We start from the raw sequence: 72089 nt of genomic DNA on the forward strand, positions 1-72089 counted from the left end.
GTCAGCAGCACACCACCTGGTGTGGCCACAACAATGGCCGCCGCCAATGTCCCAGTCCCTGGAGAGGTCTCACCTCTCACTGAGATGCACTCAGGGCCTATTAGGTGAGTCTCTTTTCACCAAAGCACTGTGCACCTTTGTTTCTGGTGATTTTAGGTTGCCTTCTGAAAGGGGTGAGTTTGTGCGTGGGCCCTTTAAGAGCCAGTTTTAATTTCTTTGTGAACCAGCTTTTCTGGGGGTACTCCCCAATGTTTTAGTAGCAGGCAAAGTCAGATATTATGCCACTTGTCTCAATTGTGCTGGGTCCACAAAATGCCCACAGCGGGGGCGCTCCCTGGCTCGGGGCCCCGCTCCTCCAGGGAGGGCTGCGTACCTGTGGGCTGCTCCTGGGTGGCCATGAGGGGCTGCAGCTTGTGAAGGCGGCATTTTTTTTGTCCAGAAGGGAGTTTCTGCCTCTTCCACCTAAATTAGGATTGTCCGTTGTTGCAGGAGTTCCTCTTATCCAGTTTTCAGTTCTGTCTCAGGGGTAATTTTTCCACGAGTAGTTGTAAATTGGCTGTGTCCGCGGGAGGAGGTGAGTTCAGAGTCTGTTTACACTGCCATCTTGACTTCTCTCCTTCTTTATTCTTAAAAGACCATTTTGCTGGGTAAAGTATTCATGGTTAGGAGTATTTCTCTTTCAGTAGTTTGAATATATCTTTCCACTCTCACAGTATGCAAGGTTTCTGCTGAGAAATCCAAGGATATTCCTATGAGAGATCCCTTATGTGTGACTAATTGCTTTTTTCTTGCTGCTTTCAAAAATTTCTCTTTGTCTTTGATTTTGACAGTTTGATTATAATATGTCTCGTTGAAGTCTTCTCTGGGTTGAAACTGATTGGGGAACTTTGAGCTTCATGTATCTGAATGTCCATATCTCTCCTAATATTTGGGATGTTTTCAGCCATTATTTCTTTAAATAAGCTTTCTGTTCCTTTCTCACTCTCTTCTCCTAGAAGGACTCATAATGCGTATATGGGTTCTCTAGATGGTATCCCATAAGTCCCATAGGCTTTTTCACTCTTTTTTTCTTTTTTTCTCCCTTAACTGGATAATTTCAAAGGATCTGTCTTTGAATTCACTGATTCTTCTGCCTGATCAAGTCTGATTTTAAAACTCTCTATTGAATTTTTCAGTGCAGTGATTGTATTCTCAGCTCCAGGATATATGTTTGCTTCTATTTTATGGTTTCTTTTTATTTATTTATTTATTTTTTTGTGAGGAAGATCAGCCCTGAGCTAACATCTATGCTAATCCTCCTCTTTTTGCTGAGGAAGACTGGCCCTGAGCTAACATCTATTGTCAATCCTCCTCCTTTTTTTTCTTTCCCCAAAGCCCCAGTAGATAGTTGTATGTCATAGTTGCACATTCTTCTAGTTGCTGTATGTGGGATGCGGCCTCAGTGTGGCCGGAGAAGCGGTGCATCGGTGCACGCCCGGGATCCGAACCCGGGCCGCCAGTAGCGGAGCGTGCGCACTTAACTGCTAAGCCACGGGGCCGGCCCTATTTTATGGTTTCTATCTCTTAATTTAACTTCTTATTTTGATCACGTATTGTTTTCCTGATTTTGTTGAGCTGTCTGTCTGCGTTCTTTTTTAGCTTCATTGAGCCTCTTTGAGATGATTATTTTTGAATTCTTTGTGAGTCAGTTAATAGATCTCCATTTCTTTATGGTTGGTTACTGGAAAATTATTGTGTTGCTTTGGTGGTATCCTGTTTCCTTGATTTTTTTTGTGTTCCTTGAAGTCTTGCATTGCTGTCTTCATTTGAAGAAGCAGTAATTTCCTCCTGTCTTTACTGATTTGCTTCAGGAGAGAAATACCTTTGCCATTCAGCCTGGCTAGGAATTCTGGTGGTATCTCAGACATTTTATACGTATGCATCTGCTCCTCTCCTCTTGTTTCCTCTTGGGAGGGAAGTCTTAGCACTGTATGCCTTCTCTCAAACCCACAAAGACAGGCTGAGTGCTGGAAGCCTCTTGTTTGTTTTCACTAGGGCTGTGCCCCAGAGTGTTCAAAATTATGTGCCTACTCAAAATACAGCAGAGTTGAGCCTGCTATCTGAGTGTGCCCCTGCTTGATCTGCAGAGGTTTGCACATGCATTCTGCAGGGGCATGCACAGAATGCCTGCCAGGAAAGGAGGGGCGTGTGGAGTGCTGGGGGTGCATGTGGCCTTGTTGAGAGGGTCTGCAGTTGATGTGCCCTATGATGTTTGTAGGTGGATCTCTTTGTGGAGTCCATGAAGCAGCAATAGATATCACAACTGTTTGTTGAGTTTCGCACCCAGTTGCTGTGAGCCCTTATGCCTTTCCCTGTTCCTAGCTTCCCCCAGAGACTTTGGCCATGCTAATTCTCTCAGTGTTCTGGGTGGAGTGGGAGAGAAGTGGGCCTTTTGATCAGCCTCCCACAGGACCTGGAAAGCCAGGAACTTACTATGCTCTCACTTTCCAGTGTGGGAAAAATTGCAGGTGGAGGTGGTCTCTCTTGACGTAGAGCTGTGCTGCCTTGGGGGAGGGGTGATGCAGGTATAAAGTGAAACTATTCTCTTACCCTCATCAGTGCATCTTTTCTCAGATTCTGTGCTCCAGCCTCTATGCTGCAACCTCTCTGCTAGACTCCCAGGCTCCCACAAAGGTAACTTCATCCATGGGTAGTTGTCAAAATTGGTGCTTTTCTGGGAGAGGAATGCTGGAAACTCCTACCATGTTGCTGACCTCATTCCCTTCTCATAACTTTTTATCCCTTATATCCTCCATCACTGCCTTTGTGTTCAGTTGATTTTTTGTAGTGACACAGGTTGATTTCCTTCTTATTTCCGTTTATGTAGATTCTATACATATTTTCTTTGCGGTTACCATGGGAATTACTTATAGCATCTTAAAGTACTCTCTGTACCATTGTAGGACCTGGGGGATGGTTTGAGTGAGCCCACAAAAGCTATCTCAGTTGCTGCCTCTCTTGACCACATTCTGCACATGGACTTCAATGATGGTGCTAGCTCTCATGGACGTAGCACAGGTGAGTGGAGGGTGCCCCAGATCCCTACCCACTCGGACCCCTACCTTCATTCTCTGGCACCCCAATGTGGGAGATGGTGTTATCTAGGGAGTCTTCACCTTCCCCTCACTGCCGTTGAGTCTGGGGGCCCTAGCTTAGGGTCACTTGGGGCCCATGGTGTGGAGTGCAGGCTGGGGTTTACATGGAGAGGTTCTCATTTCTGACAATTATTGGTTTATTGGTTTGCAGTGTGGAAGGAGGAAATGTAGTTTCTCAGAATCTCTCTGATACATGCAATTTGCATGGCCTATACTGCAGGGTGGAACGTGAGTTGCTGACTGCAGAGTCCTCAGTGTGGAATCTGGCCGTCACCCAACCCAGGGCCGTGACCTTGTATGAGCACCCTCGTTGTCCATGACCTCCATTTCCTCAGGTATAGAATGATAATGTTAACAGTTGTTCTCTCTTGGTTTAGGGAACTGCAGAGGGAACATGTGCTATGTTCTTCTGTTCCCCAGCACTGCCCAGGGAACATGATTCTGCGCTCTGTTGCCAAAGAGGTGCGTTCCTGGGTCCAGGATAATCTTAGGGGCTCACCCCAAGAAGAATCTGGCCCTTGGGCCTTCCTGGGCTCTGACCTCTACACAGCTGATGAGTCGAATGGGAAGGGGATAGCCTGGGGGAAACAGTGAGTGGGAATTACACATTTGGAATTGCTGCTCCTCTGCTGGAGCATGGAAGATTATGGGTCAGGCTGAGAGCCAAGAAGGCCCCTGAATTCATCTGTTGCAGTTGCCATCTAATTCTTGCAGAGACAGGCTCTATTTGTATCTCTGATTTTTAGATGAGGGAGCAGAAGCCTGTGGAAGTTGAATGACTTGCTGAAGGGCACAAAACTAGCCAGGGTGTTGCTGGGATTTGACCTGGGCTGATTTTTCCAAGCTACCATGACATTAACCACAATACTCTGTTGGCTTCTAACGTTTATAATTGACTACAGGTGTACAGATTTATATTAACCATAGACCTTTTTTTATGACACACTCATCATTTGTCAGTGCACTGTTATGTTTAATTTAATTTATTTTAAACTTTTTCCAGTTATTTACTTATTTCCTCTAAAAATATTACAATGAACACCATCAGCCACCAATATCCTATATTAATCTATACACTTCTTGCCTTTCCCATCCTCTCCCTTCCCCACAGAGATAATCACTTTCTTGAACTTTGCTTTTATAATTTTATTACTTTATATGTGGATGTCTTTTGTATTATAAATGGAATTTCTTTTGTAGATATGGTGCATTTCAGATTTTCTGTTTCTTATGTTGGTTTTGTTATCTTGTATCTTTCAAGCAATTTGTCTATTTCATCTAGTTGTCAATTCATTGCTTAGTTTAATTATTGTATCAGATCTATTTGTAAGCATACTTAAACAGTGTATTGTATAGTTTTCTTTAACTTCTAATAAATGGTATCATAGTTGATTGCTATGATTTGAACATGTCCCCCCCAATCATGTTGAAATCCTAACCTCCAAAGATGTTGGTATTAGGAAGTGGAGCCTTTGGGAGATGCTTAAGTCATGAGGGTGGAACCTTCATGAATGGGATCAGTGTCTTATAAAATCGGCTCCAGAGAGATCCCTCACTGCTTCCACCATGTGGGGGCACAGCGAGAAGGCGCTGGCTATGAACCAGGAAGAAGGACCTCACCAGAATGTGACCAGGCTGGCACCTTGATCTTGGACTTCTCAGTCTCCAGAACAGTGAGAAATACATCTCTGCTGTTTATAAGCTCCCCAGCCTGCAGTATGTTGTTATAGCAACCCAAATGGACTAAGACATTAATGTAGTCTTCTGATACATGCTTTTAAAAAATTCAACATTATATTACTAAGTGGGAATGTAAATTGGTGCAGCCAGTATGGAAAACAGTATGCAGATTCCTCAAAAAATTAAAAATAGAACTACCATAGGATCCAGCTATCCTACTTCTGGGTATTTATCCAAAGAACATGAAAACACTAATTCAAAAAGATAAATGAGCCCCTATGTTCATTGCAGCATTATTTACAATAGCCAAGACTTGGAAACAACCTAGGTGCCCATCAACTGATAAATGGATAAAGAAGATGTGGTTAATATATACAATGCAATAATACTCAGCCATAAAAAAAGATGAAACCTTGCCATTTGAGACATGGATGGACCTTGAGAGTATTACATTAAGTGAAATAAGTCAGATGGAGAAAGACAAATACTGTATGATTACACTCATATGTGGAAGACTGAAAAAAAAACACCAACAACAGACAAACACATAGATACAGAGAACAGATTGGTGGTTACCAGAGGGGAAGTGGGGTGAGAAGAGGGTGGAAAGGGGTAAAGGGAGGCATTTGTACAGTGACAGATGGAAACTAGACTTTTGGTGGTGAACACGATGTAGTCTACACAGAAGTAGAAATATAATGATGTACACTTGAAATTTATATAATATTATAAACCAATGTTACCTCAAAAGAAAGGAATCATGGTGTGTGAACCATAATTTATTTTTTTCTTTTCAAAATATTCCATTACATCAATATATTGCAATGTATTTATCCATTTTTGTAGATATTCACCTGTTTCCATAATTATGTCTAAAAAAATCTGAGTACACTACACTATTCAATAAAAGATAGTCACTTGTTTCCACTTCTTGGCTATTTAGAATAGTGTTTCTATGAACATGAGTGTACAAACATCTCTTTGAGACCCTGCTTTCAATTTTTTTGGATATGTACCCTAAAGTGGGATTGCTGGACCATACAGTAATTCAATTTTTAATTGTTTGAGGCATCTCCATACTGTTTTCCACAGCAGTTGCACCATTTTACAATACCACCAACATTGCAGAAGGGTGCCAATTTCTTTACATCCTCATCAAACTTGTTTTGTAAGGAAAAAAAAAAATTTTTTTTTTTTTTGAGAGTAGCCATCCTCTTGGGTGTGAGGTGATATCTCATTCTGGTTTTGATTTGCATTTTTCTAATGATTAGTGATGTTGAACATCTTTTCACATGATTATTGGCCACTTGTATGTCTTCTTTGGGGAAATGTCTATTCAAAGTCCTTTGCCAAATTTTTAATTTGGTTATTTGAATTTTCTTGTTGAGTGGTAGAAGTTCTTCATACATTGTGGATATTAATTCCTAACAGATAAGTGATTTGCAAATATTTTCTCCCATTCCATAGGCTGCCTTTTCACTCCATTGATGTGTTTTTTGGTGCTCAAGTTTTTAAGTTTGATATAGGCCCATTTGTCTATTTTTACTTGTATTGCCTGTGGTTTTAGTGTAATATTCACAAAATCATCACCAAATGCAATGTCATGAAGATATTCCCCTATGTTTTATTCTAGGAGTTTTATCGTTTTGGGTTTTACATTTAGGTCTTTGATCCATTTTGAGTTAGTTTTTATATATGGTGTAAGATAAGGGCCCACCTTCGTTCTTTTGCATGTGGTTATCTGGTTTTCCCAACACCGTTTTTTGAATAGACTGTTCTTTCCCCATTGAGTGGTCTTGTCACTCTAATAGAAGGACACTTGACCATATATGTGAGAGTTTATTTCTGTCCTTTATATTCTATTCCATTGGTTTATGTGTCTGTCTTTATGACAGTACCACACTGTTTTGATTACTGTAGATTTGTAGTAAGTTTAGAAGTTGGGAAGTTTAGACTTCCAACTTTGTTCTTCTTTGTCATGATTGTTTTGGCTATTCAGAGTTATTTGGTATTCCATATTTCTATTTCTGAAAAAAAAAAACCCAAAAAACAAAAAATGCCATTGGGATTTTGATAGAGATTACATCGAATCTATAAATGTGTAATACTGACATCTTAACAATATAAGTCCTCCAATCCATTAGAATGGATGTCTTTCCATTAATTGGTTTCTTCATTAATTTCTTTCAGCAATGTTTTGCAGTTTTCAGTACACAAGTCTTGCACTTCCTTGGTTAAATTTATTCCTACGTATTTTATTCTGTCTGAGGCTACTGTAGATGGAATTTTCTTAATTTAATTTTTGGATTGTTCATTGTTTATGTATAGAAATATAACTGATTTTTGAGTGTTGATTTTGTATTCTGCAATTTTGTGGAATTTGTTTATTAGCTTTAACAGTTATTGTGTGTGTGTGTGTGTGTGTGTGTGTAATTAATTTATAGAGTTTTCTCCATATAAGATCATGGCATCTGTGAACAGAGATAATTTTACTTTCTTTCCAATTTAGATGACTTTTATTTCTTTTTTTTGGCTAATTGCTCTGACTAGGACTTCCAATACTATATTAAATATGAGTGGTGAGAGCACTAGTCCTTGTATCGTTCCTGATTTTTCAGTCTTTCCCCACTGAGTATGATATTAGCTGTGGACTTTTCATATGTAGCCTTTATTATGTTGAAGTAGTTTCCTTCTATTCCTAGTTTGTTAAGTATTTTATCATGAAAGGGTATTACATATTTTTGTTTGTTTGTTTTTTCAGGGTGAACACGGTCTTCAAATTTATTTTGCTGGATTTTGGTTTCCTGCAATTTTTTGATGCTCTCATACCACCTGATTTCCTTATGACTAAAAAAACAAAAACAAAACAAAACAAGGTATCCCAGCATAGACACAAAAGCTAAACAGTTTTTCCACTGAATAACAAAACAAAACAAAACACCAGCATTTTTGGCAAGTGATATTCTTATAAATTGTTATTTTCCTAATGCAATGTAACCTATTATTGCCTTGTGTCAGCATCTACTAACAAGGAGAGACAAACAGGCAGGATTTATGCTCAATTACACTGTGGAAAATTCTTATACCCTAAGAGTAACAGTGTATCAAACATTAATAAAGGAAGATATAGGAGGTATTTTTTCATGATTTACAGGACAGGAAATCACATTATGCTTTTCTGTTACATGACTAAATATCACAGGAAACATACATTCAGGTTTATAGTTCTAATGGACAAGTATACATGGGGCATAAGCAGTCCTGTGATCCCTCACTGTTTCAATCATCCCAATCTGAAATGGAGCGAAACATGTCAAATATAAGAAGGGGCATTGGCCTAAGGGGCCGAAGATCAGGGTTGTGGCTTCAGCTCATATATTTTTTGGTAAATCACTTCCTTTCTCTAAGCTTTCATTTTCTCATCTGTAAAATGAAACAAGTGAACTGAATTAAGATTGTTGGATCTGTAGAATCAAGCTCTATTCTTCAAGGTCTGGTGGAGAAGGAGGCAATTTTTAAAGCAGCTTTATTGAGGTAAAATTGACATAAAAACTGCACATTTTTAATGTGTACAATTTGATGAATTTGGAAACGTGCAAACACCCATGAAACCATTGCCACAATCAAGGTAATAGACATTTCCAACAACTCCCAGAGTTTCCCTTCCCTAAGTCTCTTTAAGAAATTTTTTTGTGGTAAGAACACTGAACATGAGATTGACTCTCTTAAAAATTTTAAAGTACACATTACCGTACTGTTAATTGTAGGCACTACGATGTGTAGCAGATCTCTAGAACTTTTTCATCTAGCATAACTGAAACTTTATACCCATTGAACAACTCCGTACTTCTCCTACACCCAGCCCTGGCAACCACTATTGTATTCTCTGCTTCTATGAGTTTGACTATTTTAGATATCTCATATTAGTGGAATCATACAGTATTTGTCCTTCTGTGACTGGCTTATTTCATTTAGCATAATGTCTTCCAGGTTCATCTATGTTGTTGCAAATGGCAGGGTTTCCTTCTTTTTTGAGGTTGAATAATATTCTATTGTATGTATATATCACATTTTCTTTATCCATTCACCTGTCAATGGACACGTGTTGTTTCTTTATCTTGACTATTGTTAATAATACTTCAATGAACAGATATGTACTTGAGATCTTGATTTCAATTCATTTGGATATATACCCAAAAGTAGGATTGCTGGAACATATGTTAGTTCTATTCTTAATTTTTTTAGTAACCTCCACACTGTTTTCCATAGCTGTTGTACCACTTTACATTCCTCTCTACAGTGTATAAGTGTTCCCTTTTCTCCACATCCTCACCTACACTTCTTATCTTTTGACTTTTTGATAATAACCATTTTAACAGGTGTAAGGTGATATCTCATTATGGTTTTGATTTGTATTTCCCTGATTATCAGTGACGTTGAGCATCTTTTCGTATACCTGTTGGCCATTTGTATGTCTTCTTTGGAAAAAAGCCTATTCAGATCCTTTGCCATTTTTTTTTTTTTGTGAGGCGATCAGCCCTGTGCTAACATCTGCCAATCCTCTTTTTTTTTTTTTTTGCTGAGGAAGACTTGCCCTGGTCTAACATCCATGCCCATCTTCCTCCACTTTATATGGGACACCGCCACAGCATGGCTTGCCAAGTGGTGCGTAGGTGCGCACCTGGGATCCGAGCCAGCGAACCCCGGGCCGCCGCAGCAGTGGAGCGTGTGCACTTAACCGCTTGCGCCACCGGGCCGGCCCCATCCTTTGCCATTTTTAAATCAGTTTTTTTTTGTTGTTGTTGTTGCCATTGAGTTTTATGACTTCTTTATATATTTTGGAAATTAACCCTTTAGCAGGCATATGGTTTTCAAATGTTTTCTCCCATTTCATAAGTTATCTTTTCATTCTATTGATTGTTTCCTTTGTTGTGCAGGAACCTTTTAGTTTGATGTAGTCTCACTCATCTATTTTTCCTTTTATTTCCTGTACTTTTGGTGTCACATCCAAGGAACCATTGCAAAGACTAATGTTAGGAAGGTTTTCCCATTTCTTCTAGGAACTTACAGTTTCAGGTCTTATGTTCAAGTCTTTAATCTATTTCAAGTTGATTTTTTTGTGTATGGTATAAGGCAGGGGTCCAATTTCATTTTTCTTGCAGGTAGATACTCAGTTTTCCCAGCACCACTTGTTGAAGAGGGTATCCTTTCCCTATTGTGTATTCTTGGCACTCTTATTGAAGATCAATTTATATATTTTTTTTTGAAGAAGAAGATTGGCCCTGCGCTGACATCTGTTGCCAATCTTCCTCTTTTTTCTTTTTTCTCCCCAAAGCCCCAGTACATAGTTGTATACTATGGTTGTCGAGTTGCAGCTCTTCTGTGTGGGGCGCCACCTCAGCATGGCTTGATGAGCAGTGAGTCGGTCTGTGCCCAGGATCTGAACCGGCAAATCCTGGGCTGCCAAAGCTGAACGTGTAAACTTAACTGGTATACCACTGGGCCGGCCTCTTGTTTTATATTTTTGATATCACAATTTACATCTTTTTATATTGTGTATCCTTTAACAAAAGCTAGTTATTTTTAATACTTTTGTCTTTTGTTTTTTTTTAAAATTTTTTTAAAGATTTTATTTATTTATTTTTCCCCCAAAGCCCCAGTAGATAGTTGTATGTCGTAGTTGCACATCCATTCTAGTTGCTGTATGTGGGACGCGGCCTCAGCATGGCCGGAGAAGCGGTGCGTCGGTGCTCGCCCGGGATCCGAACCCGGGCCGCCAGCAGCGGAGCGCGAGCACTTAACCGCCAAGCCACGGGGCCGCCCCACTTTTGTCTTTTGATTTTTTACTAGAGTAAAAAGTAATATTTTACACCTTTACAATACTAGAGTATTCTGAATTTGACTATACATTCACCTTTACCAATCAGTTTTATACTTTCATAGTTTTCCATGTTACTAATTAGTGTCCTTTTTTTCAGCTTGAAGAACTCCTTTTATAATTTCTCTTCTGGCAGGTCTAGTGTTGAACTTCTTCATCTTTTATTTATCTGGGAATGGCTTTGTCTCTCCTTCAATTCTGAAGGACAACTTTGCTGGGTAAAGTATACTTTGTTGACAGTTTTTTTTTTTTCCATCACTTTGAATATATCTACCCACTCTCTTCTGGCCTTCAAAGTTTTTGCCGAGAAATCTGCTGATAGCTTTGTGGGGGTTCCCTTGTATGTATGTGATAAGCCTCTTTCCTCTTGCTGTTTTCAAAATTCTCTCTTTATCTTGGAGTTTTGGGAGTTTGATTATAATGTGTTTCAGTGATGTCTTACTTGAGTTGAACCTGATTGGAACCTTTGAGCTTCATGGACCTGGATAGCCTATATCTCTCCCAGATTTGGAAAGTGTTTGCTGATTCTTTCTTCTGCTTAATGAAGTCTGCTGTTGAAGCTCTCTATTGCATGTTTTACTTCGTTGTATTCTTCAGCTCCAAAATATCTATTTGGTTCTTTTTAATGTTTTCTATCTGTTTGTTGAACTTCTTATTTTGTTCTCATATTGTTTTCCTGATTTCATTAAATTGTTTATTTGTGTTCTCTTGTAGCTCTCTGAGCATCTTTAGAACAATTATTTTGAATTCTCTGTCAGGCAATTCATGAATCTCCATTTCTTTGGGATTGGTTACTGGAAGTTTATTGTGTTCTTTTGGTGGTGTCATGTTTCCCTGATATTTTGTGATCCTTGTAGCCTTACATAGGTGTCTGTGCATTTGAAGAAACATTCACTTCTTCTAGACTTCATGGACTGGCTTCAGCATGGAAAGACCTTTACCCGTGGGTTGGGGGGCATGCTGGAGAACACTGTGGTCCCAGGGGTGGTGGCACAGGGTACCAAGTGTGGGGGTGTGTGGTAGCTTCACATCTAGGGTGGCGTGGTGTCTTGTGGGTTCAGCCAGCTGTGGTCTGCAACATCTGCAACTGTTTGGCCTTTGGCAGTGAGAGCTGCCAGGGGTCCACAGAGCCTGCAAGGGCTGTTGGGGTCCTCATCAGTGACTTCAGGTCCAGTGGTGAAGGACCAGGGCAGGGGGCACTGGTGGCCAGGGCCTGAGAAGGGTACATGCTCAGCTGTGGGGGCTGGCTGCAGGTGCATGTGTGATGGCAGGGTTCAGCTTCAGACACACACATGATGATTGGAGGTGCATTTGTAGCTGGTGGGCTGGAACTGTGGCATACATGCCACAGGGCCCAGCTGCAGGCATACCCTGCAGTGCAGGCCAGTGACAGGGGTTGGGGCTGGCTCCAGATGTATATGCAACTGGAGGGGTCACAGCAGGCAGTGTGCACGTGTGCTGCTGTAGGGGTCAGCCACAGGCATGCATACATGCCAGTGAGAGCCAGAAACAGGAGTCAAGGCCAGCTGCATGCATATGTGTATCTATGGTGGCTGGGGGGAAGCACGAATGCGCACAGCTGAAGGAACTAGCTATGGGCGCTTACGCAGTGTGGGGGCCAGTCATGTGCATGTGCTCTGGTGGGGGTGGGCAGCTCTGGATGCTGGGGTGGACAGTGTGCACTCATGCAGCTGCATGGGCCCGGGTCTGCTGCAGGTGCATGCCTGCATGGTGACTGCCCTAGGTCCTGGGAATAGGGTGCTCACAGAGATGCTGACTGAGGTAGCTTCAGTGGGGTGAAGAGGGAATCAGGCAGCTGGAGTATGCAAAGGTGAAAGCCTGTGGGTTCCTCAGTGGCAAAAGCTGGAAGGGTGTCCATGATGGCTATGCTGGATGTTGGTTTCCTCAGCACTGAAAGCTGCTGGGATGTGCTGCAGATCAAGTTGCTAGGGTCCATGATAGGAAACACTGGGGGTCATCAGTGGTGAAGGCTGAAAGGGCTCCATGGTGTCTGCAGGGGCTGCTGAGGCCCTCAGTGGTAAAGGCCACTGGGGTCCCTTGCAAAGCAGATCACTGGGGACTGCAGTCTCTCCTGCCACGTGGCTGATACTGTTAGCCCCTGCCTTTTTTCTTAGCTGTCTCTAGACATCTCAGCTACACTGGTCTCCCCAGAGGTCGGGGTGGGGTGAAACTGGATTGGGTCCTTCATGCAGTGCCTTGAAGGGCTGGGGGACCTGGTCAGTCACCCTGCTCTCCTTTTCCCTGCATGGGGAACTCTTGGGCCAGGAAATTCACTCTTGGTGATGAGCAGTGCTAACCTGTGGGATGGGAGGATGCAGGCAAAATGGAGCTGTTCTCCCTACAGCTTTTGTGTGGTTATTTTTGGGCTTTTTGCTCCACGGTGTTACTGCAGCTTCTAAGTGGATTCCTGAGCTCTCCTAGAACTATTTCCATTTGTGGTTAGCTACCTAATTGTTTTTCGTGGAGGGACAGAAGCTGGAATCTCCTACTCCACCTTCTTGCTGACACCATTCCTCCAGAGATTCTGGATTTAATGTTGCAGCTTGGGGGGAGAGAAAATGGTCTAACAGTTTGGTTGGTTGCTGAAATATGGACCAAGAGATGGCCTACACTAAATAAAGTTGAAAAGCTAGAACTGCCTTTGTATACTATAATGTTAGGGTGAATTTATCATTGAAGACTTGCTCATCCAACCTAGAAGGGTCCAGGGTACACATCTTTCACCACAACTGTGAAAAATAAACTTGTAAGTGGAGTCCCAGCATCCTTGAAGAGTCCTGTGATCACTCTGTAGGTCCGAAATTTGAGTGGAAACTGCTGCCTCCAAATTGGGAATTTTAAGTACAATGGGGGTGATTGGATCCTGTGGTGGCAGGGGCTAAGTGGCAGCACTTAAATGCCAAAGGCAAGGTGGGCATGGTGATCATAATGGACAGCAGAGTCAAAGCAGCAATCAGGATAGTCTGACTTGCAGAGACCTGTGGCCTTGGCTAATTCATTTGGTTGTTCATAGAAGTGAAATAAATGGGAAGTCTACTAAATTCTTACTTGACCTATATAAGCAGAAGAGTTCTAGGTCAAGTGAACAAAAGTCTAACTTGAATCATAAAAAGAGTCATGGTGACTCACTCAATTATGTGCCAAGTTACAGACCCAGAAACCCTTGGATGAAGGGGAGGCTGAGTATCCTTGAGCAATGGCACTACTACCTGAACAAAAACTTATAATTTTTCTACATCCTTCCCCGAAGGGAGCTGTGTTCTTTCACCAGCATGACTGTGCATGGGGGAAAAGGAAATAATAAGTGCTTTTGGGGATTGCTGGACACGGGCTCTGAACTGACATTACCAGGAGATCCAAAACATGACTGTGGTCCACTAGTCAGAGTAGTGGCTTGAGGAGCTCAGGTGATTAATGAAGTGGACTAAACTAAAGTTCCTAACTAAAGTTCAGGTTCTTCTCACACTTGGTGTAGTGCACCCCAACCCACCCTGTGGTTATTTGCCCAGGTCTGGAATGCAGAACTGCAATAGATCTATCAGCAAATGGCAGAATCCCCAGATAGGTTCCATGACCTGTGGAGTGAGGGCTAGTATGGTGGGAAAAGGCAAGTGGAAGCCACTAGAATGGCATCTAATGGAAAAAATAGTAAACCAAAACCAATACTGCATTCCTGAGGGATTGCAAAGATTAGTGCCACCATCAAGGACTTGAAGTATGAAAGGGTGGTGTTACTACATCTTTATTCAACTCAGCTATTTAGCCTGTGAAGAAAACAGGTAGGTTTTGGAGAATGATGGTGGACTACCATAAGCTTAACCAGGTAGGAACTCCAATTGCAGCTTCTGTACCAGATGTAGTTTTACTGCTTCAGCAAATTAACACACCCCCTTGGTATTTGGTACGTGGCTATTGATATGAAATGCTTTTTTCCCCCCTCTATACTTCTTACTGAAGACCACCAAAAGATGTTTTCAGCTGGCAAAGCCAGCAACTCACCTTTACTGTCCTACCTCAGGAGTTTATCAACTCTCCATCCCTATGTCATAATTTAGTTCACAGGACCATGACTGTCTTTCCCTTCCAGAAGACATCACACTGGCCCATGACATTGATGACATTATGCTGATAGGACCTAGAAAGCAAGAAGTAGAAACTACCCTGGACTTACTAGTAAAATATATGTGTGTGAAAGGGTGGTAAGTAAATCTGACAAAATTGCAGGAGCCTTCTACTTCAGTAAAATTTCTAGGGGTCTAGTGGTGTAAGGCATCGTTGAGCAATTTCTTCTAAGATGAAACTGTTGCAGCTGAGTCCTCCTACAAACAAGAAAAGAGGCACAATGCCTAGTGGATCTCTCTTAATAATGGAAGCAACATATTCCTCCTTTAGATATCTACTCTGGTCCATTTACTGAAAAGTTGCTAGTTTTGAGTGGGGCCCAGACCAAGAGAAGCCTCTGCATGTTCAGGCTGCTATTCAAGTTGCTCTGCCACTTGAGTTATGTGATCCAACAGATCCAATGGTGCTTGAAGTGGCAGGGGCAGAAAGGTTTGCTGCTTGGAGACTTTGGAAGGCCCTTAGAAATTTGGAGCAAAGCCCTTCCATACTCCATGGATAAATACTCTCCAGAGAAACAACTCTGGGCCTTAGTAGAGATTGGCTGAATGCTTAACCACAGGCCATCAACTTACCACACAACCTGAGCTGCCCATCATGACTGGGTGTTAGCTGACCCACTGAGCGATGAAGTGGCACATAGGGGATTGGGCCCTAGAAGGGCATGTAATGCTCAAGTTACATGAAATGGCCTGAATGCCCATGGTCCCCACTTTTGCTACACTACCTTTCCTATCTCAGCCTGCACCTATGCCCTCATGGGGAGTTCTCTATGACCAGTCACCAGAGGAAGAGAAATCTCGGGCCTGGTTTACAGATGGTTGTGTGACATGCAGGAACTACCTGAAAGTGGACAGCTGCAGTATTACAGCTCCTTTCTGGAACATCCATGAAGGACAGTGATGAAAGGAATTCCTCCTCATGAGCAGATCTTACAGCAGTGCACCTGGTTGTTTATTTTGATTGGAAGGAGAAATGGCCAGATGTAGTTATATACTGATTCATGTGCTGTGGATAATGGTCTGGCTGGACAGTCAGGGACTGGGAAGAAATATGATTGGAAAATTGGTAACAAGGTGTCGGGAAGAGGTATGTGGATAGACTTCTTGAAGGAGTGAAAAACATGAAGATGTTTGTGTTCCACAGGAATACTCACCAAAAGGTGACCTCAGCAGAGGATTTTAATCAAGTGGATAGGATGAGTCATTCTGTGGGTACCAGTCAGCTGCTTCCCCAGTCATACCTGTTATTGACCAAAGGGCTCATGCAAAGTGGCCATGGTGGCAGGGCTGTAGGTTATGCATGGGTTCAGCAATATGGACTTTCCCTTACTGAAGCCAGCCTGGCTATTGCCACTGTTAAGTGCTCCATTTGTCAGCAGTAGGGGCCAACACTGAGTCCCTAATATGGGACTATTCCCTGAGGTGTTCAGCCAGCTACCTAGGTTGACTACATTAGGCCACTCCCATCATGGAAGGGGCAGTGTTTTGTTCTCACTGGAATAGACACAGTCTGTATAGGCCTTTGCCCACGTTACACGCAACACTTCTGCCAAAACTATCATCTGTGGCTTTACAGAATGCCTTATCCACTATCATGGTATTCCATGTAGCACTGCTGCTGATCAAAGAACTCACTTCACAGCATCATGAACTACGGCAATGGGTGCATGTTCATGGAATTCACTGGTCTTAACATGTTCCCCACCATCCTGAAACAGCTGGCTTGAAAGAATGACAGAATGGCCTTTTTAAGACTCAGTTACAGCACAAGCTAGGTGGCAATAACTTACAGGGCTGGGAGAAGGTCCTCCAGAAGGCAGTATATGCTCTGAACCAGGATACAATACATGGTGCTGTTTCTCTCACTGCCAGGATTCAGAGATCCAGGAATTAAGGCGGTGGAAATGGGAGTGGCACCACTCACCATTACACTTTTCATCATAATAATCAAGGATTGTTAACTTTACATCAACATATTTGAGTTACAGGACATCAAGGGGAATAGTGATCATTACCCTAGGACTATACCTCTTTGTGGGAAAGGGTTTGCATGTTTTGGCGTGGATACAGGATAGCTGTATCATGTTAGGTGCAAGTATGACCTTATCATTGTCTTTATTTGGATGTTAGATATAATTTAAGGGGATATGATGGGTGCCAGGTCAACAAGGGGTGGGCTTGTGATGGCTAATTTCATATGTCAACTTGGCTACACCATGGTACCCAAATATTTGAGCAAACACCACTCTAGTTGTTGAGATTAACATTTAAATCAGTAGATTATGCTCCATAATTGTGGGTTGTTTCATCTAGTTGAAGGCCTTAAGAGAAAAAAACCTCTAAAGTCCCCTGAGGAAGAGGGAATTCTGCCTCTAGACTGTCTTTGGACTCAAGCTAGAACATCACATCTTCCCTGGGTTTCTAGTCCGTCGTTCTGCCCTACAATTTCAGACTTGCCCCCACAATCATGTGAGGCAATTCCTTAAAGTAAATCTCCCTCTATATATTCATATAGACACATTCTATTCATTCTGTTTTTCTGGAGAACCCTAATAAAATTACTTTACAAATAAAGTTAATAAAATTACTGAATTAATTTGGAGGAGTGACATATTTAACATACTGTGTCCTCATTTAAGAACCTGAGTCTTTTTTTTTTTCAGAAAACATTTTTAATTTATTGCCCTACCATGAAAACAAATGGAGGTGTTTCTGCAACACAATTCCACCATCCACTCTCTATTCTCCTATTTCATCTTTGCTATTGATCTTGCTCTCATAAAAGCAGGGGATATATATGAAATTCTCAAAATGGTTCTGTTGAAGGACAGTATCCTCCTTCCTTTAAAGAGAACTAAGGTCTCACCATCCTGCTTTCTCCAAATGAAATCGCTTTACAAGACTCACTTATCTCCAGCTCTTAACTCTTTAGATGGACATCTCAGTTGAGAGGCTCAAGAGCTGTGAAATTGATTATTGGGCATTTCCAATAAATATCTTCATTTTGTGTCTTACAAATCACTTTGGTATGTGGTGTCTATAAAATCTTGGTGCCTCAGTTACTATTTCCACTTTAATATCCTGACACATGTGGCACCCTCCTCCTGTGATTAACGGGACAAGATATAACTTGGTGTGTATGGATAATTCTTAAGACTCAGGTAAAGCAACACCTTCTCTGGGAAGTATTTTATATTCTTTGCCACCAGCACTGAATTGCTCTGGTATCAGACAGCCAGGATTCAAATCTTCCTTTCACTAACTGTATGATCTTAGAGTGTTCTTCACCTTTTTTTCCCCCACAACCACTAGAATGGCTTTATTTTATTAAGACAATTTTTTGTACATACAAAAAGCTGTATATAATTCATGTATACAATGTGATGAATTCAAAATAAGTATACAACCATTATACCATTACCACAATCTGTGGCATAAACTTATCACCTCCAAAAGTTTCCCCCTACCCTCTTACCTTTTTTGTGTGTGATAAGAACATAACATAAAGATATGCTGTTTTAGCATATCTCTAAGTATACAATAGTATTGTTAACTATGCGGTACATATCTCTAGAACTTATCTTGTATAACCAAAACTTTGTACCCTTTGACTAATACCCACACATTTCCCCCTCTGCCAAGCCCCTGGGCACCATTCCACTCTCTGTTTCTATGTCTCACCACATCAGTGGTATCATATAGTATTTGTTCTTCTGTAACTGGCTTATTTCACCAAGCATAAGGTCCTCAGGTACATCCATGTTATTGCAAATGGCAGGATTTCCTTTTTGAAGGTGGAATAATATAACACTGTAAGTACAGGCCAAATGTTCTTTATCCATTCATCCACTGATGGACATTTAGGTTGCTTGTATGTCTCGGCTATTGTGCACAGTGCTGCTATGAACACGAGATTTCAGATATCTCAAGATTCTGCTTTCAATTCTTCTGGACATGTATCCAGAAGTGGAACTGCTGGATCATATGGTAGTTCTATTTTCAGTTCTTCTGAGGAACCTCCATACTGTTTTCCACAGCACCTACACCAATTTACATTCTCATCAAGAGTGTGCAAAGGTTCTCTTTTCTCCACAACCTTGCCAACACTTGTTCTTTTGTTTTCTTAAAAGTCATCCCAACAGGTGTGAGGTAATTTCTCATTGTGGTTTTGATTTACATTTCCCTGAGGATTACTGGTGCTGAGCACCTTTTCATATGTTAGTCATTTTTGGAGCCATCTTCTTTGGAGAAATGTCTACTCAGTTCCTTTGCCCATTTTTTTTTTGGTGAGAAAGATTCACTCTGAGCTAACATCCGTTGCCAATCTTCCTGTTTTTTTGCTTGAGGAAGATTAGCCTTGAGCTGACATCTGTGCCAATCTTCCTGCATTTTGCATGTGGGATGCCACCACAGCATGGCTTGATGAGTGGTGTAGGTCCATGCCCAGGATCAGAACCTGCGAACCCAGGCTGCCAAAGTGTAGTGTGCAAACTTAACCACTATGCCACTGGACTGGCCCCTAGACTGCTTTTATTTCTTTCATCAGTGTTTTTTAGATTTTGCTTTACAAGGCTTTCACCTCTTTGGTTAAGTTTATTCCTAGAGTATTTCATTCATTTTTGATGCTATTGCAAATAGGATCATTTTCTTAATTTCCTCTTCAGATATGTTAGTGTTCAGAAATGGAACTGACTTTTGTACTTTGATCTTATATCCTGCAACATTAATGAATTTATTAGTTCTCAGAATTTTTTGGTGGAGCCTTCAGGGTTTTCTACATACAAGATCATGTCATCTGCAAACACAGGTAACCTTACTTCTTCCTTTTCTATTTGGATACCTTTTAAAAATTTTTTTTATTGGCTAATTCCTCTGCCTAGGACTTCCATTACTACATTGAATAGAAGTGACAAAGGTGGGCATCTTGCCTTGTTCCAGATCTTAGAGGAAAACTTCAATTTTTCACCATTGAGTATGATGTTAGCTGTGGGCTTGTCATATATGATCTTTATTGAGGTAAGTTCCTTCTATATCTAACTTGTTCAGAGTTTTTATCATGAAAAGATGTTTTCCCAAGAGCATTTTGCCAAATGCTTTTTCTGTATCTACTGAGATGACCATGTTTTTATCCTTCAGTTAATGTAGTATATCACACTGTTTTGCATATGTTGAACCATCCTTGCATTCCAAAGATACATCCTACTTGATCATAGTTATGATCCTTTTAATGGGCCGTTGAATTGTTTGTAAATATTTGTACTTTTCATCCATGCTCATCAAGGATTTTGGCCTGTAGTTTTCTTTTCTTTTGGTGTCTTTGTGTGGCTTTGCTATCAGTGTGATGCTGGCCTCATAAAAATAGTTTTGAAGTGTTCTCTATGCTTTTAGGTTTTGGAAGACTTTACAAAGGGTTGGTATTAATTCTTATTTAAATGTTTGATAGAATTCACCTGTGAAACCATCTGGTCCTATGCTTCTCTTTCTTGGAAGGTTTTTTCCTTTCTGACTCAATCTCATTATTTGTTACTTCTCTGTCCAGGTTTTGTTTCTTCTTGATTCAGTCCTGGTAGGTTGATAGTTCTAGGAGTTTATCAAATTTTTTGGCATATAATTGCTCATAATAGTCCCTTGTGATTTTTAAAAAATTTCTGTGGCATTGCTTGTAATGTCTTCTTTTCCTTTCTGATTTTGAGTCTTCTCGCTTTTCTTCTCAGTTTGCCTAGCTAAAGGTTTATTCTTTCTTTTGAAAGAACCAACTCTTATTATTCCTATCTTCAGCTAACTTTGGACTTAGTTTGTTCTTTTTCTAGTTCTTTGAGGTATATTAGGCAGTTTGTTTGAGATCTTTTTTAATGCAAGAAGTTATCACTATAAACTTCCCTCTTAGTACATCCCATTTTACTGCATCCCATTAGTTTTGGTATATTGTGTTTTCGTTTTCAGTTGTCTGAAGCGAGTTTCTAATTTCCCTTTTGCTTTCTTCTTTGACCCAATGGTTGTTCAAGAATGTTGTTGAATTTACATGTATTTGCAAATTTTTCCATTTTCTTTTTGTTATTGATTTCTAGTTTCATTCCATTTTGGTTGGAAAAGATACTTGGAATCATTTCACTCTTCTTAAATTTGTTAAGTCTTGTTTTGTGATCTAGCATTTGATCTATCCTGGAGAACGTCCCATGTAGCTTGAGAAAAATGTGTATTGTGCTGCTGGTGGATGGAATGCTCTGTATACATCTGTTAGGTCCATTTGGTCTAATAGAGTAGTTCAGGTCCACTCTTTCCCTATTGATTTTCTGTCTGAAAAACCTGTACATTACTGTAAGTGGGGTATTAAAGTCTACTATTATTATATTGCTATCTATTTCTCCCTTCAGATGTGTCAAAGTTTGCTTAATGTTTAGGTGCACTAATGTTGAGTGCACATATATTTATAATTGTTATATTCTCTTGATGAACTGACTCTTATTATAAAATGATATTGTCTCTTGTGATAGTTTTTGACTTAAAATCAATCTCAGCATTCATCTAAACAGGTTTGAGCAAAACTGAAACTGCTGATCCTACCCTCTTCAATGCATCGTTTCTCCTTTCTATGTTCCACCTGACTGCTGTAATCTCTCACCTGGAAACCAGAGCTTTCAAGAAGGTATTTTTGTGCACAGATCGTTGTCAAAGTGGAGTTTCTCTGAGAGAATGAAGGCTGGAACTTCCTATTCCACTATCTTGCCAATGCACTTTGTCAAATCAAGCGAAGTCTTTTTACATCCTAAGTAAAATGGCACAAAACGATTCATTCTAGGTATTCCTAATGGCATCCCAATGATGCTGCTTCCTTGAAAAGCACACTTTGTTGGTGAAGATGAAGAAGGTCAAGGAAATAATCTGATTTGCTGAAATAGATGGAAATGGTAAGCAGCTGATCCAAGTTGGGAATCCAGGTCTGGCTGTCTCTGGTATCTATGATGTTTAATCATAAAGCTTCACAAAATTGCTCCAAAGGTCTTGAATCCAGACATGACAAAGACGATGACAATAACAATGGCGCTATCAATAGTAAGTAACAACATCAGCGGGGATCATAACTGCCAACCCACATACACTTGGAGAAATGGATTCTGTTCTCAGTTTTGTCATACAGTAAACCATTTACTCTCACAACAGCCCTGTGAAGTAAATACTACGTTACTAAATTACCCATTTTACCAATGAGAAACCGAGGCAGAGAGAGATTATTAACCTGCACAGGGCAATACAGCTCCTAGTCAGCAGAGTTAGGATTTGACACCAGGTGTTACGGCTTCAGAGAACTACACTAAGCAGGAAACACCTCAAGCCCTCTCAGGAGCCAGCAGCCTTGGAGAAAATAGGCTGTAGAGGTGTGAGGGAGAGGTGAGTGAGAGGACTTAACCATAGGGAACAGGAGAGCAAAGGAGGGGCATTTTGGTATTTCATAAAGGAGTAAAAAATATTGTTTCCTACAGTGAGGATCCTATTACACTGGATAAATGATGAGTGTTCAGTGAAGGCCATTCCACATTTACTGGCTGATCTGCTGGTGTTTTATGAGGTGTGACTTGAGAATGAAAGCTTTCCCACACTTGATGCACTCACAGAGCTTCTCTCTCCAGTGTGCTTCTTCATGTGTCGTTTTAAACTAGAGATGTAGCAAAAGGCCTTCCCACAGACTTTGCATTTAAATGGTTTTTCTCCAGTGTGGGTCCTGTGATGAACACAAGACGAGTGTTGGTCGATGGCCTTTCCACATTTATTGCATTCGTGGGGCTTCCTTCCAACGTGCATCATCACGTGTTGACTCAAGTTAAACTTGGAGCAAAAGCTTTTCCCACATTCTTTGCACTTAAAGGGTTTCTCACCAGTGTGGATCCAAGTATGTTGGACAAAACCAGAGTAGTAGGCAAAAGACTTTCCGCATTTGCTGCATTCATAGGGCTTTTCTCCAGTGTGAATCCGTCGGTGCTCTGTGAGGTGTGACTTGCGGTAAAAAGCTTTTCCACACTCACGGCACTCATAGGGTTTCTCGCCAGTGTGAATCTTCATGTGCTGACTCAAATTAAACCTGTTTGAAAAGGAGTTCCCACAGTCTTTGCATACAAAGGATTTTTCTCCAGTGTGGCTACTATTGTGCTGGAAAAAAGATGAAATTTGGGTGAAGGTCTTTCCACATTCATTGCACTCAAAGGGCTGCTCTCCAGTGTGAATACGCTGGTGATACATGAGGTGGGACCTCTGCTTAAAGGCATTTCCACATTCTTTGCACTCTAAGGCTTTCTCTTGAGTGTGGATCTTACTATGGCGGACAAATACAGATTTGAAGGTGAAGGTCTTTCCACAGTCATGGCACTCATAGGGCTTCTCTCCAGTGTGAATCTGCTGGTGGTATGTGAGGTGGAACTTATGTTTGAAGGCTTTTCCACATTCTTTGCACTCAAAAAGTTTTTCTCCAGTATGAATCTGTTGGTGCTGCATGAGGTCTGACGTAGAGCTGAAGGCCTTTCTACACTGTACACACTCATAGGGCTTTACTTCAGCACGAATACAGTCATGTTGTGCAAGATCCTGGTTCCTGACAGTCCTGCATTCACTATATTCACAATGGTTCTTCCCTGCACGACCCATGGGGTCTTTACCTCGTCTGTGTGCATCACCTACTGGAGAGGCTCGCTCTTGTAAAACCCTTGAGTGTAGATTGTCATCTGTCCCCAACTCATTGCACTCAGGGCTCACGTTCCCAGGGCCAGTCTCCTTGTGGCGGTCTGTCACTGGCCTTAAGACTCCCTCCTGCATTTCTGACGGCACTTCCTGAGTTTTGGTTTCTCCAATCCTGGAGTCCCCTGAAGCTCCCTGTGTCATCCACACCTCAAGTGAGGGTCCCTTGGACAAGAGCAGCTGAGAAATGGTTGGCTCTGTAGTCTCTGATTTTGCTCTGGCTCCTGAAAAGAATTCAATAAATAAGAGTGACCTATTAGTGATGCCAACATAGAAGAAACAAAACCACCACTTTAGAGTGAAAATGAAGATGAAAATAATTCCACTGAGCTTGATATGTTTTCACATCTCTGAAACCTATGCTTACAATTTTGTTCTTTTCTGTCCCTGGGCTCTTGACATTTAAAAGGGAAACTCGAGAGGAGGTGCTGGGGCAGAAGACAGAGGGTCTGGTGTGAGACTCCTCCTTAGAGTCTTGAGTTGAGGAGGGTGGACAGAAAAATGATGACATCACATTCAGTATGTTGGCTCTACGAGAGAATGTCTCATCAGGTGCTGGGAGAGCACAAGTGAGATGCACCAATTCCAGTCCAGAGGGGACAGTGAAAGAGATCACAGGAGGTTTCCCAGGAGGTGCACCATGAGTTGTTTCCTGACAGAGAGGTAGAAACTGCCTGACAGAGAAAGTGGGAGAGGGTGCTGCAGGCAGAGGGGACAGAATGCACACAATCAGTCTCGAGTGAAACCCGGATGCTTATAGAACTTCAGGGCTTGGAGATATGGAGGTAGGGGCAGGCAGAGGCAGAGGGTAAGCCCAGGGTCCCAACTCAGGTGCCAGCGAGTACAGTCACTGCCATTCCCCAGACAAGGTTTACAAGGCAGATGTGAGCACAATCTGAGTGGACACACTGAGTCTGCTTTGCTGGAAGAACAGCCAGGTAAAAAGACACAAAATAGATACAATCTGGATAGTGATAATTATAAATATTTACTTAGAGGCATTACAGCATAGACATGTAAATGGAAAGATTAACAATATAAACATGTTCGTCCTTCCTCAACAGATCTATAAATTCAATAAACTCTAGACAAATTCAAAACAGCGTTTTTCATAGGACTTAAAAAGATGATTCTAGAACTGATGTGGAAGAGTAAAGGGCCAAAATATAGGGCCAGATGATTCACCACTAAATTCTATGAAACATTTAAGGAAGAAATAATGCCAATGCCAAATATCAATTCTCTACAATCTCTGCCAGAAAATAGCAAAGCATGGAAGACTCTCCACCTCACTTTATGAGGTCATCATTACCTTAACAGTAAAACCAAAAACAGGTCACAAAATCTACAGACTAATATCCCTCAAGATCATAGACACAAAAATATCGAACAACATATCAGCAAACTGAATCCAAGATACGAAAGATAATACATCATAAAGAAGAGAGAGTCAACGCAGGAACGAAAGGCTGGTTCAATATTTAAAAATAAATCAATATAACTGACCCTATTAAAAGAGTAAAAAGAAACCTATATGATTGCATCAACAGATGAAAAAAAAAAAACTTCTCAAAAACCTACGGAAAAGAATGGATTAAGTACAAATCTAATATGTGCAGAATTTGCATGCTGAAAATTGCAAAACATTGATGAAAAAAATCAAAGCAGATCTAAATAAATGGAAAGAGATTCCATGATCATGGATTGGAAGAATCAATACTGTTAAGATATCAACTCTCTCCAATTTAATCTTTGGGACTCGATATAATCCTAATGAAAATTCCATCAAGTTCTTTTTGAAGACATTGAAAAGGCAATTACAAAATTTATATGAAAAGTCAAAGGAAGTAGAAGCAACAAAATCAGAAAAAGAACAAAATCAGAGGATATACGTTATCCAATTTAAAACCTATTATGAAGTTAGAGAAATCAAAACTGGGGTGTTGGTGAAAGTATACAGACACAGGTCAGTGGAATAGAATAGACAGCCCAGAAACAGCCACCCTCAAATACAGTAAACTCCTTTTTGAAAGATGCACAGTCAATTCAACAGAGAAATAACCGTCTTTTCAACAAAGGACTCTGGATGTTTGTAAGGGGTAAAAAAAAATACACCTTGACACACACCTCACAGCTTATAGAAAAAAACAACTCAAAATGCATCCTAGACCTAAATGTAAAACATAAAAATATAATAATTCTGGAAAAACACACAGGAGAAAATCTGTGAGACCTAGTGTTCAGTAATGCATATTTAAAAGAAAAAAATATCAATAAATTGCACTTTATCAAAATTAAAAACATTTGCTCTATGAAAGATACTGTTAAAAGAATGAAAAGAAAAGCTGCAGATAAAGATAAAATATTTGCAAATCACATATCTGATAAAGGACTCATATCCAGAATAAATAAAACTTAAAACGCAAATATAAAAAAATAACAACAAAACGAGCAAAAGATCTGAACAGACATTACGCAAAAGATACACAGATGGAAAATGAGCATATCAAAAGATGCTCAATATCACTTCTCAAAGAGAAATGAAAATGAGAACCACAATGAGTTACCTCTACATATGTTAGAAATGGCTAAAATTCAAAAGAAAAAACTGGCAATACCAAATGCTGGTGAAGATATGGATCATGCGGAATTCTCACTCATTGCTGGTGGGAATGCAAAACGGTACAGCCACTTTGACAGGCAATTTGAATTTTCTAAGAAGTTAAAGAAATACCATATAACCCAGCAATGCCATTCCTAAATGTTATCCCAAATGAATTGAAATCTTATGTTCACAGAAACACTTGCATGTGAATTCTTATGGCAGGTTTATTCATGAATAGCCAAGCACCAGAAGCCACCAAGATGAAGGGATAAACAACCTGGTACGTGCATACGCTGTGATACTCTTCAGCGATAATTAAGAACGAACTGTAGACTCACCCAATGACATGGATGAATATTAAATGCATTTTGCAAGTGAGAAAAGCCAGACCCAAAAGGTTACAGGTTTCATTCACATAACATTCTAGAAAGAGTAAAACTATGGAGACAGAAAACAAATCACGGGTTGCCAGTGAATGAGGAAGGGAAGAGTGGCTGACTATAGAGGGGACACAAAGGAGAAATCTGTAGGGAATGGAACTGTCTTGCATTGTACTGGGGTGGCAGGTATATGCCTCTATGCTTTGTCAAAACCCAGAGAACTGTACACCACAGTGACTGAGCATTAACATGTGCAAATTAAAATAAAACAAAACAAAACCCCAAAAACAGGCCATCAGAGGATCCCAGGATGGAATGCAGATTGTGAAAAATGAACCTAAGTGAATTATACACATATGGCATAATCTCACTGGAGGCAGGGGAAAATGAGCTGATCTAACTAACTTTGGAAAATAGTGTTTTGACTGGACATTGTAAAGCTAAAGACAAAAATAACTACACATAAACATTGTACCCTAGTTGGTAAATTTGTTTCCCAGGGAAATTACTTTATGTGTATAATTGGGTTGAAAAAAATAAGTCATTAAATGGTAGATAATGAAAGTGAGATTTGTCATGTCAGAGAAAGAAGTTACATATATGCATGGAGGGAAGGCTAGAATGAACCATGTCAAACCAGATTAGAGTTGAGAAGTAATTATAATATACATACCTATATTTCTTAGCTCTGTTCTGAGAGGGTCTAGAAGCAACACTGTAGCAACAAGCCCACCCAGTGCCTAGATCTTGGTTTCTTTTCTTTCTTCTTTTTTTGTTCTTTGCTGAGGAAGATTCACCCTGAGCTAACACCTGTGCCAATCTTCCTCTATTTTGTATGTGGGTCGCCACCACAGCATGGTCGCTGATGAGTGGTAGAGGTCCACACCTGGCAACCGAACCCGGGCTGCTGAAGCTGAGTGCGCCAAACTTAACCACTAGACCACAGGGCCAGCCCGATCTTGGTTTCTAAATACTATTATTTGATAGTATTTAAGAAAGGGAAGCAGGGATCCTTGGAGAGACAGCTGATTCTATGGCAGGGACAGAAAAGAAATGAAGCTCTCACAGTGCAAGAAAATAAGAAAGTGCTCAAAAACTAAAGAATAGGGACATGTTAAAGGGACACAGGAGCCAACCTGAAAGAGCTCTCCATGTCCAAATCTGGAACAATTTACACGACAAAACAAATATGTAACATTGGATTACAACCCAAAGTATAAAACAAACATACATGAGTCTACACTGATATAAATAAATGATCATACACTGATATAAATAAATGATCAATTAGATAAATAAATGTGGAAGAAGGGACAAATCTTCTCAATGGAGAATCCCAAGTAATATATGTAGATACTACTTCCCTTGAGTATGGGCTGGACTTGGGGACTCACTTTCAAAGAACAGAGCACAGAAAGGGAAAAATAATAACTTTACAGTGAAGAAACCTGGCAGACGCCACCTTAACCGAGTAATTAAAGTCCCCATCACCAGTGATGCTGTGTGGATATTATGTAGCGCTTATACGAGGTGATGAGAAGGACACTTCACCTCTGTGGAAGTCTTCTTAAAACCCAAAACCCATCTAAACAGGAGTAACATATCAGAGAAACCCAAATTGAAGGACATTCTATAAGATGCCTGACTGGTATTTTTCAAAATTGCCAACGTCATGAAAAATAAGGCAAGACTGAGAAACTGTCACAGGCCAGAGAGACTAAGGGGACATAAGAACCAAAGGCAACGTGCCATCCCACGCTGGATGCAGAAAAAGATAAAGGACGTTGGTGGAAAAACTGGTGAAATCCAAATAAAGTCTGGAGTTTCATTAATAAATGAAACTTGACATATGTAGCATGGCTATCATGTAAGATGTTAACGTAAGAAGTAACAAGTGAAGGAAGGGCATATGGAAACTCTCTACACTATAAGCCTCAAATGATTCTAAAATAAAAAGTTTACTTAAAAATGAACCTTTGAAGCTTCCTTTGAAAGCTATACAATAAGTTGTCACATGTGGTATCACAATTACACCTACAAAAATATCGTAATAAAGAAAACAATGCTCCTAATGCCGGGAGCTAATTAATTAAAACAAGTTATTAATACTAAGTTATTAATCCTAATTAAGAGAACTTGTGATTTGGGATGAAACCTCATATCAATCATGATTCATCTCAAACAATACAGACAGGAGAAAATATGAGGTGGGTACTGTATTAGATGATAACAATGCCAAAATTGAGTAGTCGAACGCAATTGCTTCATGAATTGTCAAAAGTATTAATGAGAAGTTCTATTCAATAAAAACAGGTTAAAGGAAAAGATACAGTAAAAATTACAATATGTTTGCAACACATATAGTCAACAGAACATTAAGATAAGGAATGTAAAAAGAATTCTTAAAAGTCTAAAACAGAAGTTCAAAACCCTTAATAGAAAAATAGGCAAAAGATCATGAACTTACATTTCACAGAAGATATATATCGGCCAAAAAACATATAACAACGAGTTCAAGCTCTGCAGTAACGAGGTAAACAGAAATAAAGACCAGGTGAGAAACCACTTTGTACCCACTCAGTAGGCAAAACTTATAGAGCCCGACAACATTAAGTGTGGGACAGGATGTCGTCTATGGAATCTCAGTCATCGCTGGGGAAGTTAACTAATTGCTAAGACCATTTTAGAAACATTGGGAAACATCTTGTAAAGTTGTTTTCCATCATCCAGACATTCCACTCATAAAAAGAATTACAACTAAAACTCCTGCACATGTGCGTGATCACACATATGTAAGAATCTCCCTAGCAGCACGGTGGATGACCACAAAACAATAAAAACAAGTGAGGGCCGGCCCCGTGGCTTAGTGGTTAAGTGCCGTGCTCCGCTACTGGCGTCACAGGTTCGGATCCCGGGCGCGCACCGACTCATCACTTCTCCAGCCATGCTGAGGCCGCGTCCCACATACAGCAACTAGAAGGATGTGCAACTATGACGTACAGCTATCTACTGGGGTTTTGGGGGAAAAAAAAAAGGAGGAGGATTGGCAATAGATGTTAGCTCAGAGCCGGTCTTCCTGAGCAAAAAGAGGAGGATTAGCATGGATGTTAGCTCAGGGCTGATCTTCCTCACAAAAAATAAAAAATAAAAAATAAAAACAAGTGAGTAATCTTTTATTGAACAGTGTAGTGCAGACAGATTTTTTTGGATATAATCATGGAAAGAAGTGAACATCCAGAAAAATGGATATATGGTGACGTTGATATTGATAGAGAATATTTTGAGAAGGAAAAAAAATAAACTACAGCTTACACACCACGATTCTTAGTAATATAATGTTGAATTTCAAAAAAGGATGTATAGAAAGACTAAATATGTGTCTTAGTCCGTTCTGGCTGCTATAACAACATACCACAGGTGGGGTAGCTTATGAACAACAGAAATGTATTTCTCACGGTTCTGAAGACTGGGAAGTCCAAGATCAAGGACCCAGTACTATCACATTCTGGTGAGGGCCTTCTTCCTGGTTCACTCCCACATGCAAAGTAATGAAATTATAAAAGCAAAGTTCAAGAAAGTGATTATCTCTGTGGGGAAGGGAGAGGATGGGAAGGGAAGAGGTGTATAGATCAATATAAGATACTGGTGGCTGATGGTGTTCATTATAATGTTTTTAGAGGAAATAAGCAAATGACTGGAAAAAGTTTAAAAATAAATGAGACTGTATTGAAAAATGATGAGAGGGTGTCATAAACCAAGGTTTATGGATTATATAAATCAGGACACCTGTAGTCAAACATACATGTTAGCAGCCAACAGCATATTGCGGTTAATGTCATGCTACCTGGGGAGAATCAGCCCAGGCTGAAATCCCAGCAACACCCTGCCTAGTCTTGTGTTGAACGGCTTTAGCAAGCCATTCAACTTCCACGGATTTCTGCTCCTTCATCTAAAAATCAGAGATACAAACAGAGCCTATCTCATAGGTTGCTATGAAGATGAAGTGAAACAGTACATATACAGTACTTAATACAGTGCAAGCACCAAAAAAGCAATGAACATTTGTTAACTATCCTGTCCATATTACAGCTTGGATATGGGACATGACATGCATGGGCTGAGGTTGAAGAACTAAGTAGAAGTGGATCATTCTAGGAGACTAATTACAGTAAAAAGAAAGGGCTGCAAGAGGCCAGGTGAAGCCAATATTGGGGGCGATCAGAGTAAGAGGCAGAGAACAATCCAGTTAGAATTGGAAAAGAGGGACCTATGGGACTACATGCCATCAGAGGTGAGGGCAATAAAGTGGAACGAGTTTCCGCTGCATCGAAAACCAGAGAGTCTGGTGGTGAAGACTGTCACCTCAGTTCAAATCTCGCCTCCACCAGGCACAGTCACCTACACTGACTGTCTCTAAATCTCAATTTCCTAATCTGAAAAACTGGGAGACTCTCAGTTCCTAATTCACCAGCTGCCATGAGGGTATAAATGACAATACCCATAAAGTTCTCAGCACAGTGCCCGGACAGCGTGAATGTTCAGTAAATCGTGGGCCGTTATCCATCATCACCACTGTTATTGTTGTTACATTGGGCAATTAGGATAAAAGCAGCCACCTCGTCCAGAATGGTTTCTGTGCTGTGGTTCTGAGCCCCCTCACCACTGGGCCTTGAAAAGGAAAGGGGAAGACACCGAGTGCTGATGAGGATGTGGAGCAACGGGCCTCTCACACACGGCTGGTGGGAGCGTGAAGGGGTGCAGCCAAACTGTTTGGCAGCTTCTGTTCAAGCTAAACATATACCTACCGTAAAATCTAGTCGTTCCACTCTTGTGTATATCCCCAACAGAAATCAGTACTCAGATCTCCAAAAACAACGTGAACAAGAAAATTCGTAATATCAGAAATAGGAAAAAAACTAAAATGGCAATCACAGGAGAACGGACATACTTAAAATGAGATAACGCCGAGTACTGAGAAAGAGCAGAGGTCAACTATATGCAACCCCAAGAATGAATCTCACAGACACAATGATCATCACAAGATGACGGAGAATATACTGTGGGGTTCCATTTACATCAATTCAAAAATAGTCAAAACTAATCTCTGGTGATAGAGTCTAAATACTGGTTACCTTACCAGGAGGAAGCATGAGAAGCCTCTGGAACTGCTAGAAGTATTGTATATGTTGACCTGGGTTGTGGTCACTGGGGCTTATATTTATATAAAAGTTCATCAGACTGATCATCAGACTGAACTCAAAGATTTATGCATATTGCCATATGTAAGCAAAAAAGTAAAAGAAATAAAGGAGCTAAGGAAGTCAAGTGTAGACAACTTTTCCTTGAATAAGACAACTCCTCCAAGAGCTTAGTTGTACGAATGAAGTAGTCAACACCATTTAGAAACTGCCATGGAGCCAGAAATGTTTTGTGCGTTTTATTTATCCCAAGTAAGCGCCCTGAGCATGTTTTATATGCTGAATAGACGGAGAATAAAGACAAAAATGAAGCAGAAAATAAGTGAAGAAGCAAGGTCCCTGAGAAGGCAGGAGAAGGTGTGATTTAGTCTCCGGTGCAGGTGTGGCCATAGCAGGGGGCAAGACCTATTCCATGGAGGTGAGAAGGGAAGCTACAGGTGTAAGACAAAGATGAATCTGGAAGGCCAAGGAGCAAGAGCAGGAGGACAATAAGTAGGTTGTACGCTGAGATATCAGTGGCTCAGGAGTGCTGAGTGTTTGCATCAATGGTGGAGGGGCTGGGGGAGCTGGTACAGGAGACAGAGCTGACCAGAAACAAAGAGCAGATGTGGGCTGACCAGTCAGCAGTGTGTGGGCATCACACTGCCAAAAGATGATGAGAGCTTAGATTAGGATGTTCCTGCTGGAGCTCATGGAGGTGGCAGAGGTGACTTGGGTTAGATGGAGGCAGAGCGTTATGGGTTTGTACAAGGTCATTTCCCACCTTCCTGACTGTCTGAGTGACAAGGCCATCCGCTGAAACTGTGGAATATAACTAAAAGGAAAGCATTCGGAAGAGATTCAGTCGGGCGGAGGAGGGGCTGGCTGAGCAGTGCAAGGAAGCAGGAGAGGGGCAAGACCATGACTCTGCAGTGGCACCAATCAACACACTTGATGACTCCAGCTGCCCTCAGCAGCCCAGACATGTGGCAGACAAAGCCAGATGTTGAGGTTTTACAGTAAAGGAGGGGCAGGAAGACAATGGAGTTAGGGATTGCTTCTGTCTGACAAATGGGAGGATGAACCAATGGATGGAGAATGGTGGGATGCACAGATAGTAGGACAGGCTCTTTTTCTTCAGAGTCCAGAAGGGCATGGGCGGTGTTATGCAGTGTGACTGATACCACTAGATGAAAGATCCTAATAGCTGATTTTTGCTGAGCTCCTAACTGTGGCTCAGACATGGGGCTAACCAGTTCCATGCACTAAATGATTATATCTTCAAACACCACAACGAATTAGAAATTATTATCACTTTCAGTTTTCAAGAGTAGGCTGAGTGCAGCAGACTGGGTCAATGGAAACCAAACCCATCTGCTCTTCCTGGGCACCTAAACCCCACTTCCCTGCTGCATCCAAAGAGGGATGGCTGACTGCTGAGTTCTCATCAACAGAATGTGAGGGGAAGTGATGTGTGTGCATGCAAGTAGGTGTGACTTCCACCCTTCCTCTCATTTCCCCTCTTCCAGTGGAATGATGCCAAGGTAACCATAAAGCCACATATGGATGACAGAAGGCACCTGGGTCTCTGAATAACTGCGTGATACAAACTCCCACGCTGACCCACATGGACCCTGCCATGAGAGAGAAAAATATCTTTCATGTATTGGGCCACTGAGATTTTGGAAATTGTGATACTGCAGCAAGCATTAACTTAGCCTAACCGAGCTAAATGAGGCACAACAAAGTCATGCAACTTCCCTACTGTCACAGGGCTGGTGAGGGGCAAAGGCAGATTTTAAGATCCAAGCAGTTGGAGCCCAGAGCCTCACTGTTACCCAAACAGGTTCTTCAGCTGGTGGCAAGAAAGAATGCGTTGGGGTGGGAGGACAGAGGGACCTCAAGACAAAGGGCTCTACATCAAGCCAGGCACTCAAGGAGGCACAACAGGAAGCTTCCCATGGAATTCCAGAGGCAGTGGTCCCCTCCCAGGTAAGGCTGCCATGACCCCCACCTCCTGTTTCTTGGCCACCCGCCTGGACAGGCACTTTGGGAAAGGCCTCCCTTCACCGTCCATAGCTCCTGCCTGCGCTCCAGTAGGTGGATCAGCTCTGGTTTGGGAACTGGATATTGTGTTTGTGGAGAAAGGAATAAGATATGCTTATTTTAGCAAAGACAAAAAGAAATGTCTCAATGCTGTCTGGGACGTCGGGATGGAAAGGTGACCTTGGAATGAAGCTGCTGTCATCCACAAACACAATATTGATCTGTCACCTGCGAACCAAGGCCAAGAACATCATCATTGGGTCCTAAAGGCTGAGTAAGGGTCCCCTGGCTGTCTAGAGCAATTCATGTCCCGTACCTCCATCCTAGAGAGCCCCAAAACTGTTCAGATGCAGTCATGGGGCCCATGCACACCACTGTCAATGGAACATTAATTATGACTATTGCTATTAATTGCTTTTCTTTGACAAACTTTTTATTTTACTTTAACAGATTTTCAAAAAGGGAATCTTGTGTCAGTTTGAGAAATTGAACAACCAGTTTCATTTGCCACAAATGGAAAACTACTGCAAGAAAATCAAAATAACACTATTAAGTCTCAATGAACTCATGGTACCTGCTTGGGGCTTGAGTCTAAGCCTGTCCCTGCTGTTGAAAAGGGAAATTCCCAGTCCAAGGGCATTAAAGACTCAGCACAAAACAGACACTTCCTCCCTAAACAATCAGCAAGCAGGACAGAAAGGAGAAAAAGGCATGGCTTTCTCTGGTTGTCCATCAATGCCATTTATCGCATTTGTGTACCCTCTAAAATCATCTCCCACCCCAAGAGAGGGTCATGGCCCAGACTTAAGGGCACAGGACGGAGCATGTAGGCATCACGGGCCAGTGAAGCCTCTGAAATGGGACCGTGCTGTTTAGAACAGTGGTGGTAGGACTCACGCAGCCACCTCCTGGTGTCCTGACTGGTTTACTCACACTCTGAACAACATCCCATTACCCAGGGGTCCTGCTGACCGGGCTGTGAACCAACCGAGCTTGGTCACTCAACTTCCACCTCGTGGGAATCTGGAGAAGGGACAGACTAGGGCCAGCTTGTGCTGAGCCCCGGGGTGAGAGGTAAAGGGAAGTGTGGGCTCAGATGGCAGTTTCCTGCCAGGACACCCGTGCAGAGACAGCCAGGTGGAGAGAAGGACAGAGAAATGAAAAAACCATACGGAGAGAAGAAGAGACAAGTAATCGGGGAGTTTCTCAGCATGAGGACAGGGGTGGGCACTTCCGGCCATGAACTCTGTGTAGCAGAAAAGGCCAGTCTGCTGAGAATGGCACAAGGAGACCCACAAGGAGACACAAAGATCAGAAGTCCCTGAGGCCAAGATCTAATCAGGATTCCTTCCATTTCCTGACTTTAGGCTCTCATGGTACCCGACTGGATACCCTGCCCTTAGATATTAAAAGACACCCATATTTCCTCCAACAAATCTTTCCCCTTTAGTATCTGAGCTGTTTTGAGGGGAACTATGTTTGTTGCCCAAAATTCCTTGTGGGAGACATAGGAGACTAGGCAGATTAGTTTCACTAGGTGAAACTAATGCACGTCAGGGATGTGAGGAGGAGGGAGGGTGTCCTGTGAAAGCCTTCTGAACAAAGTACAGGATGAAGGAGGCTGAATGTCCCCAAGGAGAGGAGCAGTGAGGCCTTACCCAGAGAGACCAGGAGCCCACAGGTCTCCAACATCACCTCCCAGTACAGAGTCCTCTGGGCAGGGTTCAGCTGCCCCCATTCGTCCTGAGTAAAGGTCACTGCCACATCCTTGAAGGTCACTGACGCCTGGAAAGTCAAACAGAGGTAGCTTTGTTGGCCCTGGGCCAGTCAGATGAGATTAGAGCCCGATGCTCAGTCGCTGGTAAAGGACCCCAGAGCCCCAAGGCCAGTATCACTGAGCATTTCCTGGGAGCTGATGGGGTTCAGGGGAGGCCGCCCCAAGATGAGCCACTTTGGCACGTGGAGTATTTTGAGCTGAAGGCAATCAACACCCTGTGGGCTCAAGGGAGATTTTTTACCTCTCCCTTGAGGAATTTAAGTTAATGGCTTTGCCTATAAGGAGAGTAATTACCAGAAATAACCTTTTTTTTTTTTTTTTTTTTTTTGGTGAGGAAGATCAGCCCTGAGCTAACATCCTCCTCTTTTTGCTGAGGAAGACCGGCTCTGAGTTAACATCTGTTGCTAATCCTCCTCCTCCTTTTTTTCCCCCAAAGCCCCAATAGATAGTTGTTATGTCATAGTTGCACATCCTTCTAGTTGCTGTATGTGGGACGCGGCCTCAGCATGGCCAGACAAGCGGTGTGTTGGTGCGCGCCCGGGATCCGAACCTGGGCCACCAGTAGCGGAGTGCGCGCGCTTAACCACTAAGCCACAGGGCCGGCCCTGTTCTCATCCTGTGAATTACCCTCCTCCCCACTGGAACCCCAGGCCCCGAACCCATTCTTGGCTCAAGATGGCATGAATACCTCAGTTTACCTTTCTGTCTCTGAATCCCTCATGGATGTGGGGTTCCCACATGTATGAAATTAATTAAATGTGATTTTCTCCTATTAATCTGTCTCATGACAATTTAATTCTCACACCAGCCAGGAGAACCTAAAGGGTAGAGGAAAATTTCTTTCTCTCCAACAGCTGGAGTAGCTGGCAGGACAAACTTCTCTGGCTGGACTCTGCTCCCTTCGAGGCCACTGCAGCTGCAGAAGATAAGAGTTCTTACCCCATCAGTCTCCCAGATCTCTGCCTGCTGCAGGATCCACTGGAACCAAGAGTCATAAGAATCTTTTTTTCTCTTTCCTAAATTTAGATTAGCAGGAGAAAATATTTGTGAAAGCAGTTTCTTGAACTTAACAACTCTAGTGAATTTAGTAGAGCACTCTTGGTTTTACTGATCCATTTCCTCCCAGAGATAGTCACTGTTTTTCTTTGTCCTTGCGTATTGTCCTAAGAGGGAAATTCCATAGTCAAAGTCCACTCATAGCCATCTGGAAGGGGTTCCCTGTTTGAGCAGGCTCAAGGTATGAGGTTTTTTCCTTCCATCTTGTTATATGTCCTGAGAGCTGGGCGTTTTTGACCAGTGAGAAAATTCTCTCTGATCTCCACCAATCCAGAAGGTGCATTTACCAGGTTGCATCTGGTGGTCTGGTGGTCTTGGGGTTCTGAGTCTCTCAGCTCTCAAGGGAGTTTGTCCTTTTTCTTGAGACTATCTTTGGTAGTGACCTTTTTTCTTGTATCATGGGGGCTATATCACCTGCACCCTTTCCAAGGACATCTCTTGCGTCTGTGGTAAAGATTTATTCTAAGCCTGGAAAGTTACCTCCAGGTCTTTCCATAAAGAGGCTTACTGGATTGAGTCACTATTGGAAAAAATATACAAATGGAGATCCTCCTTCTCAATGAGCGATGAATCTTTTGAATTGGAAAAACTTCTATATTTGAAAAAATTTTTAGAGAGCTCTCATTCCAAGCAACTGCTTTATTGGTATTTATGGGAGGATCAAATTGAAAAGAAAACCCAAAGAAGTGTAACAGGTGGCCACAGGGAATCCCTTAATAAAATGACAGAACACAAGTCAGACCTAGAACAAAGATTAAAAACCAAGTCTAGCATAAACTCTCCCTCTCCTCCCTCTTATACCCACCCCCCCATCCCCAGCTCCCTGACACCGACCCTCCAGAAGATCTTTGGGATCACTGGGCCCTGGTCTAAACACCCCCTCAGAACCCAGCTCCATTTCCTAAGCCTTAGATCCTAAGACTCCCCTTCCCCAGAAAACATCCACCTGCCTATTTTAATTTCCGTTTCTCTAGAAGACCTACAGAGGGCACTCGGGCCTGACCTCCATGCAAGGGGCACAGAGGTCACTTGTGTAAATGCTGAATGCCGAGAAGTGACTTTAGCAGAAGCAGTTAGGAAGCAGGAAGGATCACTTTGCTGTCCCTTATGACTCTCCCTACTTTCCAGGGCTCGATAAACTGGCCCTGCCAACTTCATACGTTCATATGTAATGTCCCTTGGGGATGTATTTTGGACCTCCTCCGCAAAGAGTTCAGGTCTCCTGGACAGCAGCCGATCTTTCAAATTATAAAACCCTCTCCTACCTCCACTGTCAGAAGATCCTACAAAATTTAGAAAGGAGTGAGAAAGATTAGTGACTATTCATAACCCTACTCACAGAGACCTTGACTGGCTACTAAGGCGCCTTCTTCCAACTCATGATTAGATTACAGTGTAGTTATCAGATAGGCCAGATGGCTTCCGGGAGAAAACCCTCCCACAGGGGAGATGGTGGCCAGACCCTCTCCCAGGCCCTCCTGCAAATGACCAGGGGATGGCTCTGCTAGAGGCTGATATTCAGGGTTTAATGGGAGCTGTCTTAGAAGCATTTCCTCCTAAAGTTAATTGGTCAAAGACTGAAGTGTACACTCAGAAGGAAAGAGAACAGCCAAAAGCCTTTGTCGAATGATTTACACAGAGCTTTTGAAGGCACACTGCATTAAACCCAGAAGCCCGGAGCACAGGAAATCTCCTGATTTATGCTGCAGTGGGAAATTTTCTCCCCGTATAAAAACGCAAATTCAAAATAGTGTAGTTGGCTGGTCGGCAACTGTTACGCATGATAATGGAGGCCCCCAAGCAATTCTTTGAAAATAGTTTGCAGGAATGTAAAAGGAAAGAAAGAGTTAAAAGCAACAATTCTTGCTCTGCAACTCGAATCCCTAGAAAGACAGAAGCAAGATATGGAAAACGCCTTAAGGGCCGCTCAGAGCCTCCCCTATTTGCCTCCAGACGTTAGCAATACGTTGGTATTGTAAGAAGCCAGGACACTGAAAAGAAACTGTCCAGGACTCAAGAGAAAGGAAAGTGTAAGAAGCAACCCACCAGGCCCTAGTATGCCCAGAAGGTTCATTTTTCTCCTCCTGAGGGGCATTTCTCCCCCAAATGATGGGGTCAGCCAATCCTCAGTCGCACCCCAGAGCCCACCATCAAACAGAGGATCAGAACTGGATTTCTTAATTGATACTGGTACGACTTTCTCTACCATCGCTCAGAGGACTATTCCCTGCGCATCACCTCTGCTGCTATTCAAGCTGTTGGAGCCTCTGGGCAGCCTATTTCATTGCCCACACCTCAGCCCACTCCAACAGCTCTAGGCTCTCTCAACACCCATCATGCCTTTGGTTTCTAATTGCTCACCAGCAAACCTTCTTAGCAGAGGCTTGTCATGTAAATTTAACGTCACCATAAACTGTAATGAGAAAGCCGTTTTTATTTACCTACCTCAGATGAAACACTGAATCTCCTACTTTCCTTACCAGAAACTCATCTTGATCTAAACTCTTCTGAAGAAGATGAGTCTCGAAGAGATGTTCCAATTAGCCTTTAGCCCACACATTCAAATGAAGTAGGATTGTTACTGAGGGCAGAACCCGTGCACATTACTTTGAAAAAGAATAAACCGTTTCCATGAGTAGCCCAAGCCCGCTCTGCAGGGATGCAGAGCCAGGAACTGAAGCTGACACCGACCCCCTCTGCAGCAGGGTGTACTAGTTTTACCTCCTCACCCTGTAACGCTCCAATCTTGCCAGTGAAAAAAGAAGAAACCTGAGTCAGATGGGAACCAAATCTACCGATTGGTACAAGACCTCAGAGCCATACACTCTTTTGTAATTCCTCGGCATCCTGTGGTTCCTAATCCAGCTGTTACTCTTACCTGATCCCTGATGATGCTGCCTGGACTGACCTCTGCTCAGCCTTTTCTTCAATCCCCCGGCACCCTCACTCACAAGTTCTTTTCGTATTTACATTTAAAGGGAGACAATTAACATACCTCAGGGATGTTGTGAGTCCCCTCAATATTCTCCCAAATCCTTAAAGCAGACTTGGATTCTGTAGCCTTTACTCAAGGCTCCACCCTTGTCCAGTATGTTGATGACCTTTGTCGACATAAATAATCCATAATCAACCTATAAATCAAAACTGGGGTGAGTTTATTATGAGGCAACTTTTGAGGACCATAGCCTGGGGCCTTCCCTCCCTAAGGAAGGAAAGGCACCAAAGAAGTGGGGTGTACAGAGCAGTTATATACCGTCAAAGAGCACGTATCACATATGATCGCAGTGTCCCTTTACAATAGCCACAAGATCACCCCACCAGACTGCCCTGTCAGCATAGCAGATTGATGGACACAGCGGGGAGCAGGTCTGCTGTCTCCACGGATGGGGCTGGTGGCAGGTCTGTTGTCTTGAGCCGGGTGGTCGCAGGATGAGTGCAGCAGTCAAATCCTAGCCTAGACACACGTGTGTGGTGATGGATTGTAATTAGTATTTGGGTGGTGAACATGAGAACATGATGTAATCCATGCAGAAAGAGAAGGATAATGAGGTACACCTGAAATTTATACAGTGTTATAAACCAATGTTACCACAATAAACAAACAAACAAACAAAATCCTAGCCTAGGGAGAAATGCTTATCCTTAAGGAAATGCCAATATGGGGGAAGTTGCATCCTTATCTTAAGAGCATTTACTCTTCTCTTTGAGACGTGGTAACGCAGATACATAATGCATGTTTGAAGGCGACAGGCCCTGCTGGAAAAACAAACTCAGGCCGAATTCGTTTTACCCCAAACGGCTTCCTCACATGCTCCAATGTATCCTATCACTTGCCATTTATCAATCACCTTTTTTACTTTGTAAATAAACTAAGCAGAGAGCTCTTACAGACCCCCCTATTCTCCTAAAGGCACTGGCTGGATGAGGCCAGAAAGTCTCCAGATCTAAACTTCAGTGGGTGCAAACGACTGTTACCTACCTAGGTCATGAGATATCTCAGGGCATTCAAAAGCTCACCCCAAAACGCCTTGAGTCAATGTTGTCCATCCCTCTTTCCAAAACGAAAAACGTTAGGTAAATTTTTAGGGGCAGCTGGCTACTGCCACCAACGTAGCCTAATTTTGCAGCCCTTGCTAAAACCCTGTACACCCTTCGATAGCACCCCAGAGCCTATCTCCTGGCCTTCAGAGGCATTAACCTCCTTTGAAACCTTAAAATTAGCTTTGTTCACACCCCCCGCTCTTGCCTTACCTAATTTTGACAAACATTTTTCGTTGATACTACCATGAAAATAATGGGATTGCTGCAAGCATTCCACGATAATCTTTTGCCTCTCAGATACATCCTACAGCATATTTCTCATGCTGGTTAGACCCTGTGGCATCAGGTCTGCCCCCATGCTTATGTGCGGGGGCCGCAGCTGCCACCTTGATTGACAAAGCCAGTGCTCTTACTTTAGGCTTCCCATGCATCTCCATGTTCCCCATGCTGTGTCTGCTATTTCACAAGTTCACAGGACACATCACCTCTACAAGGTGACAGACCACCTATGAGTAGGCTCTTTTAACTAACGCTTCCATCATCTAACATCATTGTGGCGTGTTGAATCCAGCTTCTTTACTGTCCCTCCCTGATGACGGAGCCCCCTACTCTATCCCACATGATTTCCCTGCAACTACAGAAATGGTCTCAAAGCCACGAGAGGACCTCAGACATCCTTTTAGATACTCTAGACTTACTTCTGCTTTGTGATGGCTCCTATAAATGAAATTTCCAGGAAAACATAACTGGTTATGCCATAGTTTCCCCACATGAAGCTCCTGAAGCTTATTAATACTTTGCCCTGACTGTAAAATCAGCCCAAGCTGCTGAACTCATAGCTCTCACTGGGCTTGCACATTAGCAAAAGGGAAAACTGCTACCATTTACACAAACTCCAGATAAGCTTTTGGAGTCTTGCCAAGCTGTTGGCACAATGTGGAAATCCCGTAGATTCTTAACTTCTGCAGGAACTCCCATTCCGAATGGGCATATAACTGCTGCCCTGTTACAAGCTATTCACCTCCCTTCTCAAACTGCCACTGTTTACCATTCAGCCCACACTAGGGAGACTGACACCGTATCTTTAGGAAACGACAGGCTGACACAGCTGCTAAGCATGCAGCTCACCACGGCCCCCCTTGTCCTTTCTCCACCCAATTTCTAAAGCTGCCTTTATCCCTGACTGATATTATTAGCTATCAGGCAGATGCCCCAGGATCTGAAAAAGACAAATGGATACAAAGGGCGCAGAACAACGACCAGATGGATTATACGCTGGCCACATGGACCTCCTGCAGCCCCCTTTCTTTTGACTTTTTGGTTTGTACTTATCTCCTACCAACTGGGAGACACCTGCAGACAGGAGATAGTTAAGGAACTAAAAGACAATTGGCTCTACCCTGGCATCCACCAAATTTGTGATTAAATTATTTCCCAGCGCACTAACTGCAAATCTCACCAAGTTTCTGGGAGAAATCAGTGTACCCCAGAAGCCCTCCCAGGCCCACACTGCCCTTTGCGGCACTCCAAATGAACACGATAGACTTGCCCGCAGACTTAGGCTACTCTCACTGTTTGGTTATCGTCTGCACGTTCAGTGGATGGACTGAATGCTATCCGACCTGACATGCAGATGCCACAACAGTGGTAAACAAATTAATAACAGATTATTTCTTGTTTTGGCATTCCTCTATGGATTGAATCAGACCAAGGAACTCATTTTACAGCAGAGATAAACCACCTGTTTGCAAAAACTCTGGGGTACTCATTAAAATTTCATACCCCATATCATCCTCAGTCATCAGGGCAAGTGGAATGTAAAAATTTAGACATAAAAAGGACTTTAGGAAAAATCTGTCAAGAAACCAGACTTAAATGGCCAGAATATATAAAGATCCTTGGCCCTCATAAAGATGCAGAATACTTCAAATAGGAGACAGGGATTGACCCCTTTTGAAATAGTTTTTGGACATCCAATGCCTACTGGCATCTCCAAACCCCCCATTTCTGGATTAAGCTAACATTATGGGAACTTAAGTGAACAGTTTGAGGCTAGGACTAGCCATATACAAGAACTAACTAGTATGCTTGAAGCCTATCGCCAACAGGTAAGAGGGGCATGGCCTCCACCAACTGACAAGCCTTGCCATCCCTTTCGACCAGGAGACCCGGTGTACATCAAGGTCTTCAGAAGAAAATACACGCTGTCACCTCACTGGGAAGGACCTTATGAAGTCCTACTGACCACCTACGCTACCACCAAATTAAAGGAAAAATCTTCCTGGATCCATGCAAGCCAGGCCAAAACAGAGCCAGAACATTGCTCTCAAGACAACTGGGAGACAGTCCCCACAGGTGACCTTCAACTAAGGATTTCCAGGGCCAACTCCCAGGCCCCAGAAGCAGCCAGCCTCACGAAGTAGCCAGCTTTTTCCAAGATCACTGATCAAGAAACCTCGCTTTCACCTACCCCTTGTTTCCGTTTTTAAGATACACACTCCGCCCCAATAACTACCTTTTCTTATTTTTTTTTTTTTTTTAATTTTATTTTATTTATTTTTTCCCCCCAAAGCTCCAGTAGATAGTTGTATGTCATAGCTGCACATCTTTCTAGTTGCTGTATGTGGGACGCGGCCTCAGAGTGGCCGGAGAAGCAGTGCCTCAGTGCGCACCCGGGATCCGAACCCCGGCCGCCAGCATCGGAGCGCACGCACTTAACCGCTAAGCCACGGGGCCGGCCCTACCTTTTCTTATTAATGGACATTTTTCTTCATTTATTAATCAGTTATTAGAAGGCTGACTGGAGAGTGCTGTCCCCATCCGTCCTGTTTCCCCTCTCTAAGTCTCCACTATGGTTCTTTTTCAACCCGTGTCTCGCTCTTTCTAACCCTCTCTTTTCCAACAAGTTGGGCACAGACAAAACATCCCCTTATGCCATTTACCAAACCCTGGCCATGTTAACCAAACAATCTGACTGTTGGTTATGTCAACATCTAGATAGCGCAAAAGAGCCTGAACTAGTCTTCATTCCTGCCGATGTGAACGCCTGGTGGACTAAGGACAGAAGATGCACGAGCGACAGGGTATGGCATCCACGACAAGGAAAACATCACTCTGCCTCCTCTTCTGCTGAGTCATTCAGGCGCCGGAAAACCTCCAGAGACGCTCAAGGACTGCCCCTTGCCCAGGTAAAGACAATAGGTGGAAACTTTTTCCTTTGCATTAAAAACAAACACGACACTGGACCTTTCCTGGGTGAAGTACCAGGATGTTAGTGTGATCAAACTCTGTGGTTTGATTCCACAGACGGTATCTTCAAACCTCTCAAGAAAATTCTAAGTGACTCTAGCACCATCCTTTTCGGCACAAACATCTGCCAAATCACCCAATGTCCTGGATGGTTCATAGGCCACCACTGCACAACTTGGGGTGTTGTAGCTGCCCCCATGATTAAGCTTCCCAATATCACAAATTGTATATGGGTGGGTCAAAAATCTGGATTTACTTGGCTGGGTGACAGAACCAAGCTTTACAGCTGCCAAAACTAGACTACAGGCCTCCTATACCAGCCATTTCAGTCTGTTCTGCTCTCACAGACTGACAGGAGCACATGGAAAATGGAGGTATTTGGACACTAACAGTACCAATGGCAAAGGTTTTAGAATAATCCAGACCCTGTGAATTACAGGTTCCATTCTAATCTTGTCTGTAAACCACACTGGTCTTTTTATTTTACGTGGCAACAAAGTATATAAAGGGTTCCCACCTAAACGATCAGGACGATGTGGACTCGGACACCTGGCCCCTTATGTCACCAAATACTCCACCCTAAATGCCAGCCAAGTTACAAACATGGGCTCCTTTGTTCATAAAGTCATGTCACATACACATGCCACTCGAGAAAGCACAGAGATCCACTTGTGTATCACAACTCCAAGTTCTTCTCAGCACTGAGGGTCTTATTCCCAAGCTTTGGAGATTATGAATTGGAAAAGGTGATCTTAAATCTGCTATGGTAATGGAACAAGAGTTCAATACCACTATGCAAACTCTGAAAATACACCAGGCAGAAATCAACAGGTTAGCCTCTGTGGTGCTCCCAAATCGCCATGCCCTAGATACACTCCCTGCCCAGCAAGGAGGAGGAGGCTGTGCAATCATTGGTGAAAAATACTGCTTTTATGTGAAACAAACAAGACAAGTAGTATCTAACTTACATGTACTGAAGAGAAGATTAACACTTCCCATCAGATAAACGGAGCAAAGACATTTGATTGGACTGACCTATTCCCAGGACTAGGGAACTGGTTTAATGGGGAGTGGGGAGATGTGCTCAGGTTTGTTCTTCTCTGTTTATTCATTCGCATTCTAATCTATGTTTTTTTGTCCCTTTGCAGATTTCTTACCACCTGGCTGCTAACTTGGTTTCTCTCTCCACAGTCACCAGCTCAGCTTTTAATATATGAAACTTTCAGGAAGTTTTAGAGGAGAGAGCTGATGGGGATCAGGGGAGGCCGCCCCAAGATGTGCTACTTCGGCGTGTGGAGTATTTTGAGCTGAAGGCAATCGAGACCCTGTGGGCTCAAGAGAAACTTTTACTTTTCCCTGGAGGAATTTAAACTAAGGGCCTTGCATATTACCAGAAGTAACCTTTTTTATGACCTATCTGTGCAATAGGGCAGCATCTAATCACTGAACATCTGCTCTTCTTAACCTCCTGTGAATTACCCTCCTCCCCTCTAAAGCCCCTATCCCATTCTTGGCTCAAGAGGGCATAAATACCTCAGTTTGCCTGTCTGTCTGTGAATCTCTCATGGATGAGGGGGTTCCCATATGTACGAAATTCATTAAATTTGACTTTCCCTTATTAATCTGTCCCATGTCAATTTAATTCTTAGACCAGCCAGCAGAACCTAGAGGGGAGAGGAACAGTTCTTCCTTCCCAACAGCACCTAGCTCTCTGTCAAGCTCCAAGGGAGGCAGACACTGCCCATGGACAGAATGTGATGGTGTTAGAGACGAAAGCCTTGTATACTGAAACCATTCACAAAAGACACAAGACAAGGGCAAGGCCATGTGGCCTGAGCAGCAGACAGCCAGCACTCTGGGAATGAAGAGGAATAGGAGGAAATGACTAGGATCACAATCCCACCAAGATAAACGCAGCACAGTTGAGCCTCGCTGGGCCTCACCGTGTGCCTGCACCCTGCTGAGGCTCCACAGGCCATATTCTAGCCATGACAAGTTCCCAGCTCTGGAGATAGATTCTGACTTTGAATAGAGCCTATTGAGAATGGTACTCAGCTGCTCTATCATCTGGGGGAAGTCAATTTGTTTCTCTGAGCCTCGATTTCCGCATCAATACAATAATAGTTCCCACTTCACCAGGTGGTTGTGAGAATTAAAGAGAAAATGTTCATGAAGCAAATACGTGTCAGTGTTTGGCGTGTGTTTCCTATTTTTATTAATCCTCCCACAGCTAGAATGTAAACACCATCATCATCTCTGGGGCACAGTCAGTGACATGAGGCTCAGGCAGCTCTAGCAAGTCACCAAGAGTCACATGTCTCTGGAGCAGAGGCAGAATTCAAACATCTGTAAAAGACCACACCATCTCGCCCTCCTGAGACACATCTCAGAGATACCCCTGCCTGTGTACACACACTTCCGTCTGGCTGGAAGGTCCACCATCCCCCTCTTTCCCAAGTCCACACACCAAAGGGACACCTGCCCACTTTGTGAAGCTTACGTTAGGTGTAAGCTCCAGGCTTCCCCAGTCCACCGCGGGTGGAAGGGTGATTAAGAATGCAGGCTCTGGTGGTCAGTGTACAGGGTGTTGACTTTTGGCTACTCAGGAGCTCTGTGACCTTTGGCAGGTCTCAAGTTCCTTCTATGAAGCAGGGATGATAAAAAAAACCTCACTCTGAGGTGGAGATAACTCTGCCTCAGTACAGTTCAAGGGCTAAATGAAGGCTAGCTGTTGTGCATGGTTTAGTTGGTCTTTTTCCTCTTTGCTCTCGGAATATCCTGAAAAACAAAATCAACCAAGCCCCCATCTCTGTGTCAGGGAAGAGGGAGAATCTCCCTCTGCCCTTTTCCTTAGGTTTTTATGGCTGGCCAAATAATTAACAAGATAGGTTAGCAGCAGAAAATAATACCAAGTTTAATAACATGTATACATGGGAGAAAGCAGGGACACTGCGTTTCTCAACACAATAGCAGAAATTTTCGTCTTAAATACCATGTTCAGCCAATGACAAAGGAGGATTTTGGGGGTTGGGGGAGTCAGTTACAGGAGATTACCACTAAAGCACAGTAAACGAGAGTAAGGTTTATTATGCAGCCCCAAGGCCTCAACTTCCACATTGATAAGTCACTAGAAATGAGCTCATCCCCCCTCTTCCCAATACAGGGAGGGAGATACCTTTACAAATGGAGACTTCCCTTGTAAATGATTGGCAACTCCTCGCAGGGCCATCCAAAGAATGTGGCTAGAGAGACAGAACTCCCGATAAGATGGGCTTGTTGGTGCCTTTTCTATTGTAACCTCTATCCTACATTATCTTTATAGCAGTCATGATAGATCTGTTCTAGGAAGGAGCCACCATGTCAAATTCTTTAGGCAGTTAGTGGGGGAGGTCAAATGTCTTTCAGACAAAACAACCAAGGTAAAGAGATAGATTTCAGGGTGGCCAAATCTTGATCTCCCACATCTGCTTTTGTAACTCTACCAGATTCTGTGCACAAAGATTCCAGGAAATGCACAGGTGGGGACGGGGGAACTTTATCTAGAACTAGCAAGGCCAGGGAAAGACTCTTGAGACACTGGTGCAGAGCTGGGAAGGAAGTGAAGAGGCTGCTCTGCAGAGGTTGGGGGGCAGTCTCCCGAGCTCAGGGAACTGCAAGGGCAAAGGCTGGGAAACAGCGTGGAATGTTGAAGACAGCTTAGCTGGAGGGCAGTGAGCAAGGAGGAATGGAAGGAGAGAACAGAAGGGGAGGGGGAGAGGTGGATGTAGGACGGACTTAAAGCCATGGTGGAAGGTGTGGCTTTAAGTGTGACAGGAGTCCCTGGAGGGGAGAGTCACGCACTCATTAAGCAGTTATGGAGCACCAGGTACAGGCCCTGCCTGTTCTGGGTCCCAAGATAAAGCAGAGATCAGGAGCTCATGTTCCAGGGTTGGGGACAGGTCCCGAAGAAGGAATGCAGAATACTATGTCGAATGGCCCTAAGGATTCTACAGACAACAAAATGGAGCGAGGGCATCAGAGATTGGGTCAAGTTTAAATGGGGTGAGTGGGGAAGGCCTTTCCAAGGAAGGGACAGTGGAGGGAGCCTGAAATGAGGTGACAAAGGGAACCATACATGGCAAATGCCCAAACAAGACAAGTCCCGACAGTGATTAGGGCTATGACAAAAGTAAAAGGGTGGGTGCCATGCTAGGGAGTAATCCGGGGCCTGTTGTGCGTTTACATCTAAAAAGACACGTCACTCCTGCACACCATCACTACTGAGCATGGAATGGATCTGCTTTTCAACTGCGAGTGTCCTAAACAGGTAGACTGATTCACTACAGCCAGCAGCAAGTCAACCCCACCCGCAAGAATCAGATGGCAACTGCAAAAGATGGAGCCAGGGTACTTCCTGGCTCTCAACCTGATCTCCGATCTTCTGTGCCCTAGCAGGGGAGCAGCAATTCCAAAAGCCTTATTCCCACCCACTTTTTCCACCAGGCTAGCCCCGTTCCCACTCTTCTCATCAGCCGTGTAGAGGTCAGAGCCCAGGAAGGCCCAAGGAGCCAGATTCTTCTTGTAGCGAGCCCCTAAGATCACTGCGGACCCAGGAACGCACCTCCCCGGCAACAGAGCACAGCATCATGTTACCTCGGCAGTGCGGGGAACAGAAGCACATAACACATGTCCCCTCTGCAGTTCTAGTTCTAAACCAAGAGAGAACAATTGTTAACATTCCCATTCTATACCTGAGGAAATGGAAGCCCAGCTTAGAGACGGTAGCTGGACAAGGTCACAGCCCTGGGATGGGTGACCCCCAAAGTCCACACCGAGGTCTGCGCACTCAGCGGCGCTGTTCCACCCAACGGGAAGGTCCTTGCGGATTGCGCGCATTGGAGAGATTCTCAGAAGCTACATTCTCTCTTCCACAATGCAAACCGGTGACTGCCAGAAACGGACCTCTCCCTGTAAACCCCAGCCTGCATTCCACACCACGGGCCACAAGGGACCCTATCCTAAGGCCCCCAGTCTCAACGGCAGCGAGGGGAAGGTGCAGACTCCCTGGATACGACCATCTCCCACACCAGCACGCCAGACAGTGAAGGTAGGGGTCCGAGTGGGTAGGGATCTTGCGCACCCTCCACTCACCTGCGCCGGGTCCATGAAAGCCAGCACCGTCATCGAAGTCCGTGTGCGGAGCGGCGACCGAGACGGGTCACTCGAACCCTCCCCGAGGTCCTACAAAGCGCAGAGGTTGCTCCCGTCTCCTTATGGCGCTTCCCCGCAAGGCACTGAACGGCCACCGGCGCAGAGAGCCTGTGCGCGCAGGACCAAAGGTTGAAAAGAACGACCCAGCCCAAGACGCCGGAAGTCCCGCCCAACAAGCCCTTGCAAAAAAAACGCCCTTTTCGCTGTCTCTTATTGGTCCAACTCTCACTGCTTCCCACCTGGCACAGACTTCTGGGTAATGTAGTTTCTCTCCTGCACGCGCCGGAGCGCAAGGAGCCCTGTCCAAACTTCTGATGGACAGCTAGGGAACCCCGCTGGAGCGCTGAGAAAAAGTGACCAGAGGCTCTTTGAAAGGGGGTGGGGCTTCACATGTGCTTGATGTAAGAAAAATGTTAAAATATCAGGGTGTATGGGGAAGCTATTCTGATTTTGAAACCAGCAGCCATTGATGATTACCTAGCTAGGAACTAAAGTTTTTTTCATTTTTGCAATTACTGGCTATAGCTTTCAGCTGTTTACACGCTCTTGTTAACTGTGCTATTTAGGCAATATGCTATCTGACTCCCACTAGATTCCTATAGATAACATCTCCCCGGTTATCACATTCCTATAGATAACATCTCCCTGGTTATCACCATGGTAATGGATGTTTGAGCTGTTTTTCAGGAATTTGAACCCCTTGTCCACTTCAGGTGGTTGAGACCACCCGCTCATCAACTGGGCCCACGCAGTCCAATAAGTGACCTTTTGACGTCAAGAGGCTAAAAACTCCACCCTCAGGTCATGCCAATGCTGCCATTTTGTGAACATGAGTCTTATGAAGAGGCATGAAGTCTGACTACGCCTGCACAGATCATCAATTACCTCACCTCTCCTCACCTCCAATCATCTCTCTCCACATTTCAGACCATCTTGCCCCTTTCCAGATAAATATCCTTGAGTCCCTATTTTTGGGGAAACGGATTGGAGACTCATTCTCCCATTTCCTCAGGTGGCTGCCTTGTGATTAAACCCTCTCTCTCTGCAATCTCGTCGTCTCAGCGATTGGCTTTCTGGGTGGCGGGCAAAACAAACCTGGTTCGGTACCAATTTAAAGCTGATTTGGCCTGAATTTTATTTTGACCCCAGCAGCCTGACTTATGGGCTGACAAACATACATTGTACATCTGCTTTATCTCACTATCCCCAAGCAAAGGTTGCACTCTTTGAAGATAGGAATGTGTGGGAGATCAAGATTTGGCCACCCTGAAATCTATCTCTTTACCTTGATTGTTTTCTCTGAGGGACATTTGACCTCCCCCACTAACTGCCTAAAGAATTTGACATGGTGGCTCCTTCCTGGAACAGATCTTCTATCATGATGGCTGTAATGATAATGTAAAATAGATGTTACAATGGGAGGGGCACCAAGCCCCTTTTATCAAAAAACTCTATCTCACCCTGACCACATTATCTATAGATGACCCTGAAAAGAATTGTCTTCTTGCTTTCTGAAGTCCCAGACCACTACCCACCCCAACACCTTCCTCGCCTTTAGCTACAATACTTAAGCAAGCAGCTTAGGCAGAGGGACGAGTTGCTCATTTCTGAGTTTCTCCCATGTATACATGTTATTAAACTTGGTATTATTTTCTCCTGCTAACCTGTCTTGTTAATTATTTGGCCAGCCATAAGAACCTTAAGGGAAGGGGCAGAGGGGGATTCTCCCTCTCTCCCCACAAATGCATGCCTCCCTTCCTGCAACGTCAATACCAGTACACTTTTGAAGATAAGTTTTTCTTCCCGGAAACCCGGGTAAAGTTGACCTGCTGTGTACGTGCTGAACTGCAGCAAAATATCTCCTTGTGACTGTCGACTAAAATAGTCTGGGTGATATTAGTGAAGGAGTTTATTCAATAATCAGCATGAGCAGTTTGAACCCCTGGAAAACAGTTCAGCAGAGCGCTCTGATGGAACTGCTCCGAGGGTGTGAGTTTAAGTGCAGCTTATCTCGCTTTCACAAGACACTGTACGTGCAGGGAAGAGGAAAAGAGAAAAACTTACAGCTAGGTTTCATATATGTCAAAAAAAAAAAAGGGATAGAGTACATCTGGGCTTTTCTGTAGATTATATGTTGAAGCTAACATAAACAAGAGTTTCTTGGCAATACATCTAACCTACACGTCCTTGGTTATCTATGTGTGGAGGGAGGCAAGGACCATGGTCGTTAATTATTCCCTCAATCTCTAATAAATGCAGCTGGGAAATGTGAGAGTGAGGTACCCCTTTATCTTTTCCTGCTGTGGATCTGTCCAGCTGGTGGCTTCAGTCATGACATGTGGGGTTGCAAGGTCATTTTGACACAGGCTGAAGATGGTGTAACCACAGGACTAGGAATAGAATTTCTCACCCCAAAATATGCCTTTTGGCATAAGAATTATTTTAGGCTGATTATTTTTAAGAAAAAGCAGAGGAAGGGAAAAAGCCCTGAAAACCTAGTATAAGTTACCCATTTGTAGGGGAAATTTACATTACAAGAGAAATTTCCATTTGTAAGGGTGCTTTCCTCTCTGAGCCAGATGATTAAATCTCTAGAAACTCTTATCAGAAGAGAAGAGAATAACTTAAATCTACATAGCAACTTCACCTTTGTTTACTGTGCTGACCTCATCTTATTTATTTTTTAATTTTATTTATTTATTTTCCCCCCAAAGCCCCAGTAGATAGTTGTGTGTCATAGTTGCACATCCGTCTAGTTGCTGTATGTGGGACGCGGCCTCAGCATGGCCAGAGAAGCGGTGCGTCGGTGTGCGCCCGGCCGCCAGCAGCAGAACGCATGCACTTAATCACTAAGCCACGGGGCCAGCCCCTGTGCTGACCTCATCTTAACAACAGAATGTTAAGGCTATTTTTCAGGGGCTGTGAGCCAGCCAGGAGTACACAGAGAAGGGAGAGCTGATGGAAACTCATCCTGCCAGTGCTTCCACATGCCAGCCTGCCCTCCCTAATCCCTTAAACCTTACCCCAAACCCTGAATCCAGGAGACAGAGTTGAGAGGCTGTCCTTTTGTCTCCTTGCCTATCAACTGCATAATAATAAACTGTTTTATCCCTCAAGACCCGTGTGGCTTGTGTGTACACAGGTGGCAAGAGAGCCCTTGCTTGGTAACAATGGCCTGCACAGCTGCTTCACGGGGCAGCGTGGACTTGACTGTGCTGACTTAAAGCCTCTGCAGTTTGCTTGCTAGATTTGCCTGTTAGACCAGGGAGAGGGCTCCCAAAAATCTGTTCATGTGACTTTGAAAAAATGTATCCCTGTCATGGTTGATGTATGTTCTTTGTTCTGAAATGGCATATAATCATGCTGCAAGCCACGCTTCTCTGGAATGCTTTCTCCCTTTGTGGAGACTGCCTTCCCAGCTCAAGTAAAATTTGCCTTATCTCTTGCGAGAGATCAAGATTTGGCCACTCTGAAATATATCTCTTTACCTTGATTGTTTTCTCTGAGGGACATTTGACCTCCCCCACTAACTGCCTAAAGAATTTGACATAGTAACTCCTTCCTGGAACAGATTTTCTATCATGATGGCTGTAAAGATAATGTAGGATAAATGTTACAATAGAAAAGGCACCAACAAGCCCATCTTATCGGAAGTTATGTCTCTCTGGCCACATTCTCTGGATGGCCCTGCAAGGAGTTGCCAGACAAACATTTACATTTATAAGGGAAATCTCCATTTGTAAAGGTATCTCCCTCTCTGTATTGGGAAGAGGGAGGATGACCTCATTTCTAGAAACTTATCAATGTGGAAGGTGAGGCCTTAAATCTGCATAATACACCTTACTCTTGTTTACTGTGCTTTAGTGGTAATCTCCTGTAACTGACTCCCCCCACCCCCAACATCCTCCTTTGTCTTTAGCTGAAGATGGTATTTAAGATGAGAATTTCTACTATTGTGTGGAGAAATGCAGTGTCCCTGGTTTCTCCCATGTATACATGTTATTAAACTTGGTATTATTTTCTCCTGCTAACCTGTCTTGTTAATTATTTGGCCAGCCATAAGAACCTTAAGGGAAAGGGCAGAGGGGGATTCTCCCTCTTCCCTCACACTCTCTTGTCTATAGAATGGTTATTGGTTGTGTGGATATTCTTAAAGGGGAAGCACCCAGATTTATCTGCTATCCATCACAGATAACTTTAAAGACACTTGATTTCAGATGTTCCCAAAGGCTACAAACCTAATGGGCGCATCATACCATATACTATTACTCAGGCAACAAGTGTGTACTTGTAGCTAAGAGGAAATATAGGATATCTAGCTGCTCTTCAAATACGTGGAGATTGCAGCTTTAGAGTTGGTTTTGTAAATCAGTATGTTTATTTAGGGATAAGAGAGAAGACCCCAGCAAGGACAGAAAGATGGGGCAGAAAGATGGGGGGCTGGGGGAGATTTTCAGCCGCCCTGAAGCTGGTGAACACGGGTGGTGCTCTGCCTCTGATTGCCTCAGAAAATGTCTATCCTGTTGGGATAATCAGTGACGTGTCCAACCCAGCCAGCAACATTATTTTATCCAGATGCTGTTTCTTAATCCACATCCTAAAACATATTCAATTTCTTTTAGGAATCTGGAAAAGAAAGCCACCTACAAAATGTCATTTCCTGACAGGAAAAGAGCTGTCAGGTTCACAACACCTGAAAGCGTGCCAAAGGGGCCTCTGACACCTGAGACAAAGATCTGTGACGTCAGGGTCTCAGCTCCATACTAGGAAGTGATTACCACTTCACCCGTAGTTGCAGAAACAATATCTGCATGGGGAGTGAGAGTATTACTGAAAAACACTTGTAAATTGTCTAAGTTTCTGAAAGTTGTTGATAGTGATTAAATGTTTATTCAACGATAGTGGAAAGCAAATCTGTGACAGTGAAAAAAGTTAAGATCTTAAGAATTTTGAGCAGGAGAAACCAAAGTCTGAGAAGTAACAGTAGGAGAAGTATGAACGTAGATGCAAAAATCCTCAACAAAATATTAGTAAATCGAATGCAATACATTAAAAAGATCATACACCATGAGCAGGTCGGGATTTACTCCAGAGACACAGGGATGGTCCAACATCTGCAAATAAATCAACATGATACACTACATTAACAAAATGAAGAATAAAAATCACATGATCATTTCAATAAAGGCAGAGAAAACATTTGACAAGATACAGCATCCATTTATGATTAAAAAAAAAACACCTCTGAATAAAATGGTTACAAAAGTAAAGTATCTCAACATAATAAAGGCCAGGTATTGTTACCACACAAAATTGGGGTTCTCTGCCTGATGCACATAAACAACCCAATTAATTATGGCACTAACCTTTGAGGGGAGAAATCAGTTTTTATTCTGCAAGATCGACCTCCAGGGAGACAGGGGACATTTGCCCTCAGGTCTGTTTCTCTGATTCAGGATTTGAGACAAAATTTAAGAGGTTAAGGAGAAGAAGTTGGCACGTGGAAATGCTGGTGGGACAGGTTTTGATTGGTGGGCTTCAGGTATTCATGGTAAGGTTTTAAACATTTATGATGAGGTTCTAAACATTTATGATGGGGTTCTAAATATTTTGCATGAGGTGGGGAAGGAATTTTAACACCGGATCTTCCTGAATGAGGGACCCCTCGCTTCTGATAAGAGTCTGGCCTTCAAGTTCTGCTTGCGTCCCAATCTTTGGGTTTGGTAGAAGGAGGATCTTTGGTTCTGACATTGTTTCAGGTCACGATTTCTTCGTTGGCACATGCCCTGCCTATGTGACTTTGCAGTTTTTCTGAGGGACAATCCTTAATCACCTCGATGATAAGAGATGGGGTCTGTTTGAACTGCCTCTGAATGGGCCCTTGGTAACAGTATCACAAACCCACAGCCAACATCTCAGTGAAAAACTGAGAGCTACCTCTTTAAGAACAGGAACAAGACAAAGATGCCCACTTTTTGCCACTCCTATTTAACGTAGTATGGAAGTCCTCGTCAGAGCAATTATGCAAGAAAAAGAAATAAAAGGGATCCACATTGGAAAGGAAGAAGTAAAACTGTCACTATTTGCAGATGACATGATTTTATATATAGGAAACACTAAAGAACCCACCAAAAAACTGTTAGAAATAATAAACAAAATCAGTAAAGTTGTGGGGTAAAAATCAACATACAAAAATCAGTTGCATTTCTATACACTAACAATGAAATAGCAGACAGAAATTAAGAATACAATCCCATTTACAATTGCAACAAAAAGAACAAAATACTTAGGAATAAATTTAACCAAAGAGATGAAAGATCTATACACTGAAAACCATGAAACGTTGTTGAAAGAAAACAAAGAAGATGCAAAGAAAGAAAGATATTCCATGCTCATGAATTGGAAGAATTAACAAAGTTAAAATGTCCATACTTCTTAAAGAAATTTACAGATTCAGTGCAATCCTTATCAAAGTCCCAATGACATTTTGCATGGAAATAGAACAAATAATCCTAAATTTGTATGGAACAACAAAAGTCCCTGAATAGCCAAAACAATTCTGAGAAAAAAGAGCAAAGCTGGAGGTATCACACTCCCTGATTTCAAAATATACTACAAAGCTATTGTAATCAAAACAGCATGGTCCTGTTGCAAAAAATAGACACACAGGTCAATGGAACAGAATCAAGAGTCCAGAAATAAACTCACACATCTACGGATAGCTAATTTTTGAAAGGGAGCCAAGAACATACAATGGAGAAAGGAAAGTCTCTACAATAAATTGTGTTGGGAAAACTGGACAGCCTCATGCAAAAGAATGAAAGTAGACCATTATCTTATACCACACACAAAAGTTAACTCAAAATGAATTAAAGACTTGAGTATAAGACCTGAAACCATAAAACTTCTAGAAGAAACCATACACAGTATGCTCTTCCACATTTATCTTCCACATTGATCCTTTTGAATACCATGTCTCACCAGGCAAGGGAAACAAAAGAAAAAATAAACAAACGGGACTATATCAAACTAAAATGCCTCTGCATGGCAAAAGAAACCATGAACAAAATGAAAAGACGATCTCTCAACTGGGAGAAAATATTTGCAAATTATATATCTAAGGGGTTAATATCCAAAATATATAAATAACTCATACAACTCAACTACAAAAAAACAAACAACCCAATTAAAAAATAGGCAAAGGATCTGAACAGACGTTTTTCCAAAAAAGAAATACAGATGGCCGACAGGCACATGAAAAGATGTTCAACATCACTAATTATTAGGGAAATGCAAATCAACTACAATGAGATATTGCCTCATGCCCATCAGAATGGCTATAATTTACAAGACAAGAAATGACAAGTGCTGGAGAGGATGTGGAGAAAAGGGAACTCTCATACACTGCTGGTGGGAACGCAAATTGGTGCAGCCACTATGGCAAATGGTAAGGAGATCCTCAAAAAATTAAGAATAGAACTACCTTATGATCCAACCATTCCACTGCCGGGTATTTATCCAAAGAACATGAAAACACAAATGCGAAAAGATATTTGCATCCCTATGTTCGTTGCAGCATTATTCACAATAGCCAAGACTTGGAAACAACCTAAGTGCCCGTCAATGGATGAACGGATAAAGAAAATGTGGTATATATACACAATGGAATACTACTCAGCCATAAAAAAAGACAAAATCACAAAATCTTGCCATTTGTGACAACATGGATGGACCTTGAGGGTATTATGCTAAGAAAAATAAGTCAGACAGAGAAAGTCAAATACCAAATGATTTCACTCATAAGTGGAAGATAAAAACAACAACAAACAAACCCATAGACACAGAGAACAGATCGGTGGTTACCAGAGGGGAAGGGGAGAGGGAGGGGTAAGAAAGGAGTAACAGGGCACATGTATACGCTGATGGACGGTAATTAGTCTTTGGGTGGTGAACACAATGTAGTCTACACAGAAGTCAATATATAATGATGTACACCTGAAATTTACATAACATTATAAACCAATGTTACCTTAAAAAAGAAAAAGAGTAGGAGAAATAATAGGATGTGCTATGCTATGGTAGAAATTTTGCCACGTTTGAGGATTTCTCTTCAAAATGTGTGTCTTTTTAATTCTTAAAACATTGAGGTAAAACTCCCTAGAAGAAAGTGGTAAAGAGGATATTTAGAAAGATTTTCCAGGATGGTGAAAATTAATAGGAATGTGGGGCTGTCATGTTTATTCACTGCTCTAGCAAATGTTCAGTGAGCTGATAATGGAATTTTGGCACTCTCATCAGCGTATGGGAGACAGTGGGAAAGAAGAGACATAAAGACACCTGCCCTCTTGGAGCTCACAGTCTATTCAATAAAGACAGACATGAAACATGAAAAAGAGTTACTAAATTAAATAGTATGTAGAGTATGTAGACAAAATGCCGAAAAGGTGAGAAGGCGAGGGTGCTAAGAAAGCAGTGGAACAGATATTGAGTCATGGAGTGAAGGGGAATCATTTTTCAAGTAGAAGACATGAATTAATGATGCTGCTTTTAAAAAGAGATTATGTAGGTGTAGATGGTAGAGTAGGAAGCACCAGGATTCTCTCTTCCCACCTAGACAACAGTTTTAGTGGCAGAATCTGTCTGATGTAACTATTTGGTAGTCTACTACAGATGTAACTCTGTAGTCTACTGAAGGCTTGAAAATTCCATAGGAAAGCTTGGACACAAGTTGCAGTTGATGTTAATCAATTTCAGCCCCAGCACAGTAGCAGCTACCAATCCCCCAACCTCAGCCCTGTGGCAGGCAGCTGTGCACATGTTCCTGGAGCGACCTACACATTGCTTGTGCAAGCCAGGGCAAAAAGGACCCTGTCCTCCAAACACCTGGGATCTGTTCTCTGATTGCTGCTCCTGATCACAGAGGTGCAGACAATTGAGGATTGTGGCCATTGTTGTGGGCCTGTCCCACTCTGGCTGATGTGACTTCTAGGGGATTTGAAGGACTAGCACCCTTTTTACCTCCCTTCACTTTTCTCATTTTCCCATTTTGGGAGTCAGAGATTAAGGATTAGGACAGTAGAAAGCAACTGCATATATGGGAAAAATTAGAAAGTGACTAAATATGATCAAGGAAAGGTGCAGGTCCAGAAAAGACCTGAGAAGACCTTAAGTTTAAGCCTTGGGTGATCCTTGCCTACAACAAGCAAAATAAAATAAAAACAATCACAAAAAAACCACCAAGTCATCACAAAAGGGGATAATCTGATTTCAAGAATTACCAGATTATTAGATTCGCATTTCCAGTGTTCAACAAAAAAAATCAGAAAGCATACAAAGAATCAGGAAAGTGTGGCCCATTCAAAGGAAAAATAAATGAATCAACAGAAACTGTCCCTTAAAAAGAACTTTTGATAGATCTACTAGATAAAGACTTTAAAACAATCATCTTAGGGGGCTGGCCCCCTGGAGTAGTGGTTAAGTTTGTGCGCTCTGCTTTGGTGGCCCAGAGTTCACAGGTTTGAATCCCGGGCACGAACCGACACACTACTAATCAAGCCATGCTGTGGCAGGCGTCCCACATACAAAATAGAGGAAGATGGGCATGGATGTTAGCTCAGAGCCAATCTTCCTCAGCAAAAAGAGGAAGATTGGCAATAGATGCTAGCTCAGGGCCAATCTTACTCACCAAAAAAAAAAAAATTAAAAAAAACCATCTTAAAGATGTCAAAGAACTAATGGAAGGTGTGGAGAAGTCAAAAAAATAATATATGAACTAAAGGGAAATATTAATAAAGAGGAAGAAAATATAAAAAGAAACCAAAAAGATATTCTGGAGCTAAAAATTAAAATAACTGAAATGAAAAATTCACTAGAGGGCTTCAAAGGCAGATTTGAGCAGGCAGAGGAAAGAATCAGCAAACTCAAAGAGTAGACAATGGAAATTATTGAGTCTGAGGAACAGAAAGAAAAAAGATTAAAGAAAAGTGGACAGGGCCAAAGGGAACTGTGGGACACCACCAAACGGACCAACACACTCATTGTGGGAGTCCCAGAAGAGGAGAGAGAGAAAGGGGCAGAGAGAATATTTGAAGAAATACTGGCTAAAATCTTCCCAAATTTGTTGAAAGACATGAATGTAAACAAGCCAAAAGCTCCATGAACTCCAAGTAAGATGACCTCAAAGAGACCCACCCAAAGACACATTATAATAAAACTTCTGAAAAGACAAAGACAAAGAGAGAATTTTGAAAACACCAAGCGAGTAGCAACTCATCACATACAAGGGATCCTCAATAAGATTATCAGCCTATTTCTCATTAGACACTTTGGAGGCCAGAAGGGAGTGGGCTGATATATTAAAGTGCTCAAAGAAAAAAACATTGGGGGCTGGCCCAGTGGTGCAAGCAGTTAAGTGCACATGCTCCACTGCGGCGGCCCAGGGTTCGCTGGTTCGGATGCCGGGCGTGCACTGACGCACCACTTGTTAAGCCATGCTGTGGCAGCATCCCATATAAAGTAGAGGAAGATGTGCATGGGTGTTAACCCAGGGCTAGTCTTCCTCAGCAAGAAAGAGGAGGATTGGCATCAGATGTTAACTCAGGGCTGGTCTTCCTCACAAAAAAAAAAAAAAAAAGAAAAAAACATCAACCAAGAATCCTATGTTCAACAAAACTGTGCTTCAAAAGTGAAGGAGGAATTAAGACATTCCCACATAAACAAAAGCTGTGGGAGTTTTTTTACCACTAGACCTGCCCTGTAAGAATTGTTCAGGGAAGTCCTGCAGGGTGAAATGAAGGGATACTAGATAGTATCTTGAAGCCATATGAAGAAATAAAGATCTCAATAAAGGTAAATACATGGGTAATTATAAAATCTAGTTTTATTTTAACAACAGTTTGTAAATCTACTTTTTGTTTTCTACATTATTTAAAAAAATAATTCTTAGTTTAAAAGCTAGTACTATTGTAACTTTGGTTTGTAACTCTTCATTTTGTATTCTACATATTTTAAGATACTAATGCATTTAAAAGAATTATTACTTTATATTTTTGGTCACATGTAACTTTGTGATATCAAATCCCAAAAGGATGGGGATGGAGCTGTAAAGAAGAGAGTTTTTGTATATTATTGAAGTTAAGCTGGCATAAATTCAAATTAGAATGTAACAACTTTAAAATGTTAAATGTAATCCCTATGGTAACCACAAAGAAAATAGCTGTAAAATATATACAACACAAAATGAGAAAAGAATTTAGGCTTTTCAATACAAAAAATCAAGTAAACACAAAACAATACAGTAACACAAGAAATTAGGAATAAAAAAAAATGACAGAAGTAAGTCTCTCCATATCAGCAATTACTTTAAATGTAAATGGATTCAACTCTCCAATAAAAAGACAGAGATTGGCAGAATGGCTAAAACCACGTGATCCAACTATATACTCTCCACAAGAGACTCCGTTGAGATCCAAAGACACAAACAGATTGAAAATGCAAGGATTGAAAAAGATCTTCCATGCAAATAGTGACTAAAAGTGAGCTGGGGTAGATATACTGGTATCAGATAAAATAGACTTTAAATTAAAAAAGTTTACAAGAGACAAAGAAGGACATTATATATTAATACAAGGTTCAATACAGCAAGAAGATGTAACGACAATAAAAATTTATGCTCCTGCTGGCAAACCATCAAAATACATGAAGCAAAAACTGACAGGATTGAATTGAGAAATAGACATTTCCACAGTAACAGCTAGAGTCTTCAATATTCCACTCTCAATAATGGGTAGAACAAGAAGACATATGATAAGCAAGGAAATAGAAGACTTAAACAACACAATAAACAAACTAGATCTAAGAGACGTACACAGAACACTCTATTCAACAACAATAGCATACACTTTCTGGTCAAGTACACATGGAAAATTTTCCAGGAAAGACCATATGTTAGGCCACAGAACAAATCTCAATAGATTTTAAAAAATAATTGTCATTACAATGTATCTTCTCTGGCCACAATGGGATTAAGTTATAAATCAAAACCAGAAGTAAAACTACAAAATTCACAAATTTGTGGAAATTAAATGACATGTGTTTAAACAACCAATGGGTCAAAGAAGAAATAAAAAAGGAAATTAGAGAATACCTTGAGAAAAATTAAAACAAAAATACAACATACCAAAAGTTATGAGATGCAGTGAAAGCAGTGCTAAGAGGGAAGTTTATAATGGTACATGCAAAAACTGAAAAGGAGGAAAGATCTCAAATTAACTACCTAACTTTACATATCAAGGATCCAGGACAAGAAGACCCAACAAAACTCAAAGCTAGCAGAATGAAGGAAGTAATAAAGATGATTAGAGTAGGTACAAATAAAATCAAGAATAGAAAAATAGAGAAAATCCACAGAACCAAAAATTTCTTGATCCAAAAGATCTAATAAATTAACAAAACCTTTACCTAGATTGCTAAGAAAAAGGGAAAAAAGACTCTAATTACTAAAATCAGAAATTAAAATGTAGACGTCACTACCAATTTTATGAAAACTAAAAGTTGTATAAGAGAGTACATGAAATATTGTATGACAACAAATTGGATATCTTAGATGAAATAGAAAATACCTAGAAACACACAACCTACCAAGACTGAATCATGAAGAATAGAAAATCTGAATGGATATGTAACTAGTAAGGAGGTTGAGTCAGTAGTCAAAAACCTCCAACAAAGAAAAGTCCTGGATCATGTGTCCTCACTGGTGAATTCTACTAAACATTTAAAGACAAATTAAGACCAATTCTTCTCAAACTCTTACAAAAATTGAAGAGGAGGGAACATTTCTTAACTCATTTTATGAGGTCAGAATTACCCTGATACCAAATTCAGACAAAGACACTATAAGAAAAGAAAACTACAGACCAGTGTCTCTTATGAATATTGATGCAAAACTCCTCAACAAAATACAAGCAAACTGAATTCAGCAGCTAACTAAAAGGATTACACAACACAACCCAAGTGTGATTTATTCTCAGGATGTGAGGATGGTTCAAGATATGAAAATTAATCATTGTAATATACCACATTAACAAAATAAGAAAAACCCCACATGATCACCTCAATTGATGCAGGAAAAGCATTTGACAAAACTTAACACCCTTTCATGATAAATACACTTAAATTAGGAATAGAAAGAAACTACCTCAACATAATAAAGGCCATATATGAAAAGTCCACAGCTAACATCATGCTCAATGGTGAAAGATGAAAAGCTTTTCCTCTAAGATCGGTAATAAGACAAGGATGCCCACTTTCAACACTTATATTCAACATTGTATTGGAAGTTCTAGCCAGAGCAATTCAAAAAAATAAAGAAATAAGACACATCCAAATAAGAAAGGAAGAAGTAAAATTATCTCTGTTCACAGATGACAAGACCATACATGCAGAAAACCCTCAAGATTACACACACACACACACAATTAGAACTAATCAATGAATTCCTCAAAGTAGCAGAAGATAAAATCAATACTCAAAAATCGGTTATGTTTCTATACACTAACAAAGAACAATCTGAAAAGGAAGTTCAGAAAACAATCTTATTTACAATAGCCTCAAAAGAATAAAATACTTAGGAATAAACTTAACCAAGGAAGTAAAAGACTTGTACATTGAAAACCACAAAACACTATGAAAGAAATTTAAAAAGATACAAATAAATGGAAAGATATCCTGTGTTTATGGATTGGAAGACAATATTGTCAAGTTATCAATACATCTCAAAGCAATTTACAGATTCAATGCAATTCCTATCAAAATTCCAAAAGCAGTTTTTGCAGAAATAGAAAATTCCATCCTAAAATTCATATGCAATCTCAAAGGACCCCAAATAGCCAAAACAATCTTGAAATAGAAGAACAATGGGGCTGGCCCCGTGGCTTAGCAGTTAAGTGCGCGTGCTCCCCTGCTGGCGGCCCAGGTTCAGATCCCCGGCGCGCACCGACGCGCCGTTTCTCCGGCCACGCTGAGGCTGCGTCCCACATACAGCAACTAGAAGGATGTGCAACTATGACATACAACTATCTACTGGGGCTTTGGGGAGAAAAAGGAAAAAAAAGGAGGAGGATTGGCAATAGATGTTAGCTCAGGGCTGATCTTCCTCACAAAATAAATAAATAAATAAAATAAACAAAAATTATTGAAAGAATAATTAGGATTTTTTGTTTCTGGTCTGGCATATAAAGAGCTTGGAAGATATCACTCCTCTCCTCACAACAGGAAAAAATCTGAACGAACTGAAAATCATCAATTCTTCTTAGTTTCTTCAGAGAATTGAGGTCACGGGGCAAACCACCACCCTGAAATTTGGAAAGAGGCAAATACAAAGAATCACAGATTACTGGGGGCAGAAGCCCAGGAGCAGAAGCCCACCGCTCCACCCCTGGTGGGAAGACTGCAACTGAGATTGACAAATTGCTGAAAGCTCAGTGTGGATGAACTTGAGAGTTAAAAACTCTGGGGGCCCAGTATTAGGAAAGCCCCACAATTTTATGAGTTTACCTCCAGGAGCCCCACCAGGTTCTCAGAGTGAAGATGACAGAATATTCCCCTCATGCCTCTGGCACAGGGAGGAGAAAAGTAACAACTTTGAAATACTCCCAGAGCATTCCGTTCTTAAGAGAAGCCTGCCCCCAACGGAAACTGTTTCGCCACAGCCTAACAACCCGAGGAAAGGGAAATGCTCAACTTCAGCCCCCTCTAGCCTTCCTGTCTCACCTAAGGGGAAGAAAGTCATTTTGAAAGTCACAAATAGCCCAGGGGCACAGGCTCACTAAAGGACTGAGACCGAATCATAGGACTGTAGAACGCTGCCATCGCCCCTTACCTTACCACCACCACAACTGGGCTCCTGTAAATATTAGGGAATTACAGCTGATAGAACTGCAAGTCTAAGACCTTAAGGAGTCTCTAGAGAAACCCCAAAACACCAGGAGAGATAAAAACAAGTATGCTAGAAGAAATTTTAGCCTTTGACACCTACAGCTACAGCAAACAGTAAACAAAGCCTAATTCCCAGGCAGATAAACATAAAACCTCAGATGACAAGGCCCCCTTTCCTCAGTTCCTTTTACCCAATACACCACGTCCAGCCATCAGCAAAAAATTACACATCAGGCTAAAAGGCAAACACACAATCTGAAAATACAAAGTAAGCATCAGAGCCAGACTTGGATATGACAGAGATTTTGGAATTATCGGACTGGAAATTTCAAATAACCATGATGAATATGCTGAGGGTTCTAACGGGAAAAGTGGACAACGTGCCAGAAGAGATGAGCAGTAAAAGCAGGGAGATGGAAACTCTAAGAAAGAATCAAATGGAAATGTTAGAAATCAAAATCATTGTAATAAAAATGAAGACTGCCTTGGAGGCATCATCAGTAGACTGGACAAGGCCAAGGAAAGAACCAGTAATTTTAAAGATCTGCCAACAGAAACTTCAAAAATTGAAAAGCAGAGAGAAAAAAGAATGCAACAGAGTGTCTAAGAACTGTGGGACAATTACAAAAGGTGTAACGTATGCATAATGGGAATACTAGAAGCGGAAGAAAGAGAGAAAGGAGCAGAAGAAACAGTTAAAGTAATAATGACTGAAAATTTTCCAAAATTAATGAGCAAAGTTGACTTGGATTAGTTGTGAATGTATATTGCAAACTCTAGAGTAACCATTAAAATTTTTTTAAGGAAGTATGACTGATATGTTAGAAGAGAAAAGAAAATGGAATTATATAAAATGTTCAATTAAAACCAGAGAAGGCAGAAAAAAGAATGGAAGACAAAAAAGAAACAAAGAACAAAAGCTATGAATAGAAAACAGTTACATGGGCCGGCCCTGTGGCTTGGTGGTTAAGTGCGCGCGCTGCAATGCTGGTGGCCCGGGTTCGGATCCCGGGTGCGCATCGAGGCACCACTTCTCCGTCCATCCTGAGGCCGAGTCCCACATACAGCAACTAGAGGGATGTGCAGCTATGACATACAACTATCTGCTGGGGCTTTGGGGGGAAAAAATAAAACAAATAAAATCTTTAAAAAAAAAAAAAGAAAACAGTTACAAATATGGTAGATATTAATCCACCCATTTCAATAATTACTTTATATGTGAATGGTCTAAATACACCAATTAAAAGACAGAGACTGTCAGAATGGACAAAGAATAACTAGATAAATAAATGTGAATAAGAGGAATTTTGTCCTACTATTTATCAAAATATCCCACAAAGTTTAAATATTAAAAATTAGAGTTTATGTAAGACTAAAACACATATACCGATGAAACTGACTAGAGTCCTCAAATGGGAGTTTGCTTTGTAACCCTAAAGAAATACGAAGTACAGTGGTCATTTTAACCCATGAGAGCGATGTGAGCAGCTTCTGATTTGGGCAAGGCCCATGAGAAGCATCAGGACAGGTGGTGGCTTTAATCATGGTATGGGGGAGGGTGGAGCTCTAGACCAAACTAACAACAATGGGAACGTTGAAAGAAACACAAACTTCACAAATCATTCAGAGGAGTAGCATCAACACTTCCACATCACAGCTAACTCACACTCATTCCAAACAAAGAGGGGTTTACAATTACCCACACATGTGGCAATTTGATGAACTGTAGACACAAATCTATGGAATTTTGTAGTCATAATTTCAGTGAAGTGTAAGGGAATCCCATTTGTCACTACATATCAGAGCAATCACAACTTACGTCCATGTCCACTTTTTTTTTCTTTTTGCAAAATAACAGAGTTGGGCTTCATAGCCTTCAAATTTCCTCCCAATCTTTTCATTAACTTTGAAATGCATGGACCATACATCTCTCATCTTTCACACACAATAATTCAGCTCTTCAACAATAAAGGGATACTGTAAACCAGAGAAAGCTGTGGGTGATCAAACTGAAAGAGAAGGAGATGAATAATGAGACTGGAGAATGAGATTTAGAAATATTCATAAAAATCAGAGAAACCCATTACAGGAACTATTATAATCTTGTACCTGCGAAGATGGGTGATCAAACTGAAAGAGAAGGAGATGAATAATGAGACTGGAGAATGAGATTTAGAAATATTCATAAAAATCAGAGAAACCCATTACAGGAACTATTATAATCTTGTACCTGCTGAAGATCCTGGATATTTCTGCTCTCTGAAATCTACATTATTGAAATAACCTTTCCCTTTAAGGCTGCTTCCCTCTCTCCAAGAGGGAGAAATATTTTAAGGAACACACGTGTCATCTACAGAGAAGAAAATTACTGTTTCCATTAATCACATCAAGGTCTCAGAGTTAAAATGATAAATGTTCATATTCCAACAAATGTTGTTGAAATACATGATCTGAGAACTTAGCACATTTTATATTATTCATCATCACACGCATGGAGATAACAGTGGTATGCCTCCTTCTGATCCTGCAAATAGGGCCTGAGAGTCTAATTACAGAAGCATGGTCTGAAATAGCTGAAAAATCAGGTTGCTAGGATCTACTCCAACAATCAGCATCATTGATACTCACACCATCGAAAAGGAGGAATCCGAGATGGACATGGAATGTCTCACCTGCAAGTTCTCTTCAGAAGCCTAGTTTTGGCCTTCTCTTTATTTAGAAGCTTCTATCAGTGTACCAGTCCCAACTCTAGCAAGAGAGTACCTTTTCCTGATAATACAACTTACTCTTTCTTTTGATACAGAGCCATTTGCTCCCAAACCTCTGTCTCTCAGACTGATATAGAGTCACCAGAAAGGTTGTCTGCTGTTAGAATGGTGGAACAGTGGTGACAGTCATGGCAGTTGGAAGATGGGTGGTGGAGAGGCGGCAGAACTCTGAGATACAGTATGAAATTCTCTGACTTCACTTCTCTCCAGAGCTGGTGATCATCTGATCGCCTGTCACAGTGTATTGTAAACTTTAAAACTTTGTATTTTCCAGCTGCCTCAACATCACCACGGACAGCCTGTGAGCACCCTGCCCACGTGATCAGGTGCACCAGTGAGATAGGCTGGTCTCTGCCACAAGTTCCCCTTTGCCCCCAACCATGACTTAGTAACATTCAAACACATCAGTGGAATTCCCTAGTATCTTTTCTTTTGTACTCCATCCTGACCCCCAGTAAAGGCACTGGTCTGTGTGTCCTCCCTCTCTCCCAGTTCCCCACCGGCTGCTCCCTGGGCACTCCTCCCGGGTGACCCTTTGTGGCATGCAGTGACACGGCCACTCGAGGACCTGTGAGTATAATAAATTTTGTTTTCCTGGGCCTCTCTTGTATTTCTTCTTGTGGCCGCATTTGACTGACTATCACATACATGAACAAAACACACAGCAATGACAGTGCCTGCCTGGGGAGTTGAGAACAACTCTGAAAAACTATTTTTTCCAGTACCAGAAACAATTCCTAGTGATTGCCACACTCTCCCAAGGGGCAAGGAGAAGCAAGAGGGAGAGAAATTTTCCTGTGATCTGTGGAGTCTGAGACGGTCTCATCTGGAGGGAAGCAGAGAACAAAGAGATCTTGGTGAGGAAACATTGTAAACTAAGGAGATGGCTCTATGCACACCATGCACTTTCACAATGTTTACCAAAATGTATTAACCCATGATTCCTTAGATCCCAAAGAAACATCTGTATTATGTTGTGGGCAGAGAAATAGAATCCTACAAAAGAATCAGAACGTGAACTGTCAGATGAGTACAGATAAATGGAAGAATGTGGGAGTATAGAATCAATTTCCAAGAACAGAAAGAGGCTAGAACCATCAAAAGATCCTCAGAGGTTCATAATAGCCCAAAGATAGAAACAACCCACATGTCCATCAACTAATAAATAGATAAACAAAACGTGGTATATCCATACAATGAAATATTATTAGAGCATAAAAAAGAATGAAGTAGGGGCTGGCCCCGTGGCTTAGCAGTTAAGTGCGCGCACTCCGCTACTGGCGGCCCAGGTTCAGATCCCGGGCGCAAACGAATGCACTGCTTGTCCGGCCATGCTGAGGCGGCTTCCCACATACAGCGACTAGCAGGATGTGCAACTACAACATACAACTATCTATTGGGGCTTTGGGGAGAAAAAGGGGGAAAAAAGGGAGGAGGATTGGCAATAGATGTTAGCTTAGGGCTGGTCTTCCTCAGCAAAAAGAGGAGGATTGGCGTGGATGTTAGTTCAGGGCTGATCTTCCTCACACACACACAAAAAAAAGAATGAAGTACTGATTCAATAACATGGATGAACCTTGAAAACATGCTAAATGAAAGAAGCCAGTCACAAAAGACCATATATTCTGTGATTGCATTTATATGAAATGCCCAGAATAGACAAATCTATAGAAGCTTAAAGTAGATTAATGCTTGTCTAGGGCTGGGGATGATGAGAAGATTGGGGAGATCGGAGAGTGATAATGTATATAAGATTTCATTTTAGGGTGATAAAAATGTTCTAAAGTTGATTGTGGTGATGATTGCACAATTCTGTGAATATACTAAAAAACATTGAATTATATACTTTAAATGGGTAAATTGTATTCTGTGTGAATTATATCTCAATAAAGCTGTTAAAAATAAAAAGATCATGGGAGGAATTTTAAGAAAAGCTTTGGAAGCATTCCACATTTAGTGGCCATGAAATTTCATTGACCATGGTAACAATATTCCTAAAAGAGTCGTATAGGTAGAAGTCCACTGGCAGAGGGTTGCAGTCTGCAAGGATAGGGGGAAATAGTGAGACAGGATGTAGATAACTGCTTGAAGAAATGTAGCTATAAAGGGAAAAGACATCGGCTCACTTTTTTTCTAAAAGAAAAAGCCATTGGTCTATCTTTCCTCCTTTCTTTCTTTGTCTCTCTTTTTCTCTTTCTTTCTATTTCTTTCAGACTTATAAAGTACTTTCAACACCCCAGCAATGATCTTCATGTTGGAAATGCAGTGGTGAAAAGAGACCCAGTTCCTTTTTTCAATAAGTTTCGATCAAGTGCTTGATGACAGATGACAAACAAACTATAGTGAATAACTACATGAGTGACAAAAAATGATGAGTGTTGGGCAAATAACTAAAATAGGGTGGGGTACAGAGGAACTAGATGGCACCTTTAGAGAGAGTGGTGAGGGAAGACCTATTTGAGAAGGTGACAATACAGCAAGGACCTGGATGACAAGAACGAAGAGCAGTGAGACCATGAGGATGAGCCTCCAGGCAACAGGCTTCTTTAAAGGCTTGAAGGTGGCCTAAGTTTGACTTACGAGAGGTAGAGAAAGCAGGCCATTGAATTAACATTTGTGTCTTTGTGAGCGAGGAGAACAGGAGGAGGCAGAGCCAAGTTTGGCCTGTGTAAACCAACATAAAGAGTTGGATTATATTCTTGCCAATGAACAGCCAAAACCAGCTGGGAGGTAAAGAGCTAGATATACGGGTTGAGAGTTCCAGGCAGAGGCAAGGCCGGACTACAGATAAAGACTTGGAAGTGGTTTTTTTTTTTTGGTGAGGAAGATTTGCCCTGAGCTAACATCTGTGCCAATCCTCATGTCAATTCTATTTTGTATGTGGGTCACTGCCACAGCATGGCTGATGAGTGGAGTAGGTCTGCGCCTGGGATCTGAACCCGAAAACCCAGGTCACCAAAGCAGAGTGCGTGGAACTTGAACCACTCGGCCATGGGGCCGGCCCCTCGGGAGTCGTTTTTACAAGATGATTTATAAACACATGGAAATGCATAGAAGAGAGTATATAGGAAATGTGGAAAATGGAGGCCACATGACAAATTCTGGGTCCCTGTAACACTTAGAGATCAAAGAAAAGATGAAGAACAAGTAAAGGAAACTGAGAAGCAGCAGCTATTAAAATGAAATTGAGGAAAACGTAGTGTCATAGAACCAAGAGAAGAGATTGAGGAATGAGGAAGTGGTCAATTGCGTCAAACGCTAAGAGGCCAAGAAACATAATAGAACAGTGACTCTCAGATTTAGCAACGTGGAGTTACTCTGACCTGGAGGTTACTCCGACCTAGAGAAAGCAGTCTCAGGAAAACAATTGGAACGTTCTCTGACATGGCATAGTTATGGAGAGATTGTGAAGTGAAAATTAAAGAAGATCAATGTAGAAAAGCTTCTTTGAAGCTTTTCGAAGAATTCGAAAGATTTTTAAAAGAAGATTAATGTAGAAAAGCTTCTTCGAAGCTTTTCGAAGCTTAGAAGAATAGAAGAGAAGTAGAATATTTGCTGGAGGGAGTTTTGAGTAAAGAGAGGGTTCTTAAAAAAGGTGAGCTATTCCAGACACCCAAGTATGTCTGAAAGACAATGGGCAAGATCTAGTAAAGAAAGAAAAAAAATGTTGATTAAAGAGAGAGAATGGCTAATTGCAGGAAGTACACGTATTCCTAGGGGACATTATTGTCTAGGCATCAATAAAGGTTTAATATTAAGAAAAGGCTAGCATTTTCCGGTAGTGATGATCCAGAGCCCACAGAGCAGTATAGTTTGAATTATCAGTAGAGCATGGGGCCGGCCCCGTGGCTTAGCGGTTAAGTGCGCGCGCTCCGCTACTGGTGGCCCGGGTTCGAATCCTGGGTGCAGAGCAACCCACCGCTTCTCCGGCCATGCTGAGGCCACGTCCCACATACAGCAACCAGAAGGATGTGCAACTATGACATACAACTATCTACTGGGGCTTTGGGGGAAAAAAAAGGAGGAAGATTGGCAATAGATGTTAGCTCAGAGCCGGTCTTCCTCAGCAAAAAGAGGAGGATTAGCATGGATGTTAGCTCAGGGCTGATCTTCCTCACACACACACACAAAAAAGTAGAGCATGGTGACAGTCCATAGAATCAGCTCAGTTAGATGGCAGGCGTATTTGTCAGGGCTCTCCAGAGAAAACAGAACCAATAAAGGGTAGGGGTGCGTGTGTGTGTGTGTGTATGTGTAAATTAGATAGATAAACAGATACATAGACAGAGATAGAGACAGAGATATCTATTCTAAGGGATAGGCTCACATGATTGTGGGGACTGGTAAGTCTGCGTTCTTGCCAGCAGGCTGGAGACGCAGGGAAGAGTTGATGTTGTAGTTCAAATCTGAAGGCACTCTAGAGGCAGAAATCCTTCCTTAGGGAATCTCAGTCTTTTTCTCTTAAGATCTTTGGCAGGTTGAATGAGGCCCATCCACATTATGGAGGGTAATCTGCTTTACTCAAAGCCTACTGATTTAATGTTAAATGTTAATCTCATCTAAAGAAACACCTTCACAGCAACAGCTAGACTGGTGTTTAACCAAACATCTGGGCACCAAATCCTACCAGGTTGACACATAAAATTAACCATTAGAGCAGGGTACATGCAACATTTATTGAGCACCAACTGTACGTTTGTCACAGAGGACATAGGATGGACAAAAGTCTGTAACTGGGATTCCTCTTTCACTGCACACTCACGAAGGTACTTGTGGCAGACAGGGATTGGAAATAAGACTGAATTTAAGGCGGCAGGAGCTTCTGAGAGTAGGCCCAAACTGTGGGTCCTCCAAAACCTGGGCCAGGGCAGCTTTTCAGAGGCACTGATGATGGAACATAATACTCAACTTCTTATGACGTCCTGCTGTCCTTTTCCCCACTTAGCGAATGTGATGGACCAAAAGACGCCACAGTCCCCCCTAGCTGGTACAGACCACTACAGCCTCAAAAGATGCACCAGAGCAACCTCTCAGGCCTTCAGTTCCTCCTTCAGGAGCAGTGCTCGGCAGGGACCCACCTGCAGCTCACAGGTGAGAGCCCATTGAGGCTGCGGCCCTCAGTCACCACTCGGTACAGGGGGTCCAGAGCCCACACGCTGCTTTCCTCCTACAGTCTGGGTGGAAGAGAATACACTGAAAAGGGGTTCCAGAGGTTGTTAGACCCCTTCACCAGTTACCCAAAACCTTGAAACTAGATTCTAGAAAGCTCCAGACTTTCTCCTAAGGACCAAACACAGAACAGAAT

The 72089-nt window shown here is 42.1% G+C and overlaps 1 protein-coding gene and 1 long non-coding RNA gene across 3 annotated transcripts; one reads left to right on the forward strand and one right to left on the reverse strand.

Annotated features, from left to right (window-relative positions):
* Window positions 1-29: 29 nt before the first annotated feature.
* Window positions 30-3476, forward strand: LOC147912906 (uncharacterized). 2 transcript variants are annotated; one of them, XR_015549584.1, is made up of 3 exons: window positions 30-104; window positions 2943-3057; window positions 3355-3476. It is a non-coding gene; the product is annotated as an uncharacterized LOC147912906 (long non-coding RNA). The 2 variants fall into 2 exon arrangements; XR_015549585.1 differs by lacking the exon at window positions 30-104 and adding an exon at window positions 2619-2673.
* A 3378-nt stretch (window positions 3477-6854) lies between these two features.
* LOC106803422 (uncharacterized) lies at window positions 6855-49201 on the reverse strand. The gene is given in 4 exon segments (XM_014794767.2): window positions 6855-22455; window positions 22458-23785; window positions 35428-35554; window positions 49023-49201. Coding segments are annotated over 4 exon segments (1572 nt in total). The 5' UTR covers window positions 49056-49201; the 3' UTR covers window positions 6855-22371.
* Between the last annotated feature and the right edge of the window lie 22888 nt (window positions 49202-72089).

This window comes from Ceratotherium simum, chromosome 33, assembly GCF_057802395.1.
Source record: "Ceratotherium simum simum isolate JZ-2026a chromosome 33, ASM5780239v1, whole genome shotgun sequence".
Taxonomy (NCBI): domain Eukaryota; kingdom Metazoa; phylum Chordata; class Mammalia; order Perissodactyla; family Rhinocerotidae; genus Ceratotherium; species Ceratotherium simum.